Source organism: Ammospiza caudacuta, chromosome 15, assembly GCF_027887145.1.
Source record: "Ammospiza caudacuta isolate bAmmCau1 chromosome 15, bAmmCau1.pri, whole genome shotgun sequence".
Classification (NCBI taxonomy): Eukaryota; Metazoa; Chordata; class Aves; order Passeriformes; family Passerellidae; genus Ammospiza; species Ammospiza caudacuta.
In genome coordinates, this window is record NC_080607.1 from 1,454,700 (window position 1) to 1,524,209 (window position 69,510).

Sequence of the window (69,510 nt, forward strand, 5' to 3'; positions counted from 1 at the left end):
CCCAGTGTTGTACAGCTTCCTTCTTCACCTTTCCGATGCTGCCGCTCTCTCCGGCTCCCGGAGCCGAAGAAGCGGCTTCTTCGCGCAAAGACGATTGTACCGCTCACAGTGCTCTCTTAGCGCGGCTTCTGCCGAAAGAAGCCCGGGAGCGGTGCTTAGCTCCGGAGAGCATCGTACCTTCGTCTTTAGCGTCTTTTGTGGTCTACATCCTAGCAGAAAGCTTTTCCACTCAGTTTGGCAAGGAAAACCTGCGCCAGCGCAGAAAACATATCCCATCATGTTCTGGACGTTGCACGGAGGTCTGCCAAGTGTTTGCATAAAGAAATGAAAAGTTGTCCAAAATAACTTCCTATCGAATGTTCATGTGATTGGAAAAGTCAGGAAAGTGGTAAGGTACTGTTTTCTATCAGTTGGCAAGCTGCGCACACAATCCCAGTGTTGTACAGCTTCCTTCTTCACCTTTGCGATGCTGCCGCTCTCTCCGGCTCCCGGAGCCGAAGAAGCGGCTTCTTCGCGCAAAGACGATTGTACCGCTCACAGTGCTCTCTTAGCGCCGCTTCTGCCGAAAGAAGCCCGGGAGCGGCGCTTAGCTCCGGAGAGCATCGTACCTTCGTCTTTAGCGTCTTTTGTGGTCTACATCCTAGCAGAAAGCTTTTCCACTCTGTCTGGCAAGGAAAACCTGCGCAAGCACAGAAAACATCTCCCATCGTGTTCTGGACGTTGCACGGATGTCTGCCAAGTGTTTGAAAGAAACAAAGAAAAGTTGTCCAAAACAGCTTCCAATCGAATATTCATGTGATTGGAAAAGTCAGGAAAGTGGTAAGGTACTGTTTTCTATCAGTTGGCAAGCTGCGCACACAATCCCAGTGTTGTACAGCTTCCTTCTTCACCTTTCCGATGCTGCCGCTCTCTCCGGCTCCCGGAGCCGAAGAAGCGGCTTCTTCGCGCAAAGGCGATTGTACCGCTCACAGTGCTCTCTTAGCGCCGCTTCTGCCGAAAGAAGCCCGGGAGCGGTGCTTAGCTCCGGAGAGCCTCGTACCTTCGTCTTTAGCGTCTTTTGTGGTCTACATCCTAGCAGAAAGCTTTTCCACTCTGTCTGGCAAGGAAAACCTGCGCCAGCGCAGAAAACATCTCCCATCGTGTTCTGGACGTTGCACGGAGGTCTGCCAAGTGTTTGCATAAAGAAATGAAAAGTTGTCCAAAATAACTTCCTATCGAATTTTCATGTGATTGGAAAAGTCAGGAAAGTGGTAAGGTACTGTTTTCTATCAGTTGGCAAGCTGCGCACACAATCCCAGTGTTGTACAGCTTCCTTCTTCACCTTTCCGATGCTGCCGCTCTCTCCGGCTCCCGGAGCCGAAGAAGCGGCTTCTTCGCGCAAAGACGATTGTACCGCTCACAGTGCTCTCTTAGCGCCGCTTCTGCCGAAAGAAGCCCGGGAGCGGCGCTTAGCTCCGGAGAGCATCGTACCTTCGTCTTTAGCGTCTTTTCTGGTCTACATCATAGCAGAAAGCTTTTCCACTCTGTCTGGCAAGGATAACCTGCGCCAGCACAGAAAACATCTCCCATCGTGTTCTGGACGTTGTACGGAGGTCTGCCAAGTGTTTGACAAGAAGAGAGGAAAAGTTGTCCCAAACAGCTTCCAATCGAATATTCATGTGATTGGAAAAGTCAGGAAAGTGGTAAGGTACTGTTTTCTATCAGTTGGCAAGCTGCGCACACAAGCCCAGTGTTGTACAGCTTCCTTCTTCACCTTTCCGATGCTGCCGCTCTCTCCGGCTCCCGGAGCCGAAGAAGCGGCTTCTTCGCGCAAAGACGATTGTACCGCTCACAGTGCTCTCTTAGCGCCGCTTCTGCCGAAAGAAGCCCGGGAGCGGCGCTTAGCTCCGGAGAGCATCGTACCTTCGTCTTTAGCGTCTTTTGTGGTCTACATCCTAGCAGAAAGCTTTTCCACTCTGTCTGGCAAGGATAACCTGCGCCAGCACAGAAAACATCTCCCATCGTGTTCTGGACGTTGTACGGAGGTCTGCCAAGTGTTTGCATAAAGAAATGAAAAGTTGTCCAAAATAACTTCCTATCGAATGTTCATGTGATTGGAAAAGTCAGGAAAGTGGTAAGGTACTGTTTTCTATCAGTTGGCAAGCTGGCGCACACAATCCCAGTGTTGTACAGCTTCCTTCTTCACCTTTGCGATGCTGCCGCTCTCTCCGGCTCCCGGAGCCGAAGAAGCGGCTTCTTCGCGCAAAGACGATTGTACCGCTCACAGTGCTCTCTTAACGCCGCTTCTGCCGAATGAAGCCCGGGAGCGGCGCTTAATCCGGAGAGCCTCGTACCATCTTCTTTAGCGTCTTTTGTGGTCTACATCCTAGCAGAAAGCTTTTCCACTCAGTCTGGCAAGAAAAACCTGCGCCAGCACAGAAAACATCTCCCATCGTGTTCTGGACGTTGCACGGAGGTCTGCCAAGTTTTTGAAAGAAACAAAGAAAAGTTGTCCAAAACAGCTTCCAATTGAATGTTCATGTGATTGGAAAAGTCAGGAAAGTGGTAAGGTACTGTTTTCTATCAGTTGGCAAGCTGCGCACACAATCCCAGTGTTGTACAGCTTCCTTCTTCACCTTTCCGATGCTGCCACTCTCTCCGGCTCCCGGAGCCGAAGAAGCGGCTTCTTCGCGCAAAGACGATTGTACCGCTCACAGTGCTCTCTTAGCGCCGCTTCTGCCGAATGAAGCCCGGGAGCGGCGCTTAACTCCGGAGAGCCTCGTACCATCTTCTTTAGCGTCTTTTGTGGTCTACATCCTAGCAGAAAGCTTTTCCACTCTGTCTGGCAAGGAAAACCTGCGCCAGCGCAGAAAACATCTCCCATCGTGTTCTGGACGTTGCACGGAGGTCTGCCAAGTGTTTGCATAAAGAAATGAAAAGTTGTCCAAAATAACTTCCTATCGAATGTTCATGTGATTGGAAAGGTCAGGAAAGTGTAAGGTACTGTTTTCTATCAGTTGGCAAGCTGCGCACACAAGCCCAGTGTTGTACAGCTTCCTTCTTCACCTTTCCGATGCTGCCGCTCTCTCCGGCTCCCGGAGCCGAAGAAGCGGCTTCTTCGCGCAAAGACGATTGTACCGCTCACAGTGCTCTCTTAGCGCCGCTTCTGCCGAAAGAAGCCCGGGAGCGGTGCTTAGCTCCGGAGAGGCTCGTACCTTCGTCTTTAGCGTCTTTTGTGGTCTACATCCTAGCAGAAAGCTTTTCCACTCTGTCTGGCAAGGAAAACATGCGGAACACAGAAAACATCTCCCATTGTGTTCTGGACGTTGCACAGAGGTCTGCCAAGTGTTTGCATAAAGAAATGAAAAGTTGTCCAAAATATCTTCCTATCGAATGTTCATGTGATTGGAAAAGTCAGGAAAGTGGTAAGGTACTGTTTTCTATCAGTTGGCAAGCTGCGCACACAAGCCCAGTGTTGTACAGCTTCCTTCTTCACCTTTCCGATGCTGCCGCTCTCTCCGGCTCCCGGAGCCGAAGAAGCGGCTTCTTCGCGCAAAGACGATTGTACCGCTCACAGTGCTCTCTTAGCGCCACTTCTGCCGAAAGAAGCCCGGGAGCGGCGCTTAGCTCCGGAGAGCATCGTACCTTCGTCTTTAGCGTCTTTTGTGGTCTACATCCTAGCAGAAAGCTTTTCCACTCTGTCTGGCAAGGAAAACATGCGCCAGCGCAGAAAACATCTCCCATCGTGTTCTGGACGTTGCACGGAGGTCTGCCAAGTGTTTGACAAGAAGAGAGGAAAAGTTGTCCAAAACAGCTTCCAATCGAATATTCATGTGATTGGAAAAGTCAGGAGAGTGGTAAGGTACTGTTTTCTATCAGTTGGCAAGCTGCGCACACAATCCCAGTGTTGTACAGCTTCCTTCTTCACCTTTGCGATGCTGCCGCTCTCTCCGGCTCCCGGAGCCGAAGAAGCGGCTTCTTCGCGGAAAGACGATTGTACCGCTCACAGTGCTCTCTTACCGCGGCTTCTGCCGAAAGAAGCCCGGGAGCGGTGCTTAGCTCCGGAGAGCATCGTCCCTTCGTCTTTAGCGTCTTTTGTGGTCTACATCCTAGCAGAAAGCTTTTCCACTCTGTCTGGCAAGGAAAACCTGCGCCAGCACAGAAAACATCTCCCATCGTGTTCTGGACGTTGTACGGAGGTCTGCCAAGTGTTTGCATAAAGAAATGAAAAGTTGTCCAAAATAACTTCCTATCGAATGTTCATGTGATTGGAAAAGTCAGGAAAGTGGTAAGGTACTGTTTTCTATCAGTTGGCAAGCTGCGCACACAATCCCAGTGTTGTACAGCTTCCTTCTTCACCTTTCCGATGCTGCCGCTCTCTCCGTCTCCTGGAGCCGAAGAAGCGGCTTCTTCGCGCAAAGACGATTGTACCGCTCACAGTGCTCTCTTAGCGCCGCTTCTGCCGAAAGAAGCCCGGGAGCGGTGCTTAGCTCCGGAGAGGCTCGTACCTTCGTCTTTAGCGTCTTTTGTGGTCTACATCCTAGCAGAAAGCTTTTCCACTCTGTCTGGCAAGGAAAACATGCGGAACACAGAAAACATCTCCCATTGTGTTCTGGACGTTGCACAGAGGTCTGCCAAGTGTTTGCATAAAGAAATGAAAAGTTGTCCAAAATATCTTCCTATCGAATGTTCATGTGATTGGAAAAGTCAGGAAAGTGGTAAGGTACTGTTTTCTATCAGTTGGCAAGCTGCGCACACAAGCCCAGTGTTGTACAGCTTCCTTCTTCACCTTTCCGATGCTGCCGCTCTCTCCGGCTCCCGGAGCCGAAGAAGCGGCTTCTTCGCGCAAAGACGATTGTACCGCTCACAGTGCTCTCTTAGCGCCACTTCTGCCGAAAGAAGCCCGGGAGCGGCGCTTAGCTCCGGAGAGCATCGTACCTTCGTCTTTAGCGTCTTTTGTGGTCTACATCCTAGCAGAAAGCTTTTCCACTCTGTCTGGCAAGGAAAACATGCGCCAGCGCAGAAAACATCTCCCATCGTGTTCTGGACGTTGCACGGAGGTCTGCCAAGTGTTTGACAAGAAGAGAGGAAAAGTTGTCCAAAACAGCTTCCAATCGAATATTCATGTGATTGGAAAAGTCAGGAGAGTGGTAAGGTACTGTTTTCTATCAGTTGGCAAGCTGCGCACACAATCCCAGTGTTGTACAGCTTCCTTCTTCACCTTTGCGATGCTGCCGCTCTCTCCGGCTCCCGGAGCCGAAGAAGCGGCTTCTTCGCGCAAAGACGATTGTACCGCTCACAGTGCTCTCTTACCGCGGCTTCTGCCGAAAGAAGCCTGGGAGCGGTGCTTAGCTCCGGAGAGCATCGTCCCTTCGTCTTTAGCGTCTTTTGTGGTCTACATCCTAGCAGAAAGCTTTTCCACTCTGTCTGGCAAGGAAAACCTGCGCCAGCACAGAAAACATCTCCCATCGTGTTCTGGACGTTGTACGGAGGTCTGCCAAGTGTTTGCATAAAGAAATGAAAAGTTGTCCAAAATAACTTCCTATCGAATGTTCATGTGATTGGAAAAGTCAGGAAAGTGGTAAGGTACTGTTTTCTATCAGTTGGCAAGCTGCGCACACAATCCCAGTGTTGTACAGCTTCCTTCTTCACCTTTCCGATGCTGCCGCTCTCTCCGTCTCCTGGAGCCGAAGAAGCGGCTTCTTCGCGCAAAGACGATTGTACCGCTCACAGTGCTCTCTTAGCGCCGCTTCTGCCGAAAGAAGCCCGGGAGCGGCGCTTAGCTCCGGAGAGCATCGTACCTTCGCCTTTAGCGTCTTTTGTGGTCTACATCCTAGCAGAAAGCTTTTCCACTCTGTCTGGCAAGGAAAACCTGCGCAAGCACAGAAAACATCTCCCATCGTGTTCTGGACGTTGCACGGATGTCTGCCAAGTGTTTGAAAGAAACAAAGAAAAGTTGTCCAAAACAGCTTCCAATCGAATATTCATGTGATTGGAAAAGTCAGGAAAGTGGTAAGGTACTGTTTTCTATCAGTTGGCAAGCTGCGCACACAATCCCAGTGTTGTACAGCTTCCTTCTTCACCTTTCCGATGCTGCCGCTCTCTCCGGCTCCCGGAGCCGAAGAAGCGGCTTCTTCGCGCAAAGGCGATTGTACCGCTCACAGTGCTCTCTTAGCGCCGCTTCTGCCGAAAGAAGCCCGGGAGCGGTGCTTAGCTCCGGAGAGCCTCGTACCTTCGTCTTTAGCGTCTTTTGTGGTCTACATCCTAGCAGAAAGCTTTTCCACTCTGGCAAGGATAACCTGCGCCAGCGCAGAAAACATCTCCCATCGTGTTCTGGACGTTGCACGGAGGTCTGCCAAGTGTTTGCATAAAGAAATGAAAAGTTGTCCAAAATAACTTCCTATCGATTGTTCATGTGATTGGAAAAGTCAGGAAAGTGGTAAGGTACTGTTTTCTATCAGTTGGCAAGCTGCGCACACAATCCCAGTGTTGTACAGCTTCCTTCTTCACCTTTCCGATGCTGCCGCTCTCTCCGGTTCCCGGAGCCGAAGAAGCGGCTTCTTCGCGCAAAGACGATTGTACCGCTCACAGTGCTCTCTTAGCGCGGCTTCTGCCGAAAGAAGCCCGGGAGCGGTGCTTAGCTCCGGAGAGCATCGTACCTTCGTCTTTAGCGTCTTTTGTGGTCTACATCCTAGCAGAAAGCTTTTCCACTCTGTCTGGCAAGGAAAACCTGCGCCAGCGCAGAAAACATCTCCCATCGTGTTCTGGACGTTGCACGGAGGTCTGCCAAGTGTTTGCATAAAGAAATGAAAAGTTGTCCAAAATAACTTCCTATCGAATGTTCATGTGATTGGAAAAGTCAGGAAAGTGGTAAGGTACTGTTTTCTATCAGTTGGCAAGCTGCGCACACAATCCCAGTGTTGTACAGCTTCCTTCTTCACCTTTCCGATGCTGCCGCTCTCTCCGGCTCCCGGAGCCGAAGAAGCGGCTTCTTCGCGCAAAGACGATTGTACCGCTCACAGTGCTCTCTTAGCGCCGCTTCTGCCGAAAGAAGCCCGGGAGCGGCGCTTAGCTCCGGAGAGCATCGTACCTTCGTCTTTAGCGTCTTTTGTGGTCTACATCCTAGCAGAAAGCTTTTCCACTCAGTCTGGCAAGGAAAACCTGCGCCAGCACAGAAAACATCTCCCATCGTGTTCTGGACGTTGCACGGAGGTCTGCCAAGTGTTTGAAAGAAACAAAGAAAAGTTCTCCAAAACAGCTTCCAATCGAATGTTCATGTGATTGGAAAAGTCAGGAAAGTGGTAAGGTACTGTTTTCTATCAGTTGGCAAGCTGCGCACACAATCCCAGTGTTGTACAGCTTCCTTCTTCACCTTTCCGATGCTGCCGATCTCTCCGGCTCCCGGAGCCGAAGAAGCGGCTTCTTCGCGCAAAGACGATTGCAACGCTCACAGTGCTCTCTTAGCGCGGCTTCTGCCGAAAGAAGCCCGGGAGCGGCGCTTAGCTCCGGAGAGCATCGTCCCTTCGTCTTTAGCGTCTTTTGTGGTCTACATCCTAGCAGAAAGCTTTTCCACTCTGTCTGGCAAGGAAAACCTGCGCCAGCACAGAAAACATCTCCCATCGTGTTCTGGACGTTGTACGGAGGTCTGCCAAGTGTTTGCATAAAGAAATGAAAAGTTGTCCAAAACAGCTTCCAATCGAATATTCATGTGATTGGAAAAGTCAGGAAAGTTGTAAGGTACTGTTTTCTATCAGTTGGCAAGCTGCGCACACAATCCCAGTGTTGTACAGCTTCCTTCTTCACCTTTCCGATGCTGCCGCTCTCTCCGGCTCCCGGAGCCGAAGAAGCGGCTTCTTCGCGCAAAGAGGATTGTACCGCTCACAGTGCTCTCTTAGCGCCGCTTCTGCCGAAAGAAGCCCGGGAGCGGTGCTTAGCTCCGGAGAGCATCGTACCTTCGTCTTTAGCGTCTTTTGTGGTCTACATCCTAGCAGAAAGCTTTTCCACTCTGTCTGGCAAGGAAAACCTGCGCCAGCGCAGAAAACATCTCCCATCGTGTTCTGGACGTTGCACGGAGGTCTGCCAAGTGTTTGCATAAAGAAATGAAAAGTTGTCCAAAATAACTTCCTATCGAATGTTCATGTGATTGGAAAGGTCAGGAAAGTGTAAGGTACTGTTTTCTATCAGTTGGCAAGCTGCGCACACAATCCCAGTGTTGTACAGCTTCCTTCTTCACCTTTCCGATGCTGCCGCTCTCTCCGGCTCCCGGAGCCGAAGAAGCGGCTTCTTCGCGCAAAGACGATTGTACCGCTCACAGTGCTCTCTTAGCGCCGCTTCTGCCGAAAGAAGCCCGGGAGCGGTGCTTAGCTCCGGAGAGCATCGTCCCTTCGTCTTTAGCGTCTTTTGTGGTCTACATCCTAGCAGAAAGCTTTTCCACTCTGTCTGGCAAGGAAAACCTGCGCCAGCGCAGAAAACATCTCCCTTCGTGTTCTGGACGTTTTACGGAGGTCTGCCAAGTGTTTGAAAGAAACAAAGAAAAGTTGTCCAAAACAGCTTCCAATCGAACATTCTGTGATTGGAAACGTCAGGAAAGTGTAAGGTACTGTTTTCTATCAGTTGGCAAGCTGGCGCACACAATCCCAGTGTTGTACAGCTTCCTTCTTCACCTTTCCGATGCTGCCGCTCTCTCCGGCTCCCGGAGCCAAAGAAGCGGCTTCTTCGCGCAAAGACGATTGTACCGCTCACAGTGCTCTCTTAGCGCCGCTTCTGCCGAAAGAAGCCCGGGAGCGGCGCTTAGCTCCGGAGAGCCTCGTACCTTCGTCTTTAGCGTCTTTTGTGGTCTACATCCTAGCAGAAAGCTTTTCCACTCAGTCTGGCAAGGAAAACCTGCGCCAGCGCAGAAAACATCTCCCATCGTGTTCTGGACGTTGCACGGAGGTCTGCCAAGTGTTTGCATAAAGAAATGAAAAGTTGTCCAAAATAACTTCCTATCGAATGTTCATGTGATTGGAAAAGTCAGGAAAGTGGTAAGGTACTGTTTTCTATCAGTTGGCAAGCTGCGCACACAATCCCAGTGTTGTACAGCTTCCTTCTTCACCTTTCCGATGCTGCCGCTCTCTCCGGCTCCCGGAGCCGAAGAAGCGGCTTCTTCGCGCAAAGACGATTGTACCGCTCACAGTGCTCTCTTAGCGCCGCTTCTGCCGAAAGAAGCCCGGGAGCGGTGCTTAGCTCCGGAGAGCCTCGTACCTTCGTCTTTAGCGTCTTTTGTGGTCTACATCCTAGCAGAAAGCTTTTCCACTCTGTCTGGCAAGGAAAACATGCGCCAGCACAGAAAACATCTCCCATCGTGTTCTGGACGTTGCACGGAGGTCTGCCAAGTGTTTGCATAAAGAAATGAAAAGTTGTCCAAAATAACTTCCTATCGAATGTTCATGTGATTGGAAAGGTCAGGAAAGTGTAAGGTACTGTTTTCTATCAGTTGGCAAGCTGCGCACACAATCCCAGTGTTGTACAGCTTCCTTCTTCACCTTTCCGATGCTGCCGCTCTCTCCGGCTCCCGGAGCTGAAGAAGCGGCTTCTTCGCGCAAAGACGATTGTACCGCTCACAGTGCTCTCTTAGCGCCGCTTCTGCCGAAAGAAGCCCGGGAGCGGCGCTTAGCTCCGGAGAGCATCGTCCCTTCGTCTTTAGCGTCTTTTGTGGTCTACATCCTAGCAGAAAGCTTTTCCACTCTGTCTGGCAAGGAAAACCTGCGCCAGCACAGAAAACATCTCCCTTCGTGTTCTGGACGTTGTACGGAGGTCTGCCAAGTGTTTGAAAGAAACAAAGAAAAGTTGTCCAAAACAGCTTCCAATCGAATATTCTGTGATTGGAAACGTCAGGAAAGTGTAAGGTACTGTTTTCTATCAGTTGGCAAGCTGCGCACACAATCCCAGTGTTGTACAGCTTCCTTCTTCACCTTTCCGATGCTGCCGCTCTCTCCGGCTCCCGGAGCCGAAGAAGCGGCTTCTTCGCGCAAAGACGATTGTACCGCTCACAGTGCTCTCTTAGCGCCGCTTCTGCCGAAAGAAGCCCGGGAGCGGCGCTTAGCTCCGGAGAGCATCGTACCTTCGTCTTTAGCGTCTTTTGTGGTCTACATCCTAGCAGAAAGCTTTTCCACTCTGTCTGGCAAGGAAAACATGCGCAAGCACAGAAAACATCTCCCATCGTGTTCTGGACGTTGCACGGATGTCTGCCAAGTGTTTGAAAGAAACAAAGAAAAGTTGTCCAAAACAGCTTCCAATCGAATATTCATGTGATTGGAAACGTCAGGAAAGTGGTAAGGTACTGTTTTCTATCAGTTGGCAAGCTGCGCACACAATCCCAGTGTTGTACAGCTTCCTTCTTCACCTTTCCGATGCTGCCGCTCTCTCCGGCTCCCGGAGCCGAAGAAGCGGCTTCTTCGCGCAAAGGCGATTGTACCGCTCACAGTGCTCTCTTAGCGCCGCTTCTGCCGAAAGAAGCCCGGGAGCGGTGCTTAGCTCCGGAGAGCCTCGTACCTTCGTCTTTAGCGTCTTTTGTGGTCTACATCCTAGCAGAAAGCTTTTCCACTCTGGCAAGGATAACCTGCGCCAGCGCAGAAAACATCTCCCTTCGTGTTCTGGACGTTGCACGGAGGTCTGCCAAGTGTTTGCATAAAGAAATGAAAAGTTGTCCAAAATAACTTCCTATCGATTGTTCATGTGATTGGAAAAGTCAGGAAAGTGGTAAGGTACTGTTTTCTATCAGTTGGCAAGCTGCGCACACAATCCCAGTGTTGTACAGCTTCCTTCTTCACCTTTCCGATGCTGCCGCTCTCTCCGGCTCCCGGAGCCGAAGAAGCGGCTTCTTCGCGCAAAGACGATTGTACCGCTCACAGTGCTCTCTTAGCGCCGCTTCTGCCGAAAGAAGCCCGGGAGCGGCGCTTAGCTCCGGAGAGCATCGTACCTTCGTCTTTAGCGTCTTTTGTGGTCTACATGCTAGCAGAAAGCTTTTCCACTCTGTCTGGCAAGGAAAACCTGCGCCAGCGCAGAAAACATCTCCCATCGTGTTCTGGACGTTGCACGGAGGTCTGCCAAGTGTTTGCATAAAGAAATGAAAAGTTGTCCAAAATAACTTCCTATCGAATGTTCATGTGATTGGAAAGGTCAGGAAAGTGTAAGGTACTGTTTTCTATCAGTTGGCAAGCTGCGCACACAATCCCAGTGTTGTACAGCTTCCTTCTTCACCTTTCCGATGCTGCCGCTCTCTCCGGCTCCCGGAGCCGAAGAAGCGGCTTCTTCGCGCAAAGACGATTGTACCGCTCACAGTGCTCTCTTAGCGCCGCTTCTGCCGAAAGAAGCCCGGGAGCGGTGCTTAGCTCCGGAGAGCCTCGTACCTTCGTCTTTAGCGTCTTTTGTGGTCTACATCCTAGCAGAAAGATTTTCCACTCAGTCTGGCAAGGAAAACCTGCGCCAGCGCAGAAAACATCTCCCATCGTGTTCTGGACGTTGCACGGAGGTCTGCCAAGTGTTTGCATAAAGAAATGAAAAGTTGTCCAAAATAACTTCCTATCGAATGTTCATGTGATTGGAAAAGTCAGGAAAGTGGTAAGGTACTGTTTTCTATCAGTTGGCAAGCTGCGCACACAATCCCAGTGTTGTACAGCTTCCTTCTTCACCTTTCCGATGCTGCCGCTCTCTCCGGCTCCCGGAGCCGAAGAAGCGGCTTCTTCGCGCAAAGACGATTCTACCGGTCACAGTGCTCTCTTAGCGCCGCTTCTGCCGAAAGAAGCCCGGGAGCGGCGCTTAGCTCCGGAGAGCCTCGTACCTTCGTCTTTAGCGTCTTTTGTGGTCTACATCCTAGCAGAAAGCTTTTCCACTCTGTCTGGCAAGGAAAACATGCGGAACACAGAAAACATCTCCCATCGTGTTCTGGACGTTGCACGGAGGTCTGCCAAGTGTTTGACAAGAAGAAATGAAAAGTTGTCCAAAATAACTTCCTATCGAATGTTCATGTGATTGGAAAGGTCAGGAAAGTGTAAGGTACTGTTTTCTATCAGTTGGCAAGCTGCGCACACAATCCCAGTGTTGTACAGCTTCCTTCTTCACCTTTCCGATGCTGCCGCTCTCTCCGGCTCCCGGAGCCGAAGAAGCGGCTTCTTCGCGCAAAGGCGATTGTACCGCTCACAGTGCTCTCTTAGCGCCGCTTCTGCCGAAAGAAGCCCGGGAGCGGTGCTTAGCTCCGGAGAGCCTCGTACCTTCGTCTTTAGCGTCTTTTGTGGTCTACATCCTAGCAGAAAGCTTTTCCACTCTGGCAAGGATAACCTGCGCCAGCGCAGAAAACATCTCCCATCGTGTTCTGGACGTTGCACGGAGGTCTGCCAAGTGTTTGCATAAAGAAATGAAAAGTTGTCCAAAATAACTTCCTATCGATTGTTCATGTGATTGGAAAAGTCAGGAAAGTGGTAAGGTACTGTTTTCTATCAGTTGGCAAGCTGCGCACACAATCCCAGTGTTGTACAGCTTCCTTCTTCACCTTTCCGATGCTGCCGCTCTCTCCGGCTCCCGGAGCCGAAGAAGCGGCTTCTTCGCGCAAAGACGATTGTACCGCTCACAGTGCTCTCTTAGCGCCGCTTCTGCCGAAAGAAGCCCGGGAGCGGCGCTTAGCTCCGGAGAGCATCGTACCTTCGTCTTTAGCGTCTTTTGTGGTCTACATCCTAGCAGAAAGCTTTTCCACTCAGTCTGGCAAGGAAAACCTGCGCCAGCGCAGAAAACATCTCCCATCGTGTTCTGGACGTTGCACGGAGGTCTGCCAAGTGTTTGCATAAAGAAATGAAAAGTTGTCCAAAATAACTTCCTATCGAATGTTCATGTGATTGGAAAGGTCAGGAAAGTGTAAGGTACTGTTTTCTATCAGTTGGCAAGCTGCGCACACAATCCCAGTGTTGTACAGCTTCCTTCTTCACCTTTCCGATGCTGCCGCTCTCTCCGGCTCCCGGAGCCGAAGAAGCGGCTTCTTCGCGCAAAGACGATTGTACCGCTCACAGTGCTCTCTTAGCGCCGCTTCTGCCGAAAGAAGCCCGGGAGCGGCGCTTAGCTCCGGAGAGCCTCGTACCTTCGTCTTTAGCGTCTTTTGTGGTCTACATCCTAGCAGAAAGCTTTTCCACTCAGTCTGGCAAGGAAAACCTGCGCCAGCGCAGAAAACATCTCCCATCGTGTTCTGGACGTTGCACGGAGGTCTGCCAAGTGTTTGCATAAAGAAATGAAAAGTTGTCCAAAATAACTTCCTATCGAATGTTCATGTGATTGGAAAAGTCAGGAAAGTGGTAAGGTACTGTTTTCTATCAGTTGGCAAGCTGCGCACACAATCCCAGTGTTGTACAGCTTCCTTCTTCACCTTTCCGATGCTGCCGCTCTCTCCGGCTCCCGGAGCCGAAGAAGCGGCTTCTTCGCGCAAAGACGATTCTACCGGTCACAGTGCTCTCTTAGCGCCGCTTCTGCCGAAAGAAGCCCGGGAGCGGTGCTTAGCTCCGGAGAGCCTCGTACCTTCGTCTTTAGCGTCTTTTGTGGTCTACATCCTAGCAGAAAGCTTTTCCACTCTGTCTGGCAAGGAAAACATGCGGAACACAGAAAACATCTCCCATCGTGTTCTGGACGTTGCACGGAGGTCTGCCAAGTGTTTGCATAAAGAAATGAAAAGTTGTCCAAAATAATTTCCTATCGAATGTTCATGTGATTGGAAAAGTCAGGAAAGTGGTAAGGTACTGTTTTCTATCAGTTGGCAAGCTGCGCACACAATCCCAGTGTTGTACAGCTTCCTTCTTCACCTTTCCGATGCTGCCGCTCTCTCCGGCTCCCGGAGCCGAAGAAGCGGCTTCTTCGCGCAAAGACGATTCTACCGGTCACAGTGCTCTCTTAGCGCCGCTTCTGCCGAAAGAAGCCCGGGAGCGGTGCTTAGCTCCGGAGAGCCTCGTACCTTCGTCTTTAGCGTCTTTTGTGGTCTACATCCTAGCAGAAAGCTTTTCCACTCTGTCTGGCAAGGAAAACATGCGGAACACAGAAAACATCTCCCATCGTGTTCTGGACGTTGCACGGAGGTCTGCCAAGTGTTTGACAAGAAGAAATGAAAAGTTGTCCAAAATAACTTCCTATCGAATGTTCATGTGATTGGAAAGGTCAGGAAAGTGTAAGGTACTGTTTTCTATCAGTTGGCAAGCTGCGCACACAATCCCAGTGTTGTACAGCTTCCTTCTTCACCTTTCCGATGCTGCCGCTCTCTCCGGCTCCCGGAGCCGGAGAAGCGGCTTCTTCGCGCAAAGACGATTGTACCGCTCACAGTGCTCTCTTAGCGCCGCTTCTGCCGAAAGAAGCCCGGGAGCGGCGCTTAGCTCCGGAGAGCATCGTCCCTTCGTCTTTAGCGTCTTTTGTGGTCTACATCCTAGCAGAAAGCTTTTCCACTCTGTCTGGCAAGGAAAACCTGCGCCAGCACAGAAAACATCTCCCTTCGTGTTCTGGACGTTGTACGGAGGTCTGCCAAGTGTTTGAAAGAAACAAAGAAAAGTTGTCCAAAACAGCTTCCAATCGAATATTCTGTGATTGGAAACGTCAGGAAAGTGTAAGGTACTGTTTTCTATCAGTTGGCAAGCTGCGCACACAATCCCAGTGTTGTACAGCTTCCTTCTTCACCTTTCCGATGCTGCCGCTCTCTCCGGCTCCCGGAGCCGAAGAAGCGGCTTCTTCGCGCAAAGACGATTGTACCGCTCACAGTGCTCTCTTAGCGCCGCTTCTGCCGAAAGAAGCCCGGGAGCGGCGCTTAGCTCCGGAGAGCATCGTACCTTCGTCTTTAGCGTCTTTTGTGGTCTACATCCTAGCAGAAAGCTTTTCCACTCAGTCTGGCAAGGAAAACCTGCGCCAGCGCAGAAAACATCTCCCATCGTGTTCTGGACGTTGCACGGAGGTCTGCCAAGTGTTTGCATAAAGAAATGAAAAGTTGTCCAAAATAACTTCCTATCGAATGTTCATGTGATTGGAAAAGTCAGGAAAGTGGTAAGGTACTGTTTTCTATCAGTTGGCAAGCTGCGCACACAATCCCAGTGTTGTACAGCTTCCTTCTTCACCTTTCCGATGCTGCCGCTCTCTCCGGCTCCCGGAGCCGAAGAAGCGGCTTCTTCGCGCAAAGACGATTGTACCGCTCACAGTGCTCTCTTAGCGCCGCTTCTGCCGAAAGAAGCCCGGGAGCGGCGCTTAGCTCCGGAGAGCATCGTACCTTCGTCTTTAGCGTCTTTTGTGGTCTACATCCTAGCAGAAAGCTTTTCCACTCTGTCTGGCAAGGAAAACATGCGCCAGCGCAGAAAACATCTCCCATCGTGTTCTGGACGTTGCACGGAGGTCTGCCAAGTGTTTGCATAAAGAAATGAAAAGTTGTCCAAAACAGCTTCCAATCGAATATTCATGTGATTGGAAAAGTCAGGAGAGTGGTAAGGTACTGTTTTCTATCAGTTGGCAAGCTGCGCACACAATCCCAGTGTTGTACAGCTTCCTTCTTCACCTTTGCGATGCTGCCGCTCTCTCCGGCTCCCGGAGCCGAAGAAGCGGCTTCTTCGCGCAAAGACGATTGTACCGCTCACAGTGCTCTCTTAGCGCGGCTTCTGCCGAAAGAAGCCCGGGAGCGGTGCTTAGCTCCGGAGAGGCTCGTGCCTTCGTCTTTAGCGTCTTTTGTGGTCTACATCCTAGCAGAAAGCTTTTCCACTCTGTCTGGCAAGGATAACCTGCGCCAGCACAGAAAACATCTCCCATCGTGTTCTGGATGTTGCACGGAGGTCTGCCAAGTGTTTGCATAAAGAAATGAAAAGTTGTCCAAAATAACTTCCTATCGAATGTTCATGTGATTGGAAAAGTCAGGAAAGTGGTAAGGTACTGTTTTCTATCAGTTGGCAAGCTGCGCACACAATCCCAGTGTTGTACAGCTTCCTTCTTCACCTTTCCGATGCTGCCGCTCTCTCCGGCTCCCGGAGCCGAAGAAGCGGCTTCTTCGCGCAAAGACGATTGTACCGCTCACAGTGCTCTCTTAGCGCCGCTTCTGCCGAAAGAAGCCCGGGAGCGGCGCTTAGCTCCGGAGAGCATCGTACCTTCGTCTTTAGCGTCTTTTGTGGTCTACATCCTAGCAGAAAGCTTTTCCACTCTGTCTGGCAAGGAAAACCTGCGCCAGCGCAGAAAACATCTCCCATCGTGTTCTGGACGTTGCACGGAGGTCTGCCAAGTGTTTGACAAGAAGAAATGAAAAGTTGTCCAAAATAACTTCCTATCGAATGTTCATGTGATTGGAAAAGTCAGGAAAGTGGTAAGGTACTGTTTTCTATCAGTTGGCAAGCTGCGCACACAATCCCAGTGTTGTACAGCTTCCTTCTTCACCTTTCCGATGCTGCCGCTCTCTCCGGCTCCCGGAGCCGAAGAAGCGGCTTCTTCGCGCAAAGACGATTGTACCGCTCACAGTGCTCTCTTAGCGCGGCTTCTGCCGAAAGAAGCCCGGGAGCGGCGCTTAGCTCCGGAGAGCCTCGTACCTTCGTCTTTAGCGTCTTTTGTGGTCTACATCCTAGCAGAAAGCTTTTCCACTCTGTCTGGCAAGGATAACCTGCGCCAGCACAGAAAACATCTCCCATCGTGTTCTGGACGTTGTACGGAGGTCTGCCAAGTGTTTGACAAGAAGAGAGGAAAAGTTGTCCAAAACAGCTTCCAATCGAATATTCCTGTGATTGGAAAAGTCAGGAAAGTGGTAAGGTACTGTTTTCTATCAGTTGGTAAGCTGCGCACACAAGCCCAGTGTTGTACAGCTTCCTTCTTCACCTTTCCGATGCTGCCGCTCTCTCCGGCTCCCGGAGCCGAAGAAGCGGCTTCTTCGCGCAAAGACGATTGTACCGCTCACAGTGCTCTCTTAGCGCCGCTTCTGCCGAAAGAAGCCCGGGAGCGGCGCTTAGCTCCGGAGAGCATCGTACCTTCGTCTTTAGCGTCTTTTGTGGTCTACATCCTAGCAGAAAGCTTTTCCACTCTGTCTGGCAAGGAAAACATGCGCCAGCACAGAAAACATCTCCCATCGTGTTCTGGACGTTGTACGGAGGTCTGCCAAATGTTTGACAAGAAGAGAGGAAAGGTTGTCCAAAACAGCTTCCAATCGAATATTCATGTGATTGGAAACGTCAGGAAAGTGGTAAGGTACTGTTTTCTATCAGTTGGCAAGCTGGCGCACACAATCCCAGTGTTGTACAGCTTCCTTCTTCACCTTTCCGATGCTGCCGCTCTCTCCGGCTCCCGGAGCCGAAGAAGCGGCTTCTTCGCGCAAAGACGATTGTACCGCTCACAGTGCTCTCTTAGCGCCGCTTCTGCCGAAAGAAGCCCGGGAGCGGTGCTTAGCTCCGGAGAGCCTCGTACCTTCGTCTTTAGCGTCTTTTGTGGTCTACATCCTAGCAGAAAGCTTTTCCACTCTGTCTGGCAAGGAAAACATGCGCCAGCGCAGAAAACATCTCCCATCGTGTTCTGGACGTTGCACGGAGGTCTGCCAAGTGTTTGACAAGAAGAGAAGAAAAGTTGTCCAAAACAGCTTCCAATCGAATATTCATGTGATTGGAAAAGTCAGGAAAGTTGTAAGGTACTGTTTTCTATCAGTTGGCAAGCTGCGCACACAATCCCAGTGTTGTACAGCTTCCTTCTTCACCTTTCCGATGCTGCCGCTCTCTCCGGCTCCCGGAGCCGAAGAAGCGGCTTCTTCGCGCAAAGACGATTGTACCGCTCACAGTGCTCTCTTAGCGCCGCTTCTGCCGAATGAAGCCCGGGAGCGGCGCTTAACTCCGGAGAGCCTCGTACCATCTTCTTTAGCGTCTTTTGTGGTCTACATCCTAGCAGAAAGCTTTTCCACTCTGTCTGGCAAGGAAAACCTGCGCCAGCGCAGAAAACATCTCCCATCGTGTTCTGGACGTTGCACGGAGGTCTGCCAAGTGTTTGCATAAAGAAATGAAAAGTTGTCCAAAATAACTTCCTATCGAATGTTCATGTGATTGGAAAAGTCAGGAAAGTGGTAAGGTACTGTTTTCTATCAGTTGGCAAGCTGCGCACACAAGCCCAGTGTTGTACAGCTTCCTTCTTCACCTTTCCGATGCTGCCGCTCTCTCCGGCTCCCGGAGCCGAAGAAGCGGCTTCTTCGCGCAAAGACGATTGTACCGCTCACAGTGCTCTCTTAGCGCCGCTTCTGCCGAAAGAAGCCCGGGAGCGGCGCTTAGCTCCGGAGAGCATCGTCCCTTCGTCTTTAGCGTCTTTTGTGGTCTACATCCTAGCAGAAAGCTTTTCCACTCTGTCTGGCAAGGAAAACATGTGCCAGCGCAGAAAACATCTCCCATCGTGTTCTGGACGTTGCACGGAGGTCTGCCAAGTGTTTGACAAGAAGAAATGAAAAGTTGTCCAAAACAGCTTCCAATCGAATATTCATGTGATTGGAAAAGTCAGGAGAGTGGTAAGGTACTGTTTTCTATCAGTTGGCAAGCTGCGCACACAATCCCAGTGTTGTACAGCTTCCTTCTTCACCTTTGCGATGCTGCCGCTCTCTCCGGCTCCCGGAGCCGAAGAAGCGGCTTCTTCGCGCAAAGACGATTGTACCGCTCACAGTGCTCTCTTAGCGCCGCTTCTGCCGAAAGAAGCCCGGGAGCGGTGCTTAGCTCCGGAGAGCATCGTCCCTTCGTCTTTAGCGTCTTTTGTGGTCTACATCCTAGCAGAAAGCTTTTCCACTCTGTCTGGCAAGGATAACCTGCGCCAGCACAGAAAACATCTCCCATCGTGTTCTGGACGTTGTACGGAGGTCTGCCAAGTGTTTGCATAAAGAAATGAAAAGTTGTCCAAAATAACTTCCTATCGAATGTTGATGTGATTGGAAAAGTCAGGAAAGTGGTAAGGTACTGTTTTCTATCAGTTGGCAAGCTGCGCACACAATCCCAGTGTTGTACAGCTTCCTTCTTCACCTTTCCGATGCTGCCGCTCTCTCCGGCTCCCGGAGCCGAAGAAGCGGCTTCTTCGCGCAAAGACGATTGTACCGCTCACAGTGCTCTCTTAGCGCGGCTTCTGCCGAAAGAAGCCCGCGAGCGGTGCTTAGCTCCGGAGAGCATCGTACCTTCGTCTTTAGCGTCTTTTGTGGTCTACATCCTAGCAGAAAGCTTTTCCACTCAGTCTGACAAGGAAAACATGCGCCAGCGCAGAAAACATCTCCCATCGTGTTCTGGACGTTGCACGGAGGTCTGCCAAGTGTTTGCATAAAGAAATGAAAAGTTGTCCAAAATAACTTCCTATCGAATGTTCATGTGATTGGAAAAGTCAGGAAAGTGGTAAGGTACTGTTTTCTATCAGTTGGCAAGCTGCGCACACAAGCCCAGTGTTGTACAGCTTCCTTCTTCACCTTTCCGATGCTGCCGCTCTCTCCGGCTCCCGGAGCCGAAGAAGCGGCTTCTTCGCGCAAAGACGATTGTACCGCTCACAGTGCTCTCTTAGCGCCGCTTCTGCCGAAAGAAGCCCGGGAGCGGCGCTTAGCTCCGGAGAGCATCGTACCTTCGTCTTTAGCATCTTTTGTGGTCTACATCCTAGCAGAAAGCTTTTCCACTCTGTCTGGCAAGGAAAACCTGCGCCAGCGCAGAAAACATCTGCCATCGTGTTCTGGACGTTGCACGGAGGTCTGCCAAGTGTTTGCATAAAGAAATGAAAAGTTGTCCAAAATAACTTCCTATCGAATGTTCATGTGATTGGAAAGGTCAGGAAAGTGTAAGGTACTGTTTTCTATCAGTTGGCAAGCTGCGCACACAATCCCAGTGTTGTACAGCTTCCTTCTTCACCTTTCCGATGCTGCCGCTCTCTCCGGCTCCCGGAGCCGAAGAAGCGGCTTCTTCGCGCAAAGACGATTGTACCGGTCACAGTGCTCTCTTAGCGCCGCTTCTGCCGAAAGAAGCCCGGGAGCGGTGCTTAGCTCCGGAGAGCCTCGTACCTTCGTCTTTAGCGTCTTTTGTGGTCTACATCCTAGCAGAAAGCTTTTCCACTCTGTCTGGCAAGGAAAACATGCGGAACACAGAAAACATCTCCCATCGTGTTCTGGACGTTGCACGGAGGTCTGCCAAGTGTTTGCATAAAGAAATGAAAAGTTGTCCAAAATAACTTCCTATCGAATGTTCATGTGATTGGAAAGGTCAGGAAAGTGTAAGGTACTGTTTTCTATCAGTTGGCAAGCTGCGCACACAATCCCAGTGTTGTACAGCTTCCTTCTTCACCTTTCCGATGCTGCCGCTCTCTCCGGCTCCCGGAGCTGAAGAAGCGGCTTCTTCGCGCAAAGACGATTGTACCGCTCACAGTGCTCTCTTAGCGCCGCTTCTGCCGAAAGAAGCCCGGGAGCGGCGCTTAGCTCCGGAGAGCATCGTCCCTTCGTCTTTAGCGTCTTTTGTGGTCTACATGCTAGCAGAAAGCTTTTCCACTCTGTCTGGCAAGGAAAACCTGCGCCAGCACAGAAAACATCTCCCTTCGTGTTCTGGACGTTGCACGGAGGTCTGCCAAGTGTTTGAAAGAAACAAAGAAAAGTTGTCCAAAACAGCTTCCAATCGAATATTCTGTGATTGGAAACGTCAGGAAAGTGTAAGGTACTGTTTTCTATCAGTTGGCAAGCTGCGCACACAATCCCAGTGTTGTACAGCTTCCTTCTTCACCTTTCCGATGCTGCCGCTCTCTCCGGCTCCCGGAGCCGAAGAAGCGGCTTCTTCGCGCAAAGACGATTGTACCGCTCACAGTGCTCTCTTAGCGCCGCTTCTGCCGAAAGAAGCCCGGGAGCGGCGCTTAGCTCCGGAGAGCATCGTATCTTCGTCTTTAGCGTCTTTTGTGGTCTACATCCTAGCAGAAAGCTTTTCCACTCTGTCTGGCAAGGAAAACCTGCGCCAGCGCAGAAAACATCTCCCATCGTGTTCTGGACGTTGCACGGAGGTCTGCCAAGTGTTTGCATAAAGAAATGAAAAGTTGTCCAAAATAACTTCCTATCGAATGTTCATGTGATTGGAAAAGTCAGGAAAGTGGTAAGGTACTGTTTTCTATCAGTTGGCAAGCTGCGCACACAATCCCAGTGTTGTACAGCTTCCTTCTTCACCTTTGCGATGCTGCCGCTCTCTCCGGCTCCCGGAGCCGAAGAAGCGGCTTCTTCGCGCAAAGACGATTGTACCGCTCACAGTGCTCTCTTAGCGCGGCTTCTGCCGAAAGAAGCCCGGGAGCGGCGCTTAGCTCCGGAGAGCATCGTCCCTTCGTCTTTAGCGTCTTTTGTGGTCTACATCCTAGCAGAAAGCTTTTCCACTCTGTCTGGCAAGGAAAACATGCGCCAGCGCAGAAAACATCTCCCATCGTGTTCTGGACGTTGCACGGAGGTCTGCCAAGTGTTTGACAAGAAGAGAAGAAAAGTTGTCCAAAACAGCCTCCAATCGAATATTCATGTGATTGGAAAAGTCAGGAGAGTGGTAAGGTACTGTTTTCTATCAGTTGGCAAGCTGCGCACACAATCCCAGTGTTGTACAGCTTCCTTCTTCACCTTTCCGATGCTGCCGCTCTCTCCGGCTCCCGGAGCCGAAGAAGCGGCTTCTTCGCGCAAAGACGATTGTACCGCTCACAGTGCTCTCTTAGCGCGGCTTCTGCCGAAAGAAGCCCGGGAGCGGTGCTTAGCTCCGGAGAGGCTCGTCCCTTCGTCTTTAGCGTCTTTTGTGGTCTACATCCTAGCAGAAAGCTTTTCCACTCTGTCTGGCAAGGATAACCTGCGCCAGCACAGAAAACATCTCCCATCGTGTTCTGGACGTTGCACGGAGGTCTGCCAAGTGTTTGACAAGAAGAAATGAAAAGTTGTCCAAAACAGCTTCCAATCGAATATTCATGTGATTGGAAAAGTCAGGAGAGTGGTAAGGTACTGTTTTCTATCAGTTGGCAAGCTGCGCACACAATCCCAGTGTTGTACAGCTTCCTTCTTCACCTTTGCGATGCTGCCGCTCTCTCCGGCTCCCGGAGCCGAAGAAGCGGCTTCTTCGCGCAAAGACGATTGTACCGCTCACAGTGCTCTCTTAGCGCCGCTTCTGCCGAAAGAAGCCCGGGAGCGGTGCTTAGCTCCGGAGAGCATCGTCCCTTCGTCTTTAGCGTCTTTTGTGGTCTACATCCTAGCAGAAAGCTTTTCCACTCTGTCTGGCAAGGATAACCTGCGCCAGCACAGAAAACATCTCCCATCGTGTTCTGGACGTTGTACGGAGGTCTGCCAAGTGTTTGCATAAAGAAATGAGAAGTTGTCCAAAATAACTTCCTATCGAATGTTGATGTGATTGGAAAAGTCAGGAAAGTGGTAAGGTACTGTTTTCTATCAGTTGGCAAGCTGCGCACACAATCCCAGTGTTGTACAGCTTCCTTCTTCACCTTTGCGATGCTGCCGCTCTCTCCGGCTCCCGGAGCCGAAGAAGCGGCTTCTTCGCGCAAAGACGATTGTACCGCTCACAGTGCTCTCTTAGCGCGGCTTCTGCCGAAAGAAGCCCGCGAGCGGTGCTTAGCTCCGGAGAGCATCGTACCTTCGTCTTTAGCGTCTTTTGTGGTCTACATCCTAGCAGAAAGCTTTTCCACTCAGTCTGACAAGGAAAACATGCGCCAGCGCAGAAAACATCTCCCATCGTGTTCTGGACGTTGCACGGAGGTCTGCCAAGTGTTTGCATAAAGAAATGAAAAGTTGTCCAAAATAACTTCCTATCGAATGTTCATGTGATTGGAAAAGTCAGGAAAGTGGTAAGGTACTGTTTTCTATCAGTTGGCAAGCTGCGCACACAAGCCCAGTGTTGTACAGCTTCCTTCTTCACCTTTCCGATGCTGCCGCTCTCTCCGGCTCCCGGAGCCGAAGAAGCGGCTTCTTCGCGCAAAGACGATTGTACCGCTCACAGTGCTCTCTTAGCGCCGCTTCTGCCGAAAGAAGCCCGGGAGCGGCGCTTAGCTCCGGAGAGCATCGTACCTTCGTCTTTAGCATCTTTTGTGGTCTACATCCTAGCAGAAAGCTTTTCCACTCTGTCTGGCAAGGAAAACCTGCGCCAGCGCAGAAAACATCTGCCATCGTGTTCTGGACGTTGCACGGAGGTCTGCCAAGTGTTTGCATAAAGAAATGAAAAGTTGTCCAAAATAACTTCCTATCGAATGTTCATGTGATTGGAAAGGTCAGGAAAGTGTAAGGTACTGTTTTCTATCAGTTGGCAAGCTGCGCACACAATCCCAGTGTTGTACAGCTTCCTTCTTCACCTTTCCGATGCTGCCGCTCTCTCCGGCTCCCGGAGCCGAAGAAGCGGCTTCTTCGCGCAAAGACGATTCTACCGGTCACAGTGCTCTCTTAGCGCCGCTTCTGCCGAAAGAAGCCCGGGAGCGGTGCTTAGCTCCGGAGAGCCTCGTACCTTCGTCTTTAGCGTCTTTTGTGGTCTACATCCTAGCAGAAAGCTTTTCCACTCTGTCTGGCAAGGAAAACATGCGGAACACAGAAAACATCTCCCATCGTGTTCTGGACGTTGCACGGAGGTCTGCCAAGTGTTTGCATAAAGAAATGAAAAGTTGTCCAAAATAACTTCCTATCGAATGTTCATGTGATTGGAAAGGTCAGGAAAGTGTAAGGTACTGTTTTCTATCAGTTGGCAAGCTGCGCACACAATCCCAGTGTTGTACAGCTTCCTTCTTCACCTTTCCGATGCTGACGCTCTCTCCGGCTCCCGGAGCTGAAGAAGCGGCTTCTTCGCGCAAAGACGATTGTACCGCTCACAGTGCTCTCTTACCGCCGCTTCTGCCGAAAGAAGCCCGGGAGCGGCGCTTAGCTCCGGAGAGCATCGTCCCTTCGTCTTTAGCGTCTTTTGTGGTCTACATCCTAGCAGAAAGCTTTTCCACTCTGTCTGGCAAGGAAAACCTGCGCCAGCACAGAAAACATCTCCCTTCGTGTTCTGGACGTTGCACGGAGGTCTGCCAAGTGTTTGAAAGAAACAAAGAAAAGTTGTCCAAAACAGCTTCCAATCGAATATTCTGTGATTGGAAACGTCAGGAAAGTGTAAGGTACTGTTTTCTATCAGTTGGCAAGCTGCGCACACAATCCCAGTGTTGTACAGCTTCCTTCTTCACCTTTCCGATGCTGCCGCTCTCTCCGGCTCCCGGAGCCGAAGAAGCGGCTTCTTCGCGCAAAGACGATTGTACCGCTCACAGTGCTCTCTTAGCGCCGCTTCTGCCGAAAGAAGCCCGGGAGCGGCGCTTAGCTCCGGAGAGCATCGTACCTTCGTCTTTAGCGTCTTTTGTGGTCTACATCCTAGCAGAAAGCTTTTCCACTCTGTCTGGCAAGGAAAACCTGCGCCAGCGCAGAAAACATCTCCCATCGTGTTCTGGACGTTGCACGGAGGTCTGCCAAGTGTTTGCATAAAGAAATGAAAAGTTGTCCAAAATAACTTCCTATCGAATGTTCATGTGATTGGAAAAGTCAGGAAAGTGGTAAGGTACTGTTTTCTATCAGTTGGCAAGCTGCGCACACAATCCCAGTGTTGTACAGCTTCCTTCTTCACCTTTCCGATGCTGCCGCTCTCTCCGGCTCCCGGAGCCGAAGAAGCGGCTTCTTCGCGCAAAGACGATTGTACCGCTCACAGTGCTCTCTTAGCGCGGCTTCTGCCGAAAGAAGCCCGGGAGCGGCGCTTAGCTCCGGAGAGCATCGTCCCTTCGTCTTTAGCGTCTTTTGTGGTCTACATCCTAGCAGAAAGCTTTTCCACTCTGTCTGGCAAGGAAAACATGCGCCAGCGCAGAAAACATCTCCCATCGTGTTCTGGACGTTGCACGGAGGTCTGCCAAGTGTTTGACAAGAAGAGAAGAAAAGTTGTCCAAAACAGCCTCCAATCGAATATTCATGTGATTGGAAAAGTCAGGAGAGTGGTAAGGTACTGTTTTCTATCAGTTGGCAAGCTGCGCACACAATCCCAGTGTTGTACAGCTTCCTTCTTCACCTTTCCGATGCTGCCGCTCTCTCCGGCTCCCGGAGCCGAAGAAGCGGCTTCTTCGCGCAAAGACGATTGTACCGCTCACAGTGCTCTCTTAGCGCCGCTTCTGCCGAAAGAAGCCCGGGAGCGGCGCTTAGCTCCGGAGAGGCTCGTCCCTTCGTCTTTAGCGTCTTTTGTGGTCTACATCCTAGCAGAAAGCTTTTCCACTCTGTCTGGCAAGGATAACCTGCGCCAGCACAGAAAACATCTCCCATCGTGTTCTGGACGTTGCACGGAGGTCTGCCAAGTGTTTGCATAAAGAAATGAAAAGTTGTCCAAAATAACTTCCAATCGAATATTCATGTGATTGGAAAAGTCAGGAAAGTTGTAAGGTACTGTTTTCTATCAGTTGGCAAGCTGCGCACACAATCCCAGTGTTGTACAGCTTCCTTCTTCACCTTTCCGATGCTGCCGCTCTCTCCGGCTCCCGGAGCCGAAGAAGCGGCTTCTTCGCGCAAAGACGATTGTACCGCTCACAGTGCTCTCTTAGCGCCGCTTCTGCCGAATGAAGCCCGGGAGCGGCGCTTAACTCCGGAGAGCCTCGTACCATCTTCTTTAGCGTCTTTTGTGGTCTACATCCTAGCAGAAAGCTTTTCCACTCTGTCTGGCAAGGAAAACCTGCGCCAGCGCAGAAAACATCTCCCATCGTGTTCTGGACGTTGCACGGAGGTCTGCCAAGTGTTTGCATAAAGAAATGAAAAGTTGTCCAAAATAACTTCCTATCGAATGTTCATGTGATTGGAAAGGTCAGGAAAGTGTAAGGTACTGTTTTCTATCAGTTGGCAAGCTGCGCACACAATCCCAGTGTTGTACAGCTTCCTTCTTCACCTTTCCGATGCTGCCGCTCTCTCCGGCTCCCGGAGCCGAAGAAGCGGCTTCTTCGCGCAAAGACGATTGTACCGCTCACAGTGCTCTCTTAGCGCCGCTTCTGCCGAAAGAAGCCCGGGAGCGGTGCTTAGCTCCGGAGAGCCTCGTACCTTCGTCTTTAGCGTCTTTTGTGGTCTACATCCTAGCAGAAAGCTTTTCCACTCTGTCTGGCAAGGAAAACATGCGGAACACAGAAAACATCTCCCATCGTGTTCTGGACGTTGCACGGAGGTCTGCCAAGTGTTTGCATAAAGAAATGAAAAGTTGTCCAAAATAACTTCCTATCGAATGTTCATGTGATTGGAAAGGTCAGGAAAGTGTAAGGTACTGTTTTCTATCAGTTGGCAAGCTGCGCACACAATCCCAGTGTTGTACAGCTTCCTTCTTCACCTTTCCGATGCTGACGCTCTCTCCGGCTCCCGGAGCTGAAGAAGCGGCTTCTTCGCGCAAAGACGATTGTACCGCTCACAGTGCTCTCTTACCGCCGCTTCTGCCGAAAGAAGCCCGGGAGCGGCGCTTAGCTCCGGAGAGCATCGTCCCTTCGTCTTTAGCGTCTTTTGTGGTCTACATCCTAGCAGAAAGCTTTTCCACTCTGTCTGGCAAGGAAAACCTGCGCCAGCACAGAAAACATCTCCCTTCGTGTTCTGGACGTTGCACGGAGGTCTGCCAAGTGTTTGAAAGAAACAAAGAAAAGTTGTCCAAAACAGCTTCCAATCGAATATTCTGTGATTGGAAACGTCAGGAAAGTGTAAGGTACTGTTTTCTATCAGTTGGCAAGCTGCGCACACAATCCCAGTGTTGTACAGCTTCCTTCTTCACCTTTCCGATGCTGCCGCTCTCTCCGGCTCCCGGAGCCGAAGAAGCGGCTTCTTCGCGCAAAGACGATTGTACCGCTCACAGTGCTCTCTTAGCGCCGCTTCTGCCGAAAGAAGCCCGGGAGCGGCGCTTAGCTCCGGAGAGCATCGTACCTTCGTCTTTAGCGTCTTTTGTGGTCTACATCCTAGCAGAAAGCTTTTCCACTCTGTCTGGCAAGGAAAACCTGCGCCAGCGCAGAAAACATCTGCCATCGTGTTCTGGACGTTGCACGGAGGTCTGCCAAGTGTTTGCATAAAGAAATGAAAAGTTGTCCAAAATAACTTCCTATCGAATGTTCATGTGATTGGAAAAGTCAGGAAAGTGGTAAGGTACTGTTTTCTATCAGTTGGCAAGCTGCGCACACAATCCCAGTGTTGTACAGCTTCCTTCTTCACCTTTCCGATGCTGCCGCTCTCTCCGGCTCCCGGAGCCGAAGAAGCGGCTTCTTCGCGCAAAGACGATTGTACCGCTCCCAGTGCTCTCTTAGCGCGGCTTCTGCCGAAAGAAGCCCGGGAGCGGCGCTTAGCTCCGGAGAGCATCGTCCCTTCGTCTTTAGCGTCTTTTGTGGTCTACATCCTAGCAGAAAGCTTTTCCACTCTGTCTGGCAAGGAAAACATGCGCCAGCGCAGAAAACATCTCCCATCGTGTTCTGGACGTTGCACGGAGGTCTGCCAAGTGTTTGACAAGAAGAGAAGAAAAGTTGTCCAAAACAGCCTCCAATCGAATATTCATGTGATTGGAAAAGTCAGGAGAGTGGTAAGGTACTGTTTTCTATCAGTTGGCAAGCTGCGCACACAATCCCAGTGTTGTACAGCTTCCTTCTTCACCTTTCCGATGCTGCCGCTCTCTCCGGCTCCCGGAGCCGAAGAAGCGGCTTCTTCGCGCAAAGACGATTGTACCGCTCACAGTGCTCTCTTAGCGCGGCTTCTGCCGAAAGAAGCCCGGGAGCGGTGCTTAGCTCCGGAGAGGCTCGTCCCTTCGTCTTTAGCGTCTTTTGTGGTCTACATCCTAGCAGAAAGCTTTTCCACTCTGTCTGGCAAGGATAACCTGCGCCAGCACAGAAAACATCTCCCATCGTGTTCTGGACGTTGCACGGAGGTCTGCCAAGTGTTTGCATAAAGAAATGAAAAGTTGTCCAAAATAACTTCCTATCGAATGTTCATGTGATTGGAAAAGTCAGGAAAGTGGTAAGGTACTGTTTTCTATCAGTTGGCAAGCTGCGCACACAATCCCAGTGTTGTACAGCTTCCTTCTTCACCTTTCCGATGCTGCCGCTCTCTCCGGCTCCCGGAGCCGAAGAAGCGGCTTCTTCGCGCAAAGACGATTGTACCGCTCACAGTGCTCTCTTAGCGCGGCTTCTGCCGAAAGAAGCCCGGGAGCGGCGCTTAGCTCCGGAGAGCATCGTACCTTCGTCTTTAGCGTCTTTTGTGGTCTACATCCTAGCAGAAAGCTTTTCCACTCTGTCTGGCAAGGATAACCTGCGGGAGCACAGAAAACATCTCCCATCGTGTTCTGGACGTTGTACGGAGGTCTGCCAAGTGTTTGACAAGAAGAGAGGAAAAGTTGTCCAAAACAGCTTCCAATCGAATATTCCTGTGATTGGAAAAGTCAGGAAAGTGGTAAGGTACTGTTTTCTATCAGTTGGCAAGCTGCACACACAAGCCCAGTGTTGTACAGCTTCCTTCTTCACCTTTCCGATGCTGCCGCTCTCTCCGGCTCCCGGAGCCGAAGAAGCGGCTTCTTCGCGCAAAGACGATTGTACCGCTCACAGTGCTCTCTTAGCGCCGCTTCTGCCGAAAGAAGCCCGGGAGCGGCGCTTAGCTCCGGAGAGCATCGTACCTTCGTCTTTAGCGTCTTTTGTGGTCTACATCCTAGCAGAAAGCTTTTCCACTCTGTCTGGCAAGGAAAACCTGCGCAAGCACAGAAAACATCTCCCATCGTGTTCTGGACGTTGTACGGAGGTCTGCCAAGTGTTTGACAAGAAGAGAAGAAAAGTTGTCCAAAACAGCTTCCAATCGAATATTCATGTGATTGGAAACGTCAGGAAAGTGGTAAGGTACTGTTTTCTATCAGTTGGCAAGCTGGCGCACACAATCCCAGTGTTGTACAGCTTCCTTCTTCACCTTTCCGATGCTGCCGCTCTCTCCGGCTCCCGGAGCCGAAGAAGCGGCTTCTTCGCGCAAAGACGATTGTACCGCTCACAGTGCTCTCTTAGCGCCGCTTCTGCCGAAAGAAGCCCGGGAGCGGCGCTTAGCTCCGGAGAGCATCGTACCTTCGTCTTTAGCGTCTTTTGTGGTCTACATCCTAGCAGAAAGCTTTTCCACTCTGTCTGGCAAGGAAAACATGCGCCAGCGCAGAAAACATCTCCCATCGTGTTCTGGACGTTGCACGGAGGTCTGCCAAGTGTTTGACAAGAAGAGAAGAAAAGTTGTCCAAAACAGCTTCCAATCGAATATTCATGTGATTGGAAAAGTCAGGAAAGTTGTAAGGTACTGTTTTCTATCAGTTGGCAAGCTGCGCACACAATCCCAGTGTTGTACAGCTTCCTTCTTCACCTTTCCGATGCTGCCGCTCTCTCCGGCTCCCGGAGCCGAAGAAGCGGCTTCTTCGCGCAAAGACGATTGTACCGCTCACAGTGCTCTCTTAGCGCCGCTTCTGCCGAATGAAGCCCGGGAGCGGCGCTTAACTCCGGAGAGCCTCGTACCATCTTCTTTAGCGTCTTTTGTGGTCTACATCCTAGCAGAAAGCTTTTCCACTCTGTCTGGCAAGGAAAACCTGCGCCAGCGCAGAAAACATCTCCCATCGTGTTCTGGACGTTGCACGGAGGTCTGCCAAGTGTTTGCATAAAGAAATGAAAAGTTGTCCAAAATAACTTCCTATCGAATGTTCATGTGATTGGAAAGGTCAGGAAAGTGTAAGGTACTGTTTTCTATCAGTTGGCAAGCTGCGCACACAATCCCAGTGTTGTACAGCTTCCTTCTTCACCTTTCCGATGCTGCCGCTCTCTCCGGCTCCCGGAGCCGAAGAAGCGGCTTCTTCGCGCAAAGACGATTGTACCGCTCACAGTGCTCTCTTAGCGCCGCTTCTGCCGAAAGAAGCCCGGGAGCGGTGCTTAGCTCCGGAGAGCCTCGTACCTTCGTCTTTAGCGTCTTTTGTGGTCTACATCCTAGCAGAAAGCTTTTCCACTCTGTCTGGCAAGGAAAACATGCGGAACACAGAAAATATCTCCCATTGTGTTCTGGACGTTGCACGGAGGTCTGCCAAGTGTTTGCATAAAGAAATGAAAAGTTGTCCAAAATAACTTCCTATCGAATGTTCATGTGATTGGAAAAGTCAGGAAAGTGGTAAGGTACTGTTTTCTATCAGTTGGCAAGCTGCGCACACAAGCCCAGTGTTGTACAGCTTCCTTCTTCACCTTTCCGATGCTGCCGCTCTCTCCGGCTCCCGGAGCCGAAGAAGCGGCTTCTTCGCGCAAAGACGATTGTACCGCTCACAGTGCTCTCTTAGCGCGGCTTCTGCCGAAAGAAGCCCGGGAGCGGCGCTTAGCTCCGGAGAGCATCGTCCCTTCGTCTTTAGCGTCTTTTGTGGTCTACATCCTAGCAGAAAGCTTTTCCACTCTGTCTGGCAAGGAAAACATGCGCCAGCGCAGAAAACATCTCCCATCGTGTTCTGGACGTTGCACGGATGTCTGCCAAGTGTTTGACAAGAAGAGAAGAAAAGTTGTCCAAAACAGCTTCCAATCGAATATTCATGTGATTGGAAAAGTCAGGAGAGTGGTAAGGTACTGTTTTCTATCAGTTGGCAAGCTGCGCACACAATCCCAGTGTTGTACAGCTTCCTTCTTCACCTTTGCGATGCTGCCGCTCTCTCCGGCTCCCGGAGCCGAAGAAGCGGCTTCTTCGCGCAAAGACGATTGTACCGCTCACAGTGCTCTCTTAGCGCGGCTTCTGCCGAAAGAAGCCCGGGAGCGGTGCTTAGCTCCGGAGAGGCTCGTACCTTCGTCTTTAGCGTCTTTTGTGGTCTACATCCTAGCAGAAAGCTTTTCCACTCTGTCTGGCAAGGATAACCTGCGCCAGCACAGAAAACATCTCCCATCGTGTTCTGGACGTTGCACGGAGGTCTGCCAAGTGTTTGCATAAAGAAATGAAAAGTTGTCCAAAATAACTTCCTATCGAATGTTCATGTGATTGGAAAAGTCAGGAAAGTGGTAAGGTACTGTTTTCTGTCAGTTGGCAAGCTGCGCACACAATCCCAGTGTTGTACAGCTTCCTTCTTCACCTTTCCGATGCTGCCGCTCTCTCCGGCTCCCGGAGCCGAAGAAGCGGCTTCTTCGCGCAAAGACGATTGTACCGCTCACAGTGCTCTCTTAGCGCCGCTTCTGCCGAAAGAAGCCCGGGAGCGGCGCTTAGCTCCGGAGAGCATCGTACCTTCGTCTTTAGCGTCTTTTGTGGTCTACATCCTAGCAGAAAGCTTTTCCACTCTGTCTGGCAAGGAAAACCTGCGCCAGCGCAGAAAACATTTCCCATCGTGTTCTGGACGTTGCACGGAGGTCTGCCAAGTGTTTGACAAGAAGAAATGAAAAGTTGTCCAAAATAACTTCCTATCGAATGTTCATGTGATTGGAAAAGTCAGGAAAGTGGTAAGGTACTGTTTTCTATCAGTTGGCAAGCTGCGCACACAATCCCAGTGTTGTACAGCTTCCTTCTTCACCTTTCCGATGCTGCCGCTCTCTCCGGCTCCCGGAGCCGAAGAAGCGGCTTCTTCGCGAAAAGACGATTGTACCGCTCACAGTGCTCTCTTAGCGCGGCTTCTGCCGAAAGAAGCCCGGGAGCGGCGCTTAGCTCCGGAGAGCCTCGTACCTTCGTCTTTAGCGTCTTTTGTGGTCTACATCCTAGCAGAAAGCTTTTCCACTCTGTCTGGCAAGGATAACCTGCGCCAGCACAGAAAACATCTCCCATCGTGTTCTGGACGTTGTACGGAGGTCTGCCAAGTGTTTGACAAGAAGAGAGGAAAAGTTGTCCAAAACAGCTTCCAATCGAATATTCCTGTGATTGGAAAAGTCAGGAAAGTGGTAAGGTACTGTTTTCTATCAGTTGGTAAGCTGCGCACACAAGCCCAGTGTTGTACAGCTTCCTTCTTCACCTTTCCGATGCTGCCGCTCTCTCCGGCTCCCGGAGCCGAAGAAGCGGCTTCTTCGCGCAAAGACGATTGTACCGCTCACAGTGCTCTCTTAGCGCCGCTTCTGCCGAAAGAAGCCCGGGAGCGGCGCTTAGCTCCGGAGAGCATCGTACCTTCGTCTTTAGCGTCTTTTGTGGTCTACATCCTAGCAGAAAGCTTTTCCACTCTGTCTGGCAAGGAAAACATGCGCCAGCACAGAAAACATCTCCCATCGTGTTCTGGACGTTGTACGGAGGTCTGCCAAGTGTTTGACAAGACGAGAGGAAAAGTTGTCCAAAACAGCTTCCAATCGAATATTCATGTGATTGGAAACGTCAGGAAAGTGGTAAGGTACTGTTTTCTATCAGTTGGCAAGCTGGCGCACACAATCCCAGTGTTGTACAGCTTCCTTCTTCACCTTTCCGATGCTGCCGCTCTCTCCGGCTCCCGGAGCCGAAGAAGCGGCTTCTTCGCGCAAAGACGATTGTACCGCTCACAGTGCTCTCTTAGCGCCGCTTCTGCCGAAAGAAGCCCGGGAGCGGCGCTTAGCTCCGGAGAGCATCGTCCCTTCGTCTTTAGCGTCTTTTGTGGTCTACATCCTAGCAGAAAGCTTTTCCACTCTGTCTGGCAAGGAAAACATGCGCCAGCGCAGAAAACATCTCCCATCGTGTTCTGGACGTTGCACGGAGGTCTGCCAAGTGTTTGACAAGAAGAGAAGAAAAGTTGTCCAAAACAGCTTCCAATCGAATATTCATGTGATTGGAAAAGTCAGGAAAGTTGTAAGGTACTGTTTTCTATCAGTTGGCAAGCTGCGCACACAATCCCAGTGTTGTACAGCTTCCTTCTTCACCTTTCCGATGCTGCCGCTCTCTCCGGCTCCCGGAGCCGAAGAAGCGGCTTCTTCGCGCAAAGACGATTGTACCGCTCACAGTGCTCTCTTAGCGCCGCTTCTGCCGAATGAAGCCCGGGAGCGGCGCTTAACTCCGGAGAGCCTCGTACCATCTTCTTTAGCGTCTTTTGTGGTCTACATCCTAGCAGAAAGCTTTTCCACTCTGTCTGGCAAGGAAAACCTGCGCCAGCGCAGAAAACATCTCCCATCGTGTTCTGGACGTTGCACGGAGGTCTGCCAAGTGTTTGCATAAAGAAATGAAAAGTTGTCCAAAATAACTTCCTATCGAATGTTCATGTGATTGGAAAAGTCAGGAAAGTGGTAAGGTACTGTTTTCTATCAGTTGGCAAGCTGCGCACACAAGCCCAGTGTTGTACAGCTTCCTTCTTCACCTTTCCGATGCTGCCGCTCTCTCCGGCTCCCGGAGCCGAAGAAGCGGCTTCTTCGCGCAAAGACGATTGTACCGGTCACAGTGCTCTCTTAGCGCCGCTTCTGCCGAAAGAAGCCCGGGAGCGGCGCTTAGCTCCGGAGAGCATCGTCCCTTCGTCTTTAGCGTCTTTTGTGGTCTACATCCTAGCAGAAAGCTTTTCCACTCTGTCTGGCAAGGAAAACATGTGCCAGCGCAGAAAACATCTCCCATCGTGTTCTGGACGTTGCACGGAGGTCTGCCAAGTGTTTGACAAGAAGAAATGAAAAGTTGTCCAAAACAGCTTCCAATCGAATATTCATGTGATTGGAAAAGTCAGGAGAGTGGTAAGGTACTGTTTTCTATCAGTTGGCAAGCTGCGCACACAATCCCAGTGTTGTACAGCTTCCTTCTTCACCTTTGCGATGCTGCCGCTCTCTCCGGCTCCCGGAGCCGAAGAAGCGGCTTCTTCGCGCAAAGACGATTGTACTGCTCACAGTGCTCTCTTAGCGCCGCTTCTGCCGAAAGAAGCCCGGGAGCGGTGCTTAGCTCCGGAGAGCATCGTCCCTTCGTCTTTAGCGTCTTTTGTGGTCTACATCCTAGCAGAAAGCTTTTCCACTCTGTCTGGCAAGGATAACCTGCGCCAGCACAGAAAACATCTCCCATCGTGTTCTGGACGTTGTACGGAGGTCTGCCAAGTGTTTGCAAAAAGAAATGAAAAGTTGTCCAAAATAACTTCCTATCGATTGTTCATGTGATTGGAAAAGTCAGGAAAGTGGTAAGGTACTGTTTTCTATCAGTTGGCAAGCTGCGCACACAATCCCAGTGTTGTACAGCTTCCTTCTTCACCTTTCCGATGCTGCCGCTCTCTCCGGCTCCCGGAGCCGAAGAAGCGGCTTCTTCGCGCAAAGACGATTGTACCGCTCACAGTGCTCTCTTAGCGCGGCTTCTGCCGAAAGAAGCCCGCGAGCGGTGCTTAGCTCCGGAGAGCATCGTACCTTCGTCTTTAGCGTCTTTTGTGGTCTACATCCTAGCAGAAAGCTTTTCCACTCAGTCTGACAAGGAAAACATGCGCCAGCGCAGAAAACATCTCCCATCGTGTTCTGGACGTTGCACGGAGGTCTGCCAAGTGTTTGCATAAAGAAATGAAAAGTTGTCCAAAATAACTTCCTATCGAATGTTCATGTGATTGGAAAAGTCAGGAAAGTGGTAAGGTACTGTTTTCTATCAGTTGGCAAGCTGCGCACACAATCCCAGTGTTGTACAGCTTCCTTCTTCACCTTTCCGATGCTGCCGCTCTCTCCGGCTCCCGGAGCCGAAGAAGCGGCTTCTTCGCGCAAAGACGATTGTACCGCACACAGTGCTCTCTTAGCGCCGCTTCTGCCGAAAGAAGCCCGGGAGCGGCGCTTAGCTCCGGAGAGCATCGTACCTTCGTCTTTAGCATCTTTTGTGGTCTACATCCTAGCAGAAAGCTTTTCCACTCTGTCTGGCAAGGAAAACCTGCGCCAGCGCAGAAAACATCTGCCATCGTGTTCTGGACGTTGTACGGAGGTCTGCCAAGTGTTTGCATAAAGAAATGAAAAGTTGTCCAAAATAACTTCCTATCGAATGTTCATGTGATTGGAAAGGTCAGGAAAGTGTAAGGTACTGTTTTCTATCAGTTGGCAAGCTGCGCACACAATCCCAGTGTTGTACAGCTTCCTTCTTCACCTTTCCGATGCTGCCGCTCTCTCCGGCTCCCGGAGCCGAAGAAGCGGCTTCTTCGCGCAAAGACGATTCTACCGGTCACAGTGCTCTCTTAGCGCCGCTTCTGCCGAAAGAAGCCCGGGAGCGGTGCTTAGCTCCGGAGAGCCTCGTACCTTCGTCTTTAGCGTCTTTTGTGGTCTACATCCTAGCAGAAAGCTTTTCCACTCTGTCTGGCAAGGAAAACATGCGGAACACAGAAAACATCTCCCATCGTGTTCTGGACGTTGCACGGAGGTCTGCCAAGTGTTTGCATAAAGAAATGAAAAGTTGTCCAAAATAACTTCCTATCGAATGTTCATGTGATTGGAAAGGTCAGGAAAGTGTAAGGTACTGTTTTCTATCAGTTGGCAAGCTGCGCACACAATCCCAGTGTTGTACAGCTTCCTTCTTCACCTTTCCGATGCTGCCGCTCTCTCCGGCTCCCGGAGCTGAAGAAGCGGCTTCTTCGCGCAAAGACGATTGTACCGCTCACAGTGCTCTCTTAGCGCCGCTTCTGCCGAAAGAAGCCCGGGAGCGGCGCTTAGCTCCGGAGAGCATCGTCCCTTCGTCTTTAGCGTCTTTTGTGGTCTACATCCTAGCAGAAAGCTTTTCCACTCTGTCTGGCAAGGAAAACCTGCGCCAGCACAGAAAACATCTCCCTTCGTGTTCTGGACGTTGCACGGAGGTCTGCCAAGTGTTTGAAAGAAACAAAGAAAAGTTGTCCAAAACAGCTTCCAATCGAATATTCTGTGATTGGAAACGTCAGGAAAGTGTAAGGTACTGTTTTCTATCAGTTGGCAAGCTGCGCACACAATCCCAGTGTTGTACAGCTTCCTTCTTCACCTTTCCGATGCTGCCGCTCTCTCCGGCTCCCGGAGCCGAAGAAGCGGCTTCTTCGCGCAAAGACGATTGTACCGCTCACAGTGCTCTCTTAGCGCCGCTTCTGCCGAAAGAAGCCCGGGAGCGGCGCTTAGCTCCGGAGAGCATCGTACCTTCGTCTTTAGCGTCTTTTGTGGTCTACATCCTAGCAGAAAGCTTTTCCACTCTGTCTGGCAAGGAAAACCTGCGCCAGCGCAGAAAACATCTCCCATCGTGTTCTGGACGTTGCACGGAGGTCTGCCAAGTGTTTGCATAAAGAAATGAAAAGTTGTCCAAAATAACTTCCTATCGAATGTTCATGTGATTGGAAAACTCAGGAAAGTGGTAAGGTACTGTTTTCTATCAGTTGGCAAGCTGCGCACACAATCCCAGTGTTGTACAGCTTCCTTCTTCACCTTTCCGATGCTGCCGCTCTCTCCGGCTCCCGGAGCCGAAGAAGCGGCTTCTTCGCGCAAAGACGATTGTACCGCTCACAGTGCTCTCTTAGCGCGGCTTCTGCCGAAAGAAGCCCGAGAGCGGCGCTTAGCTCCGGAGAGCATCGTCCCTTCGTCTTTAGCGTCTTTTGTGGTCTACATCCTAGCAGAAAGCTTTTCCACGCTGTCTGGCAAGGAAAACATGCGCCAGCGCAGAAAACATCTCCCATCGTGTTCTGGACGTTGCACGGAGGTCTGCCAAGTGTTTGACAAGAAGAGAAGAAAAGTTGTCCAAAACAGCCTCCAATCGAATATTCATGTGATTGGAAAAGTCAGGAGAGTGGTAAGGTACTGTTTTCTATCAGTTGGCAAGCTGCGCACACAATCCCAGTGTTGTACAGCTTCCTTCTTCACCTTTCCGATGCTGCTGCTCTCTCCGGCTCCCGGAGCCGAAGAAGCGGCTTCTTCGCGCAAAGACGATTGTACTGCTCACAGTGCTCTCTTAGCGCGGCTTCTGCCGAAAGAAGCCCGGGAGCGGTGCTTAGCTCCGGAGAGGCTCGTACCTTCGTCTTTAGCGTCTTTTGTGGTCTACATCCTAGCAGAAAGCTTTTCCACTCTGTCTGGCAAGGATAACCTGCGCCAGCACAGAAAACATCTCCCATCGTGTTCTGGACGTTGCACGGAGGTCTGCCAAGTGTTTGCATAAAGAAATGAAAAGTTGTCCAAAATAACTTCCTATCGAATGTTCATGTGATTGGAAAAGTCAGGAAAGTGGTAAGGTACTGTTTTCTATCAGTTGGCAAGCTGCGCACACAATCCCAGTGTTGTACAGCTTCCTTCTTCACCTTTCCGATGCTGCCGCTCTCTCCGGCTCCCGGAGCCGAAGAAGCGGCTTCTTCGCGCAAAGACGATTGTACCGCTCACAGTGCTCTCTTAGCGCGGCTTCTGCCGAAAGAAGCCCGGGAGCGGCGCTTAGCTCCGGAGAGCCTCGTACCTTCGTCTTTAGCGTCTTTTGTGGTCTACATCCTAGCAGAAAGCTTTTCCACTCTGTCTGGCAAGGATAACCTGCGCCAGCACAGAAAACATCTCCCATCGTGTTCTGGACGTTGTACGGAGGTCTGCCAAGTGTTTGACAAGAAGAGAGGAAAAGTTGTCCAAAACAGCTTCCAATCGAATATTCCTGTGATTGGAAAAGTCAGGAAAGTGGTAAGGTACTGTTTTCTATCAGTTGGCAAGCTGCACACACAAGCCCAGTGTTGTACAGCTTCCTTCTTCACCTTTCCGATGCTGCCGCTCTCTCCGGCTCCCGGAGCCGAAGAAGCGGCTTCTTCGCGCAAAGACGATTGTACCGCTCACAGTGCTCTCTTAGCGCCGCTTCTGCCGAAAGAAGCCCGGGAGCGGCGCTTAGCTCCGGAGAGCATCGTACCTTCGTCTTTAGCGTCTTTTGTGGTCTACATCCTAGCAGAAAGCTTTTCCACTCTGTCTGGCAAGGAAAACCTGCGCAAGCACAGAAAACATCTCCCATCGTGTTCTGGACGTTGTACGGAGGTCTGCCAAGTGTTTGACAAGAAGAGAAGAAAAGTTGTCCAAAACAGCTTCCAATCGAATATTCATGTGATTGGAAACGTCAGGAAAGTGGTAAGGTACTGTTTTCTATCAGTTGGCAAGCTGGCGCACACAATCCCAGTGTTGTACAGCTTCCTTCTTCACCTTTCCGATGCTGCCGCTCTCTCCGGCTCCCGGAGCCGAAGAAGCGGCTTCTTCGCGCAAAGACGATTGTACCGCTCACAGTGCTCTCTTAGCGCCGCTTCTGCCGAAAGAAGCCCGGGAGCGGCGCTTAGCTCCGGAGAGCATCGTCCCTTCGTCTTTAGCGTCTTTTGTGGTCTACATCCTAGCAGAAAGCTTTTCCACTCTGTCTGGCAAGGAAAACATGCGCCAGCGCAGAAAACATCTCCCATTGTGTTCTGGACGTTGCACGGAGATCTGCCAAGTGTTTGACAAGAAGAGAAGAAAAGTTGTCCAAAACAGCTTCCAATCGAATATTCATGTGATTGGAAAAGTCAGGAGAGTGGTAAGGTACTGTTTTCTATCAGTTGGCAAGCTGCGCACACAATCCCAGTGTTGTACAGCTTCCTTCTTCACCTTTCCGATGCTGCCGCTCTCTCCGGCTCCCGGAGCCGAAGAAGCGGCTTCTTCGCGCAAAGAAGATTGTACCGCTCACAGTGCTCTCTTAGCGCCGCTTCTGCCGAATGAAGCCCGGGAGCGGCGCTTAACTCCGGAGAGCCTCGTACCATCTTCTTTAGCGTCTTTTGTGGTCTACATCCTAGCAGAAAGCTTTTCCACTCTGTCTGGCAAGGAAAACCTGCGCCAGCGCAGAAAACATCTCCCATCGTGTTCTGGACGTTGCACGGAGGTCTGCCAATTGTTTGCATAAAGAAATGAAAAGTTGTCCAAAATAACTTCCTATCGAATGTTCATGTGATTGGAAAGGTCAGGAAAGTGTAAGGTACTGTTTTCTATCAGTTGGCAAGCTGCGCACACAATCCCAGTGTTGTACAGCTTCCTTCTTCACCTTTCCGATGCTGCCGCTCTCTCCGGCTCCCGGAGCCGAAGAAGCGGCTTCTTCGCGCAAAGACGATTGTACCGCTCACAGTGCTCTCTTAGCGCCGCTTCTGCCGAAAGAAGCCCGGGAGCGGTGCTTAGCTCCGGAGAGCCTCGTACCTTCGTCTTTAGCGTCTTTTGTGGTCTACATCCTAGCAGAAAGCTTTTCCACTCTGTCTGGCAAGGAAAACATGCGGAACACAGAAAATATCTCCCATTGTGTTCTGGACGTTGCACGGAGGTCTGCCAAGTGTTTGCATAAAGAAATGAAAAGTTGTCCAAAATAACTTCCTATCGAATGTTCATGTGATTGGAAAAGTCAGGAAAGTGGTAAGGTACTGTTTTCTATCAGTTGGCAAGCTGCGCACACAAGCCCAGTGTTGTACAGCTTCCTTCTTCACCTTTCCGATGCTGCCGCTCTCTCCGGCTCCCGGAGCCGAAGAAGCGGCTTCTTCGCGCAAAGACGATTGTACCGCTCACAGTGCTCTCTTAGCGCGGCTTCTGCCGAAAGAAGCCCGGGAGCGGCGCTTAGCTCCGGAGAGCATCGTCCCTTCGTCTTTAGCGTCTTTTGTGGTCTACATCCTAGCAGAAAGCTTTTCCACTCTGTCTGGCAAGGAAAACATGCGCCAGCGCAGAAAACATCTCCCATCGTGTTCTGGACGTTGCACGGATGTCTGCCAAGTGTTTGACAAGAAGAGAAGAAAAGTTGTCCAAAACAGCTTCCAATCGAATATTCATGTGATTGGAAAAGTCAGGAGAGTGGTAAGGTACTGTTTTCTATCAGTTGGCAAGCTGCGCACACAATCCCAGTGTTTTACAGCTTCCTTCTTCACCTTTCCGATGCTGCCGCTCTCTCCGGCTCCCGGAGCCGAAGAAGCAGCTTCTTCGCGCAAAGACGATTGTACCGCTCACAGTGCTCTCTTAGCGCGGCTTCTGCCGAAAGAAGCCCGGGAGCGGTGCTTAGCTCCGGAGAGGCTCGTACCTTCGTCTTTAGCGTCTTTTGTGGTCTACATCCAAGCAGAAAGCTTTTCCACTCTGTCTGGCAAGGATAACCTGCGCCAGCACAGAAAACATCTCCCATCGTGTTCTGGACGTTGCACGGAGGTCTGCCAAGTGTTTGCATAAAGAAATGAAAAGTTGTCCAAAATAACTTCCTATCGAATGTTCATGTGATTGGAAAAGTCAGGAAAGTGGTAAGGTACTGTTTTCTATCAGTTGGCAAGCTGCGCACACAATCCCAGTGTTGTACAGCTTCCTTCTTCACCTTTCCGATGCTGCCGCTCTCTCCGGCTCCCGGAGCCGAAGAAGCGGCTTCTTCGCGCAAAGACGATTGTACCGCTCACAGTGCTCTCTTAGCGCGGCTTCTGCCGAAAGAAGCCCGGGAGCGGCGCTTAGCTCCGGAGAGCATCGTACCTTCGTCTTTAGCGTCTTTTGTGGTCTACATCCTAGCAGAAAGCTTTTCCACTCTGTCTGGCAAGGAAAACCTGCGCCAGCACAGAAAACATCTCCCATCGTGTTCTGGACGTTGCACGGAGGTCTGCCAAGTGTTTGTATAAAGAAATGAAAAGTTGTCCAAAATAACTTCCTATCGAATGTTCATGTGATTGGAAAAGTCAGGAAAGTGGTAAGGTACTGTTTTCTATCAGTTGGCAAGCTGCGCACACAATCCCAGTGTTGTACAGCTTCCTTCTTCACCTTTCCGATGCTGCCGCTCTCTCCGGCTCCCGGAGCCGAAGAAGCGGCTTCTTCGCGCAAAGACGACTGTACCGCTCACAGTGCTCTCTTAGCGCCGCTTCTGCCGAAAGAAGCCCGGGAGCGGCGCTTAGCTCCGGAGAGCCTCGTACCTTCGTCTTTAGCGTCTTTTGTGGTCTACATCCTAGCAGAAAGCTTTTCCACTCTGTCTGGCAAGGATAACCTGCGCCAGCACAGAAAACATCTCCCATCGTGTTCTGGACGTTGTACGGAGGTCTGCCAAGTGTTTGACAAGAAGAGAGGAAAAGTTGTCCAAAACAGCTTCCAATCGAATATTCCTGTGATTGGAAAAGTCAGGAAAGTGGTAAGGTACTGTTTTCTATCAGTTGGCAAGCTGCGCACACAAGCCCAGTGTTGTACAGCTTCCTTCTTCACCTTTCCGATGCTGCCGCTCTCTCCGGCTCCCGGAGCCGAAGAAGCGGCTTCTTCGCGCAAAGACGATTGTACCGCTCACAGTGCTCTCTTAGCGCCGCTTCTGCCGAAAGAAGCCCGGGAGCGGCGCTTAGCTCCGGAGAGCATCGTACCTTCGTCTTTAGCGTCTTTTGTGGTCTACATCCTAGCAGAAAGCTTTTCCACTCTGTCTGGCAAGGAAAACATGCGCCAGCAGAGAAAACATCTCCCATCGTGTTCTGGACGTTGTACGGAGGTCTGCCAAGTGTTTGACAAGAAGAGAGGAAAAGTTGTCCAAAACAGCTTCCAATCGAATATCCATGTGATTGGAAACGTCAGGAAAGTGGTAAGGTACTGTTTTCTATCAGTTGGCAAGCTGCGCACACAATCCCAGTGTTGTACAGCTTCCTTCTTCACCTTTCCGATGCTGCCGCTCTCTCCGGCTCCCGGAGCCGAAGAAGCGGCTTCTTCGCGCAAAGACAATTGTACCGCTCACAGTGCTCTCTTAGCGCCGCTTCTGCCGAAAGAAGCCCGGGAGCGGCGCTTAGCTCCGGAGAGCATCGTACCTTCGTCTTTAGCGTCTTTTGTGGTCTACATCCTAGCAGAAAGCTTTTCCACTCTGTCTGGCAAGGAAAACATGCGCCAGCGCAGAAAACATCTCCCATCGTGTTCTGGACGTTGCACGGAGGTCTGCCAAGTGTTTGACAAGAAGAGAAGAAATGTTGTCCAAAACAGCTTCCAATCGAATATTCATGTGATTGGAAAAGTCAGGAGAGTGGTAAGGTACTGTTTTCTATCAGTTGGCAAGCTGCGCACACAATCCCAGTGTTGTACAGCTTCCTTCTTCACCTTTCCGATGCTGCCGCTCTCTCCGGCTCCCGGAGCCGAAGAAGCGGCTTCTTCGCGCAAAGACGATTGTACCGCTCACAGTGCTCTCGTAGCGCCGCTTCTGCCGAATGAAGCCCGGGAGCGGCGCTTAACTCCGGAGAGCCTCGTACCATCTTCTTTAGCGTCTTTTGTGGTCTACATCCTAGCATAAAGCTTTTCCACTCTGTCTGGCAAGGAAAACCTGCGCCAGCGCAGAAAACATCTCCCATCGTGTTCTGGACGTTGCACGGAGGTCTGCCAAGTGTTTGCATAAAGAAATGAAAAGTTGTCCAAAATAACTTCCTATCGAATGTTCATGTGATTGGAAAGGTCAGGAAAGTGTAAGGTACTGTTTTCTATCAGTTGGCAAGCTGCGCACACAATCCCAGTGTTGTACAGCTTCCTTCTTCACCTTTCCGATGCTGCCGCTCTCTCCGGCTCCCGGAGCCGAAGAAGCGGCTTCTTCGCGCAAAGACGATTGTACCGCTCACAGTGCTCTCTTAGCGCCGCTTCTGCCGAAAGAAGCCCGGGAGCGGCGCTTAGCTCCGGAGAGCATCGTCCCTTCGTCTTTAGCGTCTTTTGTGGTCTACATCCTAGCAGAAAGCTTTTCCACTCTGTCTGGCAAGGATAACCTGCGCCAGCACAGAAAACATCTCCCATCGTGTTCTGGATGTTGCACGGATGTCTGCCAAGTGTTTGAAAGAAACAAAGAAAAGTTGTCCAAAACAGCTTCCAATCGAATATTCATGTGATTGGAAAAGTCAGGAAAGTGGTAAGGTACTGTTTTCTATCAGTTGGCAAGCTGCGCACACAATCCCAGTGTTGTACAGCTTCCTTCTTCACCTTTCCGATGCTGCCCCTCTCTCCGGCTCCCGGAGCCGAAGAAGCGGCTTCTTCGCGCAAAGGCGATTGTACCGCTCACAGTGCTCTCTTAGCGCCGCTTCTGCCGAAAGAAGCCCGGGAGCGGTGCTTAGCTCCAGAGAGCCTCGTACCTTCGTCTTTAGCGTCTTTTGTGGTATACATCCTAGCAGAAAGCTTTTCCACTCTGGCAAGGATAACCTGCGCCAGCGCAGAAAACATCTCCCATCGTGTTCTGGACGTTGCACGGAGGTCTGCCAAGTGTTTGCATAAAGAAATGAAAAGTTGTCCAAAATAACTTCCTATCGATTGTTCATGTGATTGGAAAAGTCAGGAAAGTGGTAAGGTACTGTTTTCTATCAGTTGGCAAGCTGCGCACACAATCCCAGTGTTGTACAGCTTCCTTCTTCACCTTTCCGATGCTGCCGCTCTCTCCGGCTCCCGGAGCCGAAGAAGCGGCTTCTTCGCGCAAAGACGATTGTACCGCTCACAGTGCTCTCTTAGCGCGGCTTCTGCCGAAAGAAGCCCGCGAGCGGTGCTTAGCTCCGGAGAGCATCGTACCTTCGTCTTTAGCGTCTTTTGTGGTCTACATCCTAGCAGAAAGCTTTTCCACTCAGTCTGACAAGGAAAACATGCGCCAGCGCAGAAAACATCTCCCATCGTGTTCTGGACGTTGCACGGAGGTCTGCCAAGTGTTTGCATAAAGAAATGAAAAGTTGTCCAAAATAACTTCCTATCGAATGTTCATGTGATTGGAAAAGTCAGGAAAGTGGTAAGGTACTGTTTTCTATCAGTTGGCAAGCTGCGCACACAAGCCCAGTGTTGTACAGCTTCCTTCTTCACCTTTCCGATGCTGCCGCTCTCTCCGGCTCCCGGAGCCGAAGAAGCGGCTTCTTCGCGCAAAGACGATTGTACCGCTCACAGTGCTCTCTTAGCGCCGCTTCTGCCGAAAGAAGCCCGGGAGCGGCGCTTAGCTCCGGAGAGCATCGTACCTTCGTCTTTAGCGTCTTTTGTGGTCTACATCCTAGCAGAAAGCTTTCCCACTCTGTCTGGCAAGGAAAACCTGCGCCAGCGCAGAAAACATCTCCCATCGTGTTCTGGACGTTGCACGGAGGTCTGCCAAGTGTTTGCATAAAGAAATGAAAAGTTGTCCAAAATAACTTCCTATCGAATGTTCATGTGATTGGAAAGGTCAGGAAAGTGTAAGGTACTGTTTTCTATCAGTTGGCAAGCTGCGCACACAATCCCAGTGTTGTACAGCTTCCTTCTTCACCTTTCCGATGCTGCCGCTCTCTCCGGCTCCCGGAGCCGAAGAAGCGGCTTCTTCGCGCAAAGACGATTGTACCGCTCACAGTGCTCTCTTAGCGCCGCTTCTGCCGAAAGAAGCCCGGGAGCGGTGCTTAGCTCCGGAGAGCCTCGTACCTTCGTCTTTAGCGTCTTTTGTGGTCTACATCCTAGCAGAAAGCTTTTCCACTCAGTCTGGCAAGGAAAACCTGCGCCAGCGCAGAAAACATCTCCCATCGTGTTCTGGACGTTGCACGGAGGTCTGCCAAGTGTTTGCATAAAGAAATGAAAAGTTGTCCAAAATAACTTCCTATCGAATGTTCATGTGATTGGAAAAGTCAGGAAAGTGGTAAGGTACTGTTTTCTATCAGTTGGCAAGCTGCGCACACAATCCCAGTGTTGTACAGCTTCCTTCTTCACCTTTCCGATGCTGCCGCTCTCTCCGGCTCCCGGAGCCGAAGAAGCGGCTTCTTCGCGCAAAGACGATTGTACCGCTCACAGTGCTCTCTTAGCGCCGCTTCTGCCGAAAGAAGCCCGGGAGCGGTGCTTAGCTCCGGAGAGCCTCGTACCTTCGTCTTTAGCGTCTTTTGTGGTCTACATCCTAGCAGAAAGCTTTTCCACTCTGTCTGGCAAGGAAAACATGCGGAACACAGAAAACATCTCCCATCGTGTTCTGGACGTTGCACGGAGGTCTGCCAAGTGTTTGCATAAAGAAATGAAAAGTTGTCCAAAATAACTTCCTATCGAATGTTCATGTGATTGGAAAAGTCAGGAGAGTGGTAAGGTACTGTTTTCTATCAGTTGGCAAGCTGCGCACACAATCCCAGTGTTGTACAGCTTCCTTCTTCACCTTTCCGATGCTGCCGCTCTCTCCGGCTCCCGGAGCCGAAGAAGCGGCTTCTTCGCGCAAAGACGATTGTACCGCTCACAGTGCTCTCTTAGCGCCGCTTCTGCCGAATGAAGCCCGGGAGCGGCGCTTAGCTCTGGAGAGCATCGTACCTTCGTCTTTAGCGTCTTTTGTGGTCTACATCCTAGCAGAAAGCTTTTCCACTCTGTCTGGCAAGGAAAACCTGCGCAAGCACAGAAAACATCTCCCATCGTGTTCTGGACGTTGCACGGATGTCTGCCAAGTGTTTGAAAGAAACAAAGAAAAGTTGTCCAAAACAGCTTCCAATCGAATATTCATGTGATTGGAAAAGTCAGGAAAGTGGTAAGGTACTGTTTTCTATCAGTTGGCAAGCTGCGCACACAATCCCAGTGTTGTACAGCTTCCTTCTTCACCTTTCCGATGCTGCCGCTCTCTCCGGCTCCCGGAGCCGAAGAAGCGGCTTCTTCGCGCAAAGGCGATTGTACCGCTCACAGTGCTCTCTTAGCGCCGCTTCTGCCGAAAGAAGCCCGGGAGCGGTGCTTAGCTCCGGAGAGCCTCGTACCTTCGTCTTTAGCGTCTTTTGTGGTCTACATCCTAGCAGAAAGCTTTTCCACTCAGTCTGGCAAGGAAAACCTGCGCCAGCGCAGAAAACATCTGCCATCGTGTTCTGGACGTTGCACGGAGGTCTGCCAAGTGTTTGCATAAAGAAATGAAAAGTTGTCCAAAATAACTTCCTATCGAATGTTCATGTGATTGGAAAAGTCAGGAAAGTGGTAAGGTACTGTTTTCTATCAGTTGGCAAGCTGCGCACACAATCCCAGTGTTGTACAGCTTCCTTCTTCACCTTTCCGATGCTGCCGCTCTCTCCGGCTCCCGGAGCCGAAGAAGCGGCTTCTTCGCGCAAAGACGATTGTACCGCTCACAGTGCTCTCTTAGCGCCGCTTCTGCCGAAAAAAGCCCGGGAGCGGTGCTTAGCTCCGGAGAGCATCGTACCTTCGTCTTTAGCGTCTTTTGTGGTCTACATCCTAGCAGAAAGCTTTTCCACTCAGTCTGGCAAGGAAAACCTGCGCCAGCGCAGAAAACATCTCCCATCGTGTTCTGGACGTTGCACGGAGGTCTGCCAAGTGTTTGCATAAAGAAATGAAAAGTTGTCCAAAATAACTTCCTATCGAATGTTCATGTGATTGGAAAAGTCAGGAAAGTGGTAAGGTACTGTTTTCTATCAGTTGGCAAGCTGCGCACACAATCCCAGTGTTGTACAGCTTCCTTCTTCACCTTTCCGATGCTGCCGCTCTCTCCGGCTCCCGGAGCCGAAGAAGCGGCTTCTTCGCGCAAAGACGATTGTACCTGTCACAGTGCTCTCTTAGCGCCGCTTCTGCCGAAAGAAGCCCGGGAGCGGCGCTTAGCTCCGGAGAGCATCGTACCTTCGTCTTTAGCGTCTTTTGTGGTCAACACCCTAGCAGAAAGCTTTTCCACTCTGTCTGGCAAGGAAAACCTGCGCCAGCACAGAAAACATCTCCCATCGTGTTCTGGACGTTGCACGGAGGTCTGCCAAGTGTTTGACAAGAAGAGAAGAAAAGTTGTCCAAAACAGCTTCCAATCGAATATTCCTGTGATTGGAAAAGTCAGGAAAGTTGTAAGGTATTGTTTTCTATCAGTTGGCAAGCTGCGCACACAATCCCAGTGTTGTACAGCTTCCTTCTTCACCTTTCCGATGCTGCCGCTCTCTCCGGCTCCCGGAGCCGAAGAAGCGGCTTCTTCGCGCAAAGACGATTGTACCGCTCACAGTGCTCTCTTAGCGCGGCTTCTGCCGAAAGAAGCCCGGGAGCGGTGCTTAGCTCCGGAGAGCATCGTACCTTCGTCTTTAGCGTCTTTTGTGGTCTACATCCTAGCAGAAAGCTTTTCCACTCTGTCTGGCAAGGAAAACATGCGCCAGCACAGAAAACATCTCCCATCGTGTTCTGGACGTTGTACGGAGGTCTGCCAAGTGTTTGACAAGAAGAGAGGAAAAGTTGTCCAAAACAGCTTCCAATCGAATATTCATGTGATTGGAAACGTCAGGAAAGTGGTAAGGTACTGTTTTCTATCAGTTGGCAAGCTGCGCACACAATCCCAGTGTTGTACAGCTTCCTTCTTCACCTTTCCGATGCTGCCGCTCTCTCCGGCTCCCGGAGCCGAAGAAGCGGCTTCTTCGCGCAAAGACGATTGTACCGCTCACAGTGCTCTCTTAGCGCCGCTTCTGCCGAAAGAAGCCCGGGAGCGGTGCTTAGCTCCGGAGAGCCTCGTACCTTCGTCTTTAGCGTCTTTTGTGGTCTACATCCTAGCAGAAAGCTTTTCCACTCAGTCTGGCAAGGAAAACCTGCGCCAGCGCAGAAAACATCTCCCATCGTGTTCTGGACGTTGCACGGAGGTCTGCCAAGTGTTTGCATAAAGAAATGAAAAGTTGTCCAAAATAACTTCCTATCGAATGTTCATGTGATTGGAAAAGTCAGGAAAGTGGTAAGGTACTGTTTTCTATCAGTTGGCAAGCTGCGCACACAATCCCAGTGTTGTACAGCTTCCTTCTTCACCTTTCCGATGCTGCCGCTCTCTCCGGCTCCCGGAGCCGAAGAAGCGGCTTCTTCGCGCAAAGACGATTGTACCGGTCACAGTGCTCTCTTAGCGCCGCTTCTGCCGAAAGAAGCCCGGGAGCGGCGCTTAGCTCCGGAGAGCATCGTACCTTCGTCTTTAGCGTCTTTTGTGGTCTACATCCTAGCAGAAAGCTTTTCCACTCTGTCTGGCAAGGAAAACAGGCGCCAGCACAGAAAACATCTCCCATCGTGTTCTGGACGTTGTACGGAGGTCTGCCAAGTGTTTGACAAGAAGAGAGGAAAAGTTGTCCAAAACAGCTTCCAATCGAATATTCATGTGATTGGAAACGTCAGGAAAGTGGTAAGGTACTGTTTTCTATCAGTTGGCAAGCTGGCGCACACAATCCCAGTGTTGTACAGCTTCCTTCTTCACCTTTCCGATGCTGCCGCTCTCTCCGGCTCCCGGAGCCGAAGAAGCGGCTTCTTCGCGCAAAGACGATTGTACCGCTCACAGTGCTCTCTTAGCGCCGCTTCTGCCGAATGAAGCCCGGGAGCGGCGCTTAACTCCGGAGAGCCTCGTACCATCTTCTTTAGCGTCTTTTGTGGTCTACATCCTAGCAGAAAGCTTTTCCACTCAGTCTGGCAAGGAAAACCTGCGCCAGCGCAGAAAACATCTCCCATCGTGTTCTGGACGTTGCACGGAGGTCTGCCAAGTGTTTGCATAAAGAAATGAAAAGTTGTCCAAAATAACTTCCTATCGAATGTTCATGTGATTGGAAAGGTCAGGAAAGTGTAAGGTACTGTTTTCTATCAGTTGGCAAGCTGCGCACACAATCCCAGTGTTGTACAGCTTCCTTCTTCACCTTTCCGATGCTGCCGCTCTCTCCGGCTCCCGGAGCCGAAGAAGCGGCTTCTTCGCGCAAAGACGATTGTACCGCTCACAGTGCTCTCTTAGCGCGGCTTCTGCCGAAAGAAGCCCGGGAGCGGCGCTTAGCTCCGGAGAGCATCGTACCTTCGTCTTTAGCGTCTTTTGTGGTCTACATCCTAGCAGAAAGCTTTTCCACTCTGTCTGGCAAGGAAAACCTGCGCCAGCACAGAAAACATCTCCCATCGTGTTCTGGACGTTGTACGGAGGTCTGCCAAGTGTTTGAAAGAAACAAAGAAAAGTTGTCCAAAACAGCTTCCAATCGAATATTCTGTGATTGGAAACGTCAGGAAAGTGTAAGGTACTGTTTTCTATCAGTTGGCAAGCTGCGCACACAATCCCAGTGTTGTACAGCTTCCTTCTTCACCTTTCCGATGCTGCCGCTCTCTCCGGCTCCCGGAGCCGAAGAAGCGGCTTCTTCGCGCAAAGGCGATTGTACCGCTCACAGTGCTCTCTTAGCGCCGCTTCTGCCGAAAGAAGCCCGGGAGCGGTGCTTAGCTCCGGAGAGCCTCGTACCTTCGTCTTTAGCGTCTTTTGTGGTCTACATCCTAGCAGAAAGCTTTTCCACTCTGGCAAGGATAACCTGCGCCAGCGCAGAAAACATCTCCCATCGTGTTCTGGACGTTGCACGGAGGTCTGCCAAGTGTTTGCATAAAGAAATGAAAAGTTGTCCAAAATAACTTCCTATCGATTGTTCATGTGATTGGAAAAGTCAGGAAAGTGGTAAGGTACTGTTTTCTATCAGTTGGCAAGCTGCGCACACAATCCCAGTGTTGTACAGCTTCCTTCTTCACCTTTCCGATGCTGCCGCTCTCTCCGGCTCCCGGAGCCGAAGAAGCGGCTTCTTCGCGCAAAGACGATTGTACCGCTCACAGTGCTCTCTTAGCGCGGCTTCTGCCGAAAGAAGCCCGCGAGCGGTGCTTAGCTCCGGAGAGCATCGTACCTTCGTCTTTAGCGTCTTTTGTGGTCTACATCCTAGCAGAAAGCTTTTCCACTCAGTCTGACAAGGAAAACATGCGCCAGCGCAGAAAACATCTCCCATCGTGTTCTGGACATTGCACGGAGGTCTGCCAAGTGTTTGCATAAAGAAATGAAAAGTTGTCCAAAATAACTTCCTATCGAATGTTCATGTGATTGGAAAAGTCAGGAAAGTGGTAAGGTACTGTTTTCTATCAGTTGGAAAGCTGCGCACACAAGCCCAGTGTTGTACAGCTTCCTTCTTCACCTTTCCGATGCTGCCGCTCTCTCCGGCTCCCGGAGCCGAAGAAGCGGCTTCTTCGCGCAAAGACGATTGTACCTGTCACAGTGCTCTCTTAGCGCCGCTTCTGCCGAAAGAAGCCCGGGAGCGGCGCTTAGCTCCGGAGAGCATCGTACCTTCGTCTTTAGCGTCTTTTGTGGTCTACATCCTAGCAGAAAGCTTTCCCACTCTGTCTGGCAAGGAAAACCTGCGCCAGCGCAGAAAACATCTCCCATCGTGTTCTGGACGTTGCACGGAGGTCTGCCAAGTGTTTGCATAAAGAAATGAAAAGTTGTCCAAAATAACTTCCTATCGAATGTTCATGTGATTGCAAAGGTCAGGAAAGTGTAAGGTACTGTTTTCTATCAGTTGGCAAGCTGCGCACACAATCCCAGTGTTGTACAGCTTCCTTCTTCACCTTTCCGATGCTGCCGCTCTCTCCGGCTCCCGGAGCCGAAGAAGCGGCTTCTTCGCGCAAAGACGATTGTACCGCTCACAGTGCTCTCTTAGCGCCGCTTCTGCCGAAAGAAGCCCGGGAGCGGTGCTTAGCTCCGGAGAGCCTCGTACCTTCGTCTTTAGCGTCTTTTGTGGTCTACATCCTAGCAGAAAGCTTTTCCACTCAGTCTGGCAAGGAAAACCTGCGCCAGCGCAGAAAACATCTCCCATCGTGTTCTGGACGTTGCACGGAGGTCTGCCAAGTGTTGGCATAAAGAAATGAAAAGTTGTCCAAAATAACTTCCTATCGAATGTTCATGTGATTGGAAAAGTCAGGAAAGTGGTAAGGTACTGTTTTCTATCAGTTGGCAAGCTGCGCACACAATCCCAGTGTTGTACAGCTTCCTTCTTCACCTTTCCGATGCTGCCGCTCTCACTGGCTCCCGGAGCCGAAGAAGCGGCTTCTTCGCGCAAAGACGATTCTACCGGTCACAGTGCTCTCTTAGCGCCGCTTCTGCCGAAAGAAGCCCGGGAGCGGTGCTTAGCTCCGGAGAGCCTCGTACCTTCGTCTTTAGCGTCTTTTGTGGTCTACATCCTAGCAGAAAGCTTTTCCACTCTGTCTGGCAAGGAAAACATGCGGAACACAGAAAACATCTCCCATCGTGTTCTGGACGTTGCACGGAGGTCTGCCAAGTGTTTGCATAAAGAAATGAAAAGTTGTCCAAAATAACTTCCTATCGAATGTTCATGTGATTGGAAAAGTCAGGAAAGTGGTAAGGTACTGTTTTCTATCAGTTGGCAAGCTGCGCACACAATCCCAGTGTTGTACAGCTTCCTTCTTCACCTTTCCGATGCTGCCGCTCTCTCCGGCTCCCGGAGCCGAAGAAGCGGCTTCTTCGCGCAAAGACGATTGTACCGCTCACAGTGCTCTCTTAGCGCCGCTTCTGCCGAAAGAAGCCCGGGAGCGGCGCTTAGCTCCGGAGAGCATCGTACCTTCGTCTTTAGCGTCTTTTGTGGTCTACATCCTAGCAGAAAGCTTTTCCACTCTGTCTGGCAAGGAAAACCTGCGCAAGCACAGAAAACATCTCCCATCGTGTTCTGGACGTTGCACGGATGTCTGCCAAGTGTTTGAAAGAAACAAAGAAAAGTTGTCCAAAACAGCTTCCAATCGAATATTCATGTGATTGGAAAAGTCAGGAAAGTGGTAAGGTACTGTTTTCTATCAGTTGGCAAGCTGCGCACACAATCCCAGTGTTGTACAGCTTCCTTCTTCACCTTTCCGATGCTGCCGCTCTCTCCGGCTCCCGGAGCCGAAGAAGCGGCTTCTTCGCGCAAAGGCGATTGTACCGCTCACAGTGCTCTCTTAGCGCCGCTTCTGCCGAAAGAAGCCCGGGAGCGGTGCTTAGCTCCGGAGAGCCTCGTACCTTCGTCTTTAGCGTCTTTTGTGGTCTACATCCTAGCAGAAAGCTTTTCCACTCAGTCTGGCAAGGAAAACCTGCGCCAGCGCAGAAAACATCTCCCATCGTGTTCTGGACGTTGCACGGAGGTCTGCCAAGTGTTTGCATAAAGAAATGAAAAGTTGTCCAAAATAACTTCCTATCGATTGTTCATGTGATTGGAAAAGTCAGGAAAGTGGTAAGGTACTGTTTTCTATCAGTTGGCAAGCTGCGCACACAATCCCAGTGTTGTACAGCTTCCTTCTTCACCTTTCCGATGCTGCCGCTCTCTCCGGCTCCCGGAGCCGAAGAAGCGGCTTCTTCGCGCAAAGACGATTGTACCGCTCACAGTGCTCTCTTAGCGCCGCTTCTGCCGAAAAAAGCCCGGGAGCGGTGCTTAGCTCCGGAGAGCATCGTACCTTCGTCTTTAGCGTCTTTTGTGGTCTACATCCTAGCAGAAAGCTTTTCCACTCAGTCTGGCAAGGAAAACCTGCGCCAGCGCAGAAAACATCTCCCATCGTGTTCTGGACGTTGCACGGAGGTCTGCCAAGTGTTTGCATAAAGAAATGAAAAGTTGTCCAAAATAACTTCCTATCGAATGTTCATGTGATTGGAAAAGTCAGGAAAGTGGTAAGGTACTGTTTTCTATCAGTTGGCAAGCTGCGCACACAATCCCAGTGTTGTACAGCTTCCTTCTTCACCTTTCCGATGCTGCCGCTCTCTCCGGCTCCCGGAGCCGAAGAAGCGGCTTCTTCGCGCAAAGACGATTGTACCTGTCACAGTGCTCTCTTAGCGCCGCTTCTGCCGAAAGAAGCCCGGGAGCGGCGCTTAGCTCCGGAGAACATCGTACCTTCGTCTTTAGCGTCTTTTGTGGTCAACACCCTAGCACAAAGCTTTTCCACTCTGTCTGGCAAGGAAAACCTGCGCCAGCACAGAAAACATCTCCCATCGTGTTCTGGACGTTGCACGGAGGTCTGCCAAGTGTTTGACAAGAAGAGAAGAAACGTTGTCCAAAACAGCTTCCAATCGAATATTCCTGTGATTGGAAAAGTCAGGAAAGTTGTAAGGTATTGTTTTCTATCAGTTGGCAAGCTGCGCACACAATCCCAGTGTTGTACAGCTTCCTTCTTCACCTTTGCGATGCTGCCGCTCTCTCCGGCTCCCGGAGCCGAAGAAGCGGCTTCTTCGCGCAAAGACGATTGTACCGCTCACAGTGCTCTCTTAGCGCCGCTTCTGCCGAAAGAAGCCCGGGAGCGGCGCTTAGCTCCGGAGAGCATCGTACCTTCGTCTTTAGCGTCTTTTGTGGTCTACATCCTAGCAGAAAGCTTTTCCACTCTGTCTGGCAAGGAAAACATGCGCCAGCACAGAAAACATCTCCCATCGTGTTCTGGACGTTGTACGGAGGTCTGCCAAGTGTTTGACAAGAAGAGAGGAAAAGTTGTCCAAAACAGCTTCCAATCGAATATTCATGTGATTGGAAACGTCAGGAAAGTGGTAAGGTACTGTTTTCTATCAGTTGGCAAGCTGGCGCCCACAATCCCAGTGTTGTACAGCTTCCTTCTTCACCTTTCCGATGCTGCCGCTCTCTCCGGCTCCCGGAGCCGAAGAAGCGGCTTCTTCGCGCAAAGACGATTGTACCGCTCACAGTGCTCTCTTAGCGCCGCTTCTGCCGAATGAAGCCCGGGAGCGGCGCTTAACTCCGGAGAGCCTCGTACCATCTTCTTTAGCGTCTTTTGTGGTCTACATCCTAGCAGAAAGCTTTTCCACTCTGTCTGGCAAGGAAAACCTGCGCCAGCGCAGAAAACATCTCCCATCGTGTTCTGGACGTTGCACGGAGGTCTGCCAAGTGTTTGCATAAAGAAATGAAAAGTTGTCCAAAATAACTTCCTATCGAATGTTGATGTGATTGGAAAAGTCAGGAAAGTGGTAAGGTACTGTTTTCTATCAGTTGGCAAGCTGCGCACACAATCCCAGTGTTGTACAGCTTCCTTCTTCACCTTTCCGATGCTGCCGCTCTCTCCGGCTCCCGGAGCCGAAGAAGCGGCTTCTTCGCGCAAAGACGATTGTACCGCTCACAGTGCTCTCTTAGCGCGGCTTCTGCCGAAAGAAGCCCGGGAGCGGCGCTTAGCTCCGGAGAGCATCGTCCCTTCGTCTTTAGCGTCTTTTGTGGTCTACATCCTAGCAGAAAGCTTTTCCACTCTGTCTGGCAAGGAAAACCTGCGCCAGCACAGAAAACATCTCCCTTCGTGTTCTGGACGTTGTACGGAGGTCTGCCAAGTGTTTGAAAGAAACAAAGAAAAGTTGTCCAAAACAGCTTCCAATCGAATATTCATGTGATTGGAAAAGTCAGGAGAGTGGTAAGGTACTGTTTTCTATCAGTTGGCAAGCTGCGCACACAATCCCAGTGTTTTACAGCTTCCTTCTTCACCTTTCCGATGCTGCCGCTCTCTCCGGCTCCCGGAGCCGAAGAAGCGGCTTCTTCGCGCAAAGGCGATTGTACCGCTCACAGTGCTCTCTTAGCGCGGCTTCTGCCGAAAGAAGCCCGGGAGCGGTGCTTAGCTCCGGAGAGCCTCGTACCTTCGTCTTTAGCGTCTTTTGTGGTCTACATCCTAGCAGAAAGCTTTTCCACTCTGTCTGGCAAGGAAAACCTGCGCCAGCGCAGAAAACATCTCCCATCGTGTTCTGGACGTTGCACGGAGGTCTGCCAAGTGTTTGCATAAAGAAATGAAAAGTTGTCCAAAATAACTTCCTATCGAATGTTCATGTGATTGGAAAAGTCAGGAAAGTGGTAAGGTACTGTTTTCTATCAGTTGGCAAGCTGCGCACACAATCCCAGTGTTGTACAGCTTCCTTCTTCACCTTTCCGATGCTGCCGCTCTCTCCGGCTCCCGGAGCCGAAGAAGCGGCTTCTTCGCGCAAAGACGATTGTACCTGTCACAGTGCTCTCTTAGCGCCGCTTCTGCCGAAAGAAGCCCGGGAGCGGCGCTTAGCTCCGGAGAGCATCGTACCTTCGTCTTTAGCGTCTTTTGTGGTCAACACCCTAGCAGAAAGCTTTTCCACTCTGTCTGGCAAGGAAAACCTGCGCCAGCACAGAAAACATCTCCCATCGTGTTCTGGACGTTGCACGGAGGTCTGCCAAGTGTTTGACAAGAAGAGAAGAAAAGTTGTCCAAAACAGCTTCCAATCGAATATTCCTGTGATTGGAAAAGTCAGGAAAGTTGTAAGGTATTGTTTTCTATCAGTTGGCAAGCTGCGCACACAATCCCAGTGTTGTACAGCTTCCTTCTTCACCTTTCCGATGCTGCCGCTCTCTCCGGCTCCCGGAGCCGAAGAAGCGGCTTCTTCGCGCAAAGACGATTGTACCGCTCACAGTGCTCTCTTAGCGCCGCTTCTGCCGAAAGAAGCCCGGGAGCGGTGCTCAGCTCCGGAGAGCATCGTACCTTCGTCTTTAGCGTCTTTTGTGGTCTACATCCTAGCAGAAAGCTTTTCCACTCTGTCTGGCAAGGAAAACATGCGCCAGCACAGAAAACATCTCCCATCGTGTTCTGGACGTTGTACGGAGGTCTGCCAAGTGTTTGACAAGAAGAGAGGAAATGTCGTCCAAAACAGCTTCCAATCGAATATTCATGTGATTGGAAACGTCAGGAAAGTGGTAAGGTACTGTTTTCTATCAGTTGGCAAGCTGCGCACACAATCCCAGTGTTGTACAGCTTCCTTCTTCACCTTTCCGATGCTGCCGCTCTCTCCGGCTCCCGGAGCCGAAGAAGCGGCTTCTTCGCGCAAAGACGATTGTACCGCTCACAGTGCTCTCTTAGCGCCGCTTCTGCCGAATGAAGCCCGGGAGCGGCGCTTAACTCCGGAGAGCCTCGTACCATCTTCTTTAGCGTCTTTTGTGGTCTACATCCTAGCAGAAAGCTTTTCCACTCTGTCTGGCAAAGAAAACCTGCGCCAGCGCAGAAAACATCTCCCATCGTGTTCTGGACGTTGCACGGAGGTCTGCCAAGTGTTTGCATAAAGAAATGAAAAGTTGTCCAAAATAACTTCCTATCGAATGTTCATGTGATTGGAAAGGTCAGGAAAGTGTAAGGTACTGTTTTCTATCAGTTGGCAAGCTGCGCACACAATCCCAGTGTTGTACAGCTTCCTTCTTCACCTTTCCGATGCTGCCGCTCTCTCCGGCTCCCGGAGCCGAAGAAGCGGCTTCTTCGCGCAAAGACGATTGTACCGCTCACAGTGCTCTCTTAGCGCGGCTTCTGCCGAAAGAAGCCCGGGAGCGGCGCTTAGCTCCGGAGAGCATCGTCCCTTCGTCTTTAGCGTCTTTTGTGGTCTACATCCTAGCAGAAAGCTTTTCCACTCTGTCTGGCAAGGAAAACCTGCGCCAGCACAGAAAACATCTCCCTTCGTGTTCTGGACGTTGTACGGAGGTCTGCCAAGTGTTTGAAAGAAACAAAGAAAAGTTGTCCAAAACAGCTTCCAATCGAATATTCTGTGATTGGAAACGTCAGGAAAGTGGTAAGGTACTGTTTTCTATCAGTTGGCAAGCTGCGCACACAATCCCAGTGTTGTACAGCTTCCTTCTTCACCTTTCCGATGCTGCCGCTCTCTCCGGCTCCCGGAGCCGAAGAAGCGGCTTCTTCGCGCAAAGACGATTGTACCGCTCACAGTGCTCTCTTAGCGCCGCTTCTGCCAAAAGAAGCCCGGGAGCGGTGCTTAGCTCCGGAGAGCCTCGTACCTTCGTCTTTAGCGTCTTTTGTGGTCTACATCCTAGCAGAAAGCTTTTCCACTCTGTCTGGCAAGGAAAACCTGCGCCAGCGCAGAAAACATCTCCCATCGTGTTCTGGACGTTGCACGGAGGTCTGCCAAGTGTTTGCATAAAGAAATGAAAAGTTGTCCAAAATAACTTCCTATCGAATGTTCATGTGATTGGAAAAGTCAGGAAAGTGGTAAGGTACTGTTTTCTATCAGTTGGCAAGCTGCGCACACAATCCCAGTGTTGTACAGCTTCCTTCTTCACCTTTCCGATGCTGCCGCTCTCTCCGGCTCCCGGAGCCGAAGAAGCGGCTTCTTCGCGCAAAGACGATTGTACCGGTCACAGTGCTCTCTTAGCGCCGCTTCTGCCGAAAGAAGCCCGGGAGCGGCGCTTAGCTCCGGAGAGCATCGTCCCTTCGTCTTTAGCGTCTTTTGTGGTCTACATCCTAGCAGAAAGCTTTTCCACTCTGTCTGGCAAGGAAAACATGCGCCAGCACAGAAAACATCTCCCATCGTGTTCTGGACGTTGCACGGAGGTCTGCCAAGTGTTTGACAAGAAGAGAGGAAAAGTTGTCCAAAACAGCTTCCAATCGAATATTCATGTGATTGGAAACGTCAGGAAAGTGGTAAGGTACTGTTTTCTATCAGTTGGCAAGCTGGCGCACACAATCCCAGTGTTGTACAGCTTCCTTCTTCACCTTTCCGATGCTGCCGCTCTCTCCGGCTCCCGGAGCCGAAGAAGCGGCTTCTTCGCGCAAAGACGATTGTACCGCTCACAGTGCTCTCTTAGCGCCGCTTCTGCCGAATGAAGCCCGGGAGCGGCGCTTAACTCCGGAGAGCCTCGTACCATCTTCTTTAGCGTCTTTTGTGGTCTACATCCTAGCAGAAAGCTTTTCCACTCTGTCTGGCAAGGAAAACCTGCGCCAGCGCAGAAAACATCTCCCATCGTGTTCTGGACGTTGCACGGAGGTCTGCCAAGTGTTTGCATAAAGAAATGAAAAGTTGTCCAAAATAACTTCCTATCGAATGTTCATGTGAATGGAAAGGTCAGGAAAGTGTAAGGTACTGTTTTCTATCAGTTGGCAAGCTGCGCACACAATCCCAGTGTTGTACAGCTTCCTTCTTCACCTTTCCGATGCTGCCGCTCTCTCCGGCTCCCGGAGCCGAAGAAGCGGCTTCTTCGCGCAAAGACGATTGTACCGCTCACAGTGCTCTCTTAGCGCCGCTTCTGCCGAAAGAAGCCCGGGAGCGGCGCTTAGCTCCGGAGAGCATCGTACCTTCGTCTTTAGCGTCTTTTGTGGTCTACATCCTAGCAGAAAGCTTTTCCACTCTGTCTGGCAAGGAAAACCTGCGCCAGCACAGAAAACATCTCCCTTCGTGTTCTGGACGTTGTACGGAGGTCTGCCAAGTGTTTGAAAGAAACAAAGAAAAGTTGTCCAAAATAACTTCCTATCGAATGTTCATGTGATTGGAAAAGTCAGGAAAGTGGTAAGGTACTGTTTTCTATCAGGTGGCAAGCTGCGCACACAATCCCAGTGTTGTACAGCTTCCTTCTTCACCTTTCCGATGCTGCCGCTCTCTCCGGCTCCCGGAGCCGAAGAAGCGGCTTCTTCGCGCAAAGACGATTGTACCGCTCACAGTGCTCTCTTAGCGCGGCTTCTGCCGAAAGAAGCCCGGGAGCGGTGCTTAGCTCCGGAGAGCATCGTCCCTTCGTCTTTAGCGTCTTTTGTGGTCTACATCCTAGCAGAAAGCTTTTCCACTCAGTCTGGCAAGGAAAACCTGCGCCAGCGCGGAAAACATCTCCCATCGTGTTCTGGACGTTGCACGGAGGTCTGCCAAGTGTTTGCATAAAGAAATGAAAAGTTGTCCAAAATAACTTCCTATCGAATGTTCATGTGATTGGAAAAGTCAGGAAAGTGGTAAGGTACTGTTTTCTATCAGTTGGCAAGCTGCGCACACAATCCCAGTGTTGTACAGCTTCCTTCTTCACCTTTCCGATGCTGCCGCTCTCTCCGGCTCCCGGAGCCGAAGAAGCGGCTTCTTCGCGCAAAGACGATTGTACCTGTCACAGTGCTCTCTTAGCGCCGCTTCTGCCGAAAGAAGCCCGGGAGCGGCGCTTAGCTCCGGAGAGCATCGTACCTTCGTCTTTAGCATCTTTTGTGGTCTACATCCTAGCAGAAACCTTTCCCCTCTGTCTGGCAAGGAAAACCTGCGCCAGCACAGAAAACATCTCCCATCGTGTTCTGGACGTTGCACGGAGGTCTGCCAAGTGTTTGAAAGAAACAAAGAAAAGTTGTCCAAAACAGCTTCCAATCGAATGTTCATGTGATTGGAAAAGTCAGGAAAGTGGTAAGGTACTGTTTTCTATCTGTTGGCAAGCTGCGCACACAATCCCAGTGTTGTACAGCTTCCTTCTTCACCTTTCCGATGCTGCCGCTCTCTCCGGCTCCCGGAGCCGAAGAAGCGGCTTCTTCGCGCAAAGACGATTGTACCGCTCACAGTGCTCTCTTAGCGCCGCTTCTGCCGAAAGAAGCCCGGGAGCGGCGCTTAGCTCCGGAGAGCATCGTCCCTTCGTCTTTAGCGTCTTTTGTGGTCTACATCCTAGCAGAAAGCTTTTCCACTCTGTCTGGCAAGGAAAACCTGCGCCAGCACAGAAAACATCTCCCATCGTGTTCTGGACGTTGTACGGAGGTCTGCCAAGTGTTTGACAAGAAGAGAAGAAAATTTGTCCAAAACAGCTTCCAATCGAATATTCATGTGATTGGAAAAGTCAGGAAAGTTGTAAGGTACTGTTTTCTATCAGTTGGCAAGCTGCGCACACAATCCCAGTGTTGTACAGCTTCCTTCTTCACCTTTCCGATGCTGCCGCTCTCTCCGGCTCCCGGAGCCGAAGAAGCGGCTTCTTCGCGCAAAGACGATTGTACCGCTCACAGTGCTCTCTTAGCGCCGCTTCTGCCGAAAGAAGCCCGGGAGCGGCGCTTAGCTCCGGAGAGCATCGTCCCCTCGTCTTTAGCGTCTTTTGTGGTCTACATCCTAGCAGAAAGCTTTTCCACTCTGTCTGGCAAGGAAAACATGCGCCAGCACAGAAAACATCTCCCATCGTGTTCTGGACGTTGTACGGAGGTCTGCCAAGTGTTTGACAAGAAGAGAAGAAAAGTTGTCCAAAACAGCTTCCAATCGAATACTCATGTGATTGGAAAAGTCAGGAAAGTTGTAAGGTACTGTTTTCTATCAGTTGGCAAGCTGCGCACACAATCCCAGTGTTGTACAGCTTCCTTCTTCACCTTTCCGATGCTGCCGCTCTCTCCGGCTCCCGGAGCCGAAGAAGCGGCTTCTTCGCGCAAAGACGATTGTACTGCTCACAGTGCTCTCTTAGCGCCGCTTCTGCCGAAAGAAGCCCGGGAGCGGCGCTTAACTCCGGAGAGCATCGTACCTTCGTCTTTAGCGTCTTTTGTGGTCTACATCCTAGCAGAAAGCTTTTCCACTCTGTCTGGCAAGGAAAACCTGCGCCAGCACAGAAAACATCTCCCTTCGTGTTCTGGACGTTGTACGGAGGTCTGCCAAGTGTTTGAAAGAAACAAAGAAAAGTTGTCCAAAACAGCTTCCAATCGAATATTCTGTGATTGGAAACGTCAGGAAAGTGTAAGGTACTGTTTTCTATCAGTTGGCAAGCTGCGCACACAATCCCAGTGTTGTACAGCTTCCTTCTTCACCTTTCCGATGCTGCCGCTCTCTCCGGCTCCCGGAGCCGAAGAAGCGGCTTCTTCGCGCAAAGACGATTGTACCGCTCACAGTGCTCTCTTAGCGCCGCTTCTGCCGAAAGAAGCCCGGGAGCGGTGCTTAGCTCCGGAGAGCCTCGTACCTTCGTCTTTAGCGTCTTTTGTGGTCTACATCCTAGCAGAAAGCTTTTCCACTCTGTCTGGCAAGGAAAACCTGCGCCAGCGCAGAAAACATCTCCCATCGTGTTCTGGACGTTGCACGGAGGTCTGCCAAGTGTTTGCATAAAGAAATGAAAAGTTGTCCAAAATAACTTCCTATCGAATGTTGATGTGATTGGAAAAGTCAGGAAAGTGGTAAGGTACTGTTTTCTATCAGTTGGCAAGCTGCGCACACAATCCCAGTGTTGTACAGCTTCCTTCTTCACCTTTCCGATGCTGCCGCTCTCTCCGGCTCCCGGAGCCGAAGAAGCGGCTTCTTCGCGCAAAGACGATTGTACCGCTCACAGTGCTCTCTTAGCGCGGCTTCTGCCGAAAGAAGCCCGGGAGCGGCGCTTAGCTCCGGAGAGCATCGTCCCTTCGTCTTTAGCGTCTTTTGTGGTCTACATCCTAGCAGAAAGCTTTTCCACTCTGTCTGGCAAGGAAAACCTGCGCCAGCACAGAAAACATCTCCCTTCGTGTTCTGGACGTTGTACGGAGGTCTGCCAAGTGTTTGAAAGAAACAAAGAAAAGTTGTCCAAAACAGCTTCCAATCGAATATTCTGTGATTGGAAACGTCAGGAAAGTGGTAAGGTACTGTTTTCTATCAGTTGGCAAGCTGCGCACACAATCCCAGTGTTGTACAGCTTCCTTCTTCACCTTTCCGATGCTGCCGCTCTCTCCGGCTCCCGGAGCCGAAGAAGCGGCTTCTTCGCGCAAAGACGATTGTACCGCTCACAGTGCTCTCTTAGCGCCGCTTCTGCCAAAAGAAGCCCGGGAGCGGTGCTTAGCTCCGGAGAGCCTCGTACCTTCGTCTTTAGCGTCTTTTGTGGTCTACATCCTAGCAGAAAGCTTTTCCACTCTGTCTGGCAAGGAAAACCTGCGCCAGCGCAGAAAACATCTCCCATCGTGTTCTGGACGTTGCACGGAGGTCTGCCAAGTGTTTGCATAAAGAAATGAAAAGTTGTCCAAAATAACTTCCTATCGAATGTTCATGTGATTGGAAAAGTCAGGAAAGTGGTAAGGTACTGTTTTCTATCAGTTGGCAAGCTGCGCACACAATCCCAGTGTTGTACAGCTTCCTTCTTCACCTTTCCGATGCTGCCGCTCTCTCCGGCTCCCGGAGCCGAAGAAGCGGCTTCTTCGCGCAAAGACGATTGTACCGGTCACAGTGCTCTCTTAGCGCCGCTTCTGCCGAAAGAAGCCCGGGAGCGGCGCTTAGCTCCGGAGAGCATCGTCCCTTCGTCTTTAGCGTCTTTTGTGGTCTACATCCTAGCAGAAAGCTTTTCCACTCTGTCTGGCAAGGAAAACATGCGCCAGCACAGAAAACATCTCCCATCGTGTTCTGGACGTTGCACGGAGGTCTGCCAAGTGTTTGACAAGAAGAGAGGAAAAGTTGTCCAAAACAGCTTCCAATCGAATATTCATGTGATTGGAAACGTCAGGAAAGTGGTAAGGTACTGTTTTCTATCAGTTGGCAAGCTGGCGCACACAATCCCAGTGTTGTACAGCTTCCTTCTTCACCTTTCCGATGCTGCCGCTCTCTCCGGCTCCCGGAGCCGAAGAAGCGGCTTCTTCGCGCAAAGACGATTGTACCGCTCACAGTGCTCTCTTAGCGCCGCTTCTGCCGAATGAAGCCCGGGAGCGGCGCTTAACTCCGGAGAGCCTCGTACCATCTTCTTTAGCGTCTTTTGTGGTCTACATCCTAGCAGAAAGCTTTTCCACTCTGTCTGGCAAGGAAAACCTGCGCCAGCGCAGAAAACATCTCCCATCGTGTTCTGGACGTTGCACGGAGGTCTGCCAAGTGTTTGCATAAAGAAATGAAAAGTTGTCCAAAATAACTTCCTATCGAATGTTCATGTGAATGGAAAGGTCAGGAAAGTGTAAGGTACTGTTTTCTATCAGTTGGCAAGCTGCGCACACAATCCCAGTGTTGTACAGCTTCCTTCTTCACCTTTCCGATGCTGCCGCTCTCTCCGGCTCCCGGAGCCGAAGAAGCGGCTTCTTCGCGCAAAGACGATTGTACCGCTCACAGTGCTCTCTTAGCGCCGCTTCTGCCGAAAGAAGCCCGGGAGCGGCGCTTAGCTCCGGAGAGCATCGTACCTTCGTCTTTAGCGTCTTTTGTGGTCTACATCCTAGCAGAAAGCTTTTCCACTCTGTCTGGCAAGGAAAACCTGCGCCAGCACAGAAAACATCTCCCTTCGTGTTCTGGACGTTGTACGGAGGTCTGCCAAGTGTTTGAAAGAAACAAAGAAAAGTTGTCCAAAACAGCTTCCAATCGAATATTCTGTGATTGGAAACGTCAGGAAAATGTAAGGTACTGTTTTCTATCAGGTGGCAAGCTGCGCACACAATCCCAGTGTTGTACAGCTTCCTTCTTCACCTTTCCGATGCTGCCGCTCTCTCCGGCTCCCGGAGCCGAAGAAGCGGCTTCTTCGCGCAAAGACGATTGTACCGCTCACAGTGCTCTCTTAGCGCGGCTTCTGCCGAAAGAAGCCCGGGAGCGGTGCTTAGCTCCGGAGAGCATCGTCCCTTCGTCTTTAGCGTCTTTTGTGGTCTACATCCTAGCAGAAAGCTTTTCCACTCAGTCTGGCAAGGAAAACCTGCGCCAGCGCGGAAAACATCTCCCATCGTGTTCTGGACGTTGCACGGAGGTCTGCCAAGTGTTTGCATAAAGAAATGAAAAGTTGTCCAAAATAACTTCCTATCGAATGTTCATGTGATTGGAAAAGTCAGGAAAGTGGTAAGGTACTGTTTTCTATCAGTTGGCAAGCTGCGCACACAATCCCAGTGTTGTACAGCTTCCTTCTTCACCTTTCCGATGCTGCCGCTCTCTCCGGCTCCCGGAGCCGAAGAAGCGGCTTCTTCGCGCAAAGACGATTGTACCTGTCACAGTGCTCTCTTAGCGCCGCTTCTGCCGAAAGAAGCCCGGGAGCGGCGCTTAGCTCCGGAGAGCATCGTACCTTCGTCTTTAGCATCTTTTGTGGTCTACATCCTAGCAGAAACCTTTCCCCTCTGTCTGGCAAGGAAAACCTGCGCCAGCACAGAAAACATCTCCCATCGTGTTCTGGACGTTGCACGGAGGTCTGCCAAGTGTTTGAAAGAAACAAAGAAAAGTTGTCCAAAACAGCTTCCAATCGAATGTTCATGTGATTGGAAAAGTCAGGAAAGTGGTAAGGTACTGTTTTCTATCTGTTGGCAAGCTGCGCACACAATCCCAGTGTTGTACAGCTTCCTTCTTCACCTTTCCGATGCTGCCGCTCTCTCCGGCTCCCGGAGCCGAAGAAGCGGCTTCTTCGCGCAAAGACGATTGTACCGCTCACAGTGCTCTCTTAGCGCCGCTTCTGCCGAAAGAAGCCCGGGAGCGGCGCTTAGCTCCGGAGAGCATCGTCCCTTCGTCTTTAGCGTCTTTTGTGGTCTACATCCTAGCAGAAAGCTTTTCCACTCTGTCTGGCAAGGAAAACCTGCGCCAGCACAGAAAACATCTCCCATCGTGTTCTGGACGTTGTACGGAGGTCTGCCAAGTGTTTGACAAGAAGAGAAGAAAATTTGTCCAAAACAGCTTCCAATCGAATATTCATGTGATTGGAAAAGTCAGGAAAGTTGTAAGGTACTGTTTTCTATCAGTTGGCAAGCTGCGCACACAATCCCAGTGTTGTACAGCTTCCTTCTTCACCTTTCCGATGCTGCCGCTCTCTCCGGCTCCCGGAGCCGAAGAAGCGGCTTCTTCGCGCAAAGACGATTGTACCGCTCACAGTGCTCTCTTAGCGCCGCTTCTGCCGAAAGAAGCCCGGGAGCGGCGCTTAGCTCCGGAGAGCATCGTCCCCTCGTCTTTAGCGTCTTTTGTGGTCTACATCCTAGCAGAAAGCTTTTCCACTCTGTCTGGCAAGGAAAACATGCGCCAGCACAGAAAACATCTCCCATCGTGTTCTGGACGTTGTACGGAGGTCTGCCAAGTGTTTGACAAGAAGAGAAGAAAAGTTGTCCAAAACAGCTTCCAATCGAATACTCATGTGATTGGAAAAGTCAGGAAAGTTGTAAGGTACTGTTTTCTATCAGTTGGCAAGCTGCGCACACAATCCCAGTGTTGTACAGCTTCCTTCTTCACCTTTCCGATGCTGCCGCTCTCTCCGGCTCCCGGAGCCGAAGAAGCGGCTTCTTCGCGCAAAGACGATTGTACTGCTCACAGTGCTCTCTTAGCGCCGCTTCTGCCGAAAGAAGCCCGGGAGCGGCGCTTAACTCCGGAGAGCATCGTACCTTCGTCTTTAGCGTCTTTTGTGGTCTACATCCTAGCAGAAAGCTTTTCCACTCTGTCTGGCAAGGAAAACCTGCGCCAGCACAGAAAACATCTCCCTTCGTGTTCTGGACGTTGTACGGAGGTCTGCCAAGTGTTTGAAAGAAACAAAGAAAAGTTGTCCAAAACAGCTTCCAATCGAATATTCTGTGATTGGAAACGTCAGGAAAGTGTAAGGTACTGTTTTCTATCAGTTGGCAAGCTGCGCACACAATCCCAGTGTTGTACAGCTTCCTTCTTCACCTTTCCGATGCTGCCGCTCTCTCCGGCTCCCGGAGCCGAAGAAGCGGCTTCTTCGCGCAAAGACGATTGTACCGCTCACAGTGCTCTCTTAGCGCCGCTTCTGCCGAAAGAAGCCCGGGAGCGGTGCTTAGCTCCGGAGAGCCTCGTACCTTCGTCTTTAGCGTCTTTTGTGGTCTACATCCTAGCAGAAAGCTTTTCCACTCTGTCTGGCAAGGAAAACCTGCGCCAGCGCAGAAAACATCTCCCATCGTGTTCTGGACGTTGCACGGAGGTCTGCCAAGTGTTTGCATAAAGAAATGAAAAGTTGTCCAAAATAACTTCCTATCGAATGTTGATGTGATTGGAAAAGTCAGGAAAGTGGTAAGGTACTGTTTTCTATCAGTTGGCAAGCTGCGCACACAATCCCAGTGTTGTACAGCTTCCTTCTTCACCTTTCCGATGCTGCCGCTCTCTCCGGCTCCCGGAGCCGAAGAAGCGGCTTCTTCGCGCAAAGACGATTGTACCGCTCACAGTGCTCTCTTAGCGCCGCTTCTGCCGAAAGAAGCCCGGGAGCGGCGCTTAGCTCCGGAGAGCCTCGTACCTTCGTCTTTAGCGTCTTTTGTGGTCTACATCCTAGCAGAAAGCTTTTCCACTCTGTCTGGCAAGGAAAACCTGCGCCAGCACAGAAAACATCTCCCATCGTGTTCTGGACGTTGCACGGAGGTCTGCCAAGTGTTTGAAAGAAACAAAGAAAAGTTGTCCAAAACAGCTTCCAGTCGAATGTTCATGTGATTGGAAAAGTCAGGAAAGTGGTAAGGTACTGTTTTCTATCAGTTGGCAAGCTGCGCACACAATCCCAGTGTTGTACAGCTTCCTTCTTCACCTTTGCGATGCTGCCGCTCTCTCCGGCTCCCGGAGCCGAAGAAGCGGCTTCTTCGCGCAAAGGCGATTGTACCGCTCACAGTGCTCTCTTAGCGCCGCTTCTGCCGAAAGAAGCCCGGGAGCGGCGCTTAGCTCCGGAGAGCATCGTCCCTTCGTCTTTAGCGTCTTTTGTGGTCTACATCCTAGCAGAAAGCTTTTCCACTCTGTCTGGCAAGGAAAACCTGCGCCAGCACAGAAAACATCTCCCATCGTGTTCTGGACGTTGTACGGAGGTCTGCCAAGTGTTTGACAAGAAGAGAAGAAAAGTTGTCCAAAACAGCTTCCAATCGAATATTCATGTGATTGGAAAAGTCAGGAAAGTTGTAAGGTACTGTTTTCTATCAGTTGGCAAGCTGCGCACACAATCCCAGTGTTGTACAGCTTCCTTCTTCACCTTTCCGATGCTGCCGCTCTCTCCGGCTCCCGGAGCCGAAGAAGCGGCTTCTTCGCGCAAAGACGATTGTACCGGTCACAGTGCTCTCTTAGCGCCGCTTCTGCCGAAAGAAGCCCGGGAGCGGCGCTTAGCTCCGGAGAGCATCGTACCTTCGTCTTTAGCGTCTTTTGTGGTCTACATCCTAGCAGAAAGCTTTTCCACTCTGTCTGGCAAGGAAAACATGCGCCAGCACAGAAAACATCTCCCATCGTGTTCTGGACGTTGTACGGAGGTCTGCCAAGTGTTTGACAAGAAGAGAGGAAAAGTTGTCCAAAACAGCTTCCAATCGAATATTCATGTGATTGGAAACGTCAGGAAAGTGGTAAGGTACTGTTTTCTATCAGTTGGCAAGCTGGCGCACACAATCCCAGTGTTGTACAGCTTCCTTCTTCACCTTTCCGATGCTGCCGCTCTCTCCGGCTCCCGGAGCCGAAGAAGCGGCTTCTTCGCGCAAAGACGATTGTACCGCTCACAGTGCTCTCTTAGCGCCGCTTCTGCCGAATGAAGCCCGGGAGCGGCGCTTAACTCCGGAGAGCCTCGTACCATCTTCTTTAGCGTCTTTTGTGGTCTACATCCTAGCAGAAAGCTTTTCCACTCTGTCTGGCAAGGAAAACCTGCGCCAGCGCAGAAAACATCTCCCATCGTGTTCTGGACGTTGCACGGAGGTCTGCCAAGTGTTTGCATAAAGAAATGAAAAGTTGTCCAAAATAACTTCCTATCGAATGTTCATGTGATTGGAAAAGTCAGGAAAGTGGTAAGGTACTGTTTTCTATCAGTTGGCAAGCTGCGCACACAATCCCAGTGTTGTACAGCTTCCTTCTTCACCTTTCCGATGCTGCCGCTCTCTCCGGCTCCCGGAGCCGAAGAAGCGGCTTCTTCGCGCAAAGACGATTGTACCGCTCACAGTGCTCTCTTAGCGCGGCTTCTGCCGAAAGAAGCCCGGGAGCGGCGCTTAGCTCCGGAGAGCATCGTCCCTTCGTCTTTAGCGTCTTTTGTGGTCTACATCCTAGCAGAAAGCTTTTCCACTCTGTCTGGCAAGGAAAACCTGCGGGAGCACAGAAAACATCTCCCATCGTGTTCTGGACGTTGTACGGAGGTCTGCCAAGTGTTTGACAAGAAGAGAAGAAAAGTTGTCCAAAACAGCTTCCAATCGAATACTCATGTGATTGGAAAAGTCAGGAAAGTTGTAAGGTACTGTTTTCTATCAGTTGGCAAGCTGCGCACACAATCCCAGTGTTGTACAGCTTCCTTCTTCACCTTTCCGATGCTGCCGCTCTCTCCGGCTCCCGGAGCCGAAGAAGCGGCTTCTTCGCGCAAAGACGATTGTACCGCTCACAGTGCTCTCTTAGCGCCGCTTCTGCCGAAAGAAGCCCGGGAGCGGCGCTTAACTCCGGAGAGCATCGTACCTTCGTCTTTAGCGTCTTTTGTGGTCTACATCCTAGCAGAAAGCTTTTCCACTCTGTCTGGCAAGGAAAACCTGCGCCAGCACAGAAAACATCTCCCTTCGTGTTCTGGACGTTGTACGGAGGTCTGCCAAGTGTTTGAAAGAAACAAAGAAAAGTTGTCCAAAACAGCTTCCAATCGAATATTCTGTGATTGGAAACGTCAGGAAAGTGTAAGGTACTGTTTTCTATCAGTTGGCAAGCTGCGCACACAATCCCAGTGTTGTACAGCTTCCTTCTTCACCTTTCCGATGCTGCCGCTCTCTCCGGCTCCCGGAGCCGAAGAAGCGGCTTCTTCGCGCAAAGACGATTGTACCGCTCACAGTGCTCTCTTAGCGCCGCTTCTGCCGAAAGAAGCCCGGGAGCGGTGCTTAGCTCCGGAGAGCCTCGTACCTTCGTCTTTAGCGTCTTTTGTGGTCTACATCCTAGCAGAAAGCTTTTCCACTCAGTCTGGCAAGGAAAACCTGCGCAAGCACAGAAAACATCTCCCATCGTGTTCTGGACGTTGCACGGAGGTCTGCCAAGTGTTTGAAAAGAAGAGAGGAAAAGTTTTCCAAAACAGCTTCCAATCGAATATTCCTGTGATTGGAAAAGTCAGGAAAGTGGTAAGGTACTGTTTTCTATCAGTTGGCAAGCTGCGCACACAATCCCAGTGTTGTACAGCTTCCTTCTTCACCTTTCCGATGCTGCCGCTCTCTCCGGCTCCCGGAGCCGAAGAAGCGGCTTCTTCGCGCAAAGACGATTGTACCTGTCACAGTGCTCTCTTAGCGCCGCTTCTGCCGAAAGAAGCCCGGGAGCGTTGCTTAGCTCCGGAGAGCATCGTCCCTTCGTCTTTAGCGTCTTTTGTGGTCTACATCCTAGCAGAAAGCTTTTCCACTCTGTCTGGCAAGGATAACCTGCGCCAGCACAGAAAACATCTCCCATCGTGTTCTGGACGTTGTACGGAGGTCTGCCAAGTGTTTGCATAAAGAAATGAAAAGTTGTCCAAAATAACTTCCTATCGAATGTTCATGTGATTGGAAAAGTCAGGAAAGTTGTAAGGTACTGTTTTCTATCAGTTGGCAAGCTGCGCACACAATCCCAGTGTTGTACAGCTTCCTTCTTCACCTTTCCGATGCTGCCGCTCTCTCCGGCTCCCGGAGCCGAAGAAGCGGCTTCTTCGCGCAAAGACGATTGTACCGCTCACAGTGCTCTCTTAGCGCCGCTTCTGCCGAAAGAAGCCCGGGAGCGGCGCTTAGCTCCGGAGAGCATCGTACCTTCGTCTTTAGCGTCTTTTGTGGTCTACATCCTAGCAGAAAGCTTTTCCACTCTGTCTGGCAAGGAAAACATGCGCCAGCACAGAAAACATCTCCCATCGTGTTCTGGACGTTGTACGGAGGTCTGCCAAGTGTTTGACAAGAAGAGAGGAAAAGTTGTCCAAAACAGCTTCCAATCGTATATTCATGTGATTGGAAAAGTCAGGAAAGTGGTAAGGTACTGTTTTCTATCAGTTGGCAAGCTGGCGCACACAATCCCAGTGTTGTACAGCTTCCTTCTTCACCTTTCCGATGCTGCCGCTCTCTCCGGCTCCCGGAGCCGAAGAAGCGGCTTCTTCGCGCAAAGACGATTGTACCGCTCACAGTGCTCTCTTAGCGCCGCTTCTGCCGAAAGAAGCCCGGGAGCGGCGCTTAACTCCGGAGAGCCTCGTACCATCTTCTTTAGCGTCTTTTGTGGTCTACATCCTAGCAGAAAGCTTTTCCACTCTGTCTGGCAAGGAAAACCTGCGCCAGCGCAGAAAACATCTCCCATCGTGTTCTGGACGTTGCACGGAGGTCTGCCAAGTGTTTGCATAAAGAAATGAAAAGTTGTCCAAAATAACTTCCTATCGAATGTTCATGTGATTGGAAAAGTCAGGAAAGTGGTAAGGTACTGTTTTCTATCAGTTGGCAAGCTGCGCACACAATCCCAGTGTTGTACAGCTTCCTTCTTCACCTTTCCGATGCTGCCGCTCTCTCCGGCTCCCGGAGCCGAAGAAGCGGCTTCTTCGCGCAAAGACGATTGTACCGCTCACAGTGCTCTCTTAGCGCGGCTTCTGCCGAAAGAAGCCC